The 72,089-nt window shown below is 42.0% G+C and overlaps 1 long non-coding RNA gene across 1 annotated transcript; it reads left to right on the plus strand.

Moving 5' to 3' along the window:
• Positions 1-11,456: 11,456 nt before the first annotated feature.
• On the plus strand, positions 11,457-30,829 carry LOC117515029. Its single transcript, XR_004562003.1, has 3 exons — positions 11,457-11,468; positions 30,436-30,530; positions 30,820-30,829. It is a non-coding gene; the product is annotated as an uncharacterized LOC117515029 (long non-coding RNA).
• Positions 30,830-72,089: the final 41,260 nt, after the last annotated feature.

Below are 72,089 nucleotides of genomic sequence, written 5' to 3' on the forward strand. Positions count from 1 at the left end.
TGTTTAGAAACCAGTCACCATTTGTTTTATTATACATCTGTGTAGTTAATAAGTAAAATAATCTCCATGGACGATTCGCTCGCGCATGCACATAAAAAAAAAAAGAAAAAGAAACTCTGCTCCGCTGCTGCAGGGCTGCTGCTCGCTCCAAATACTCTGTCATAATTGTGAAATAAAGGACAAAAGAGACATAAGTCCTGCTCACAGGCTGCTACCAGATACAGGACATGTTCACATCTTCAGTCAAACTCCAGACATCTCCACGTCACTACATATTCAGTCCCTGATTGGTCATCGTGGTATGACAAGATGAAAAAGTTCAGATTTTTCAACTTGGGGAGGAGGGCAACGCAACGTGATGTGATGCAATATCACGCCACAAACGTGCCAATCGCTCAAAATCGCTTCACTCGCGTCGCTTCATTCATGTCCATCGTGTCGTGCTGCGTGACTTGGCAACAAAACGCGTTGTTCCATAGGGATTACATGGCAACCTGTCGCTGCTGTTGCTCACGTCGCGCCCAGTGTGAATGCAGCATAAGATCTATCTGTGGTGCAAATCTCATCAAAATCTGTGCAGTAGTTTTGGCATAATGCTCTTAACAGACACACAGACAAATAAATAAACACCGATGATTTTATTACATCCCATAAATTGAAAAGGAATATCCAAGTAAATTAAACTTGCTAATGCTAATTCTACACATCCTATTCCAGACACTGTGCAAAAACAAACAGAAACATAAGTTCTCAGGTGACATTTCTATGAAGCTTTTAGCTGTTACATTTGTGTTGGAGATGACCAGCCACTGTATAACTGAAGCCTTCTTTCCACATTTTTTGAATTACTGTGTGCACTGGACCATATAACCAGCAATTTGAAAGGGCAGGTATTGTTCAGAGTGCATGAAATCTGATTTAAAAAATGAACAAAGCCGCCTCTTTGCTGCTACAGGTACATGGATGCTCAGGTCTAATTTCAAGCTTCAGATTGGACAGTGAATTTACACCTGCCTCAATGAGTTTTGATCAGAAACTCCCTGGGTGCAAAGGTGCATGTGCAGAATTCTGAGGCACATGTAAATAAACAATGCACCATATAAAAAACAGACAGGAGTGGGTGTGAAAAGTGTTTTTAAAATGCTACAAAGACATATATTGTCAGACAGAGGAGAAGGACTAGGGCGCATGTCGCAGTATGAGTGCCTGCAGTACACATTTTCAATGTTGTCATACAATATTGCTTTTATGGCTTCCTCCATGGTCCACAGTCTTCCAGGTCATGGTGATGGAGTGGTCTCTTAAAGGTGGATGAGGTCACACTTACAGTCTTTTCCATTTAATTTCTTTCAGGTCCGGTGATACAGAAAAACAAACAAAACTCCTCGAATCACAAGGTGCACTACGTGGAAAGATGTGAGGCATACAGAAACACAAGAGGAAGAGTGTGAAGTGATGTGCTCATTACTGAGGGATTGAGATCACTCAGTTTGAGCCAAACCTCACTGCTGCCAACTACATGGGTGCAAACACAAAGCACATTTAATGTGCATATTGCCATTAAATTATTGCCAGAATCCCCTCGGTCTTCACTGGCAGGTGTCAGAGTGCATGTACATCTATTTTCTTCAAAGTTTGACTCCAGACCCCCTTGTGAAATAGTTCAAAACAAACAGAGACTGGGCCACACTTGTCCCACAGGCCACAATTTAGCAGCTGTGATTCAGGCATTAAACAGCGGCAAGCTGATCATCAGAGTTTGAAACCTATTTTTAAATAACTGTTTGGATCTGCTGAGTAAAAAAGAGCAGAAAGCACCAACTTAAAAGACATTTTGCCTTTAACGGCACAGATGAATTAACATTTCTTGTCAGCTGATTCTTTCATGATTCCATCAAAACGTTTTGTGCACGCTTAAAACTTTAAGCAGGTGGAGAGCGTTCCCGCTGGCAGCACGTTTGTTTACCATTTTGTTTACCATTTTGTCCTTTACTTGTTATTTACTTTTACGATAATCATGAGTGGCAGCACGGTGGCTTAGTGGTTAGCACTGTTGCCTCACAGTTTGTTTCGGCTTCCTCCCACATCCAAAGACAAGCAGGTTAGGTGGTATGGAATATTAAACTGACCATAGGTGTGTGTGTGTTAAATTCAGTTGATTGGACATGATTTGGAAAGGCACACACCTGTCTACATATAAGGTCCCACAGTTGACAGTGCATGTCAGAGCACAAACCAATCATGAAGTCAAAGGAATTGTCTGTAGAGTTCCAAGACCAGATTGTCTCCAAGCACAAATTTGGGGAAGGGTACAGAAACATTCCTGCTGCATTGAAGGTCCCAAAGACAACAGTGGCCTCCAACATCTGTAAATGGAAGACAGATCCACCACAACTGTTCTTAGAGCTGGTCGACCGTCTAAGTTGAGAAATTGGGGGAGAAGGGCCTTCGTCGGGTATATGACCAAGAACCTGATGGTCACTCTGTCAGAGCTCCAGCATTCCTCTTGGAGAGAGGAGAACCTTCCAGAAGGACAACCATCTCTGCAGGATTCACCAATCAGGCCTGTATGGTAGAGCAGCTAGACGGAAGTCACTCCTTAGTGAAAGTCACATGGCAGCCTGCCTTGAGTTTGCCAAAAGGCACCTGAAGGACTCTTAGGACACCAGAAACAAAATTCTCTGGTCTGATGAGACAAACCAGGCATCATCCCTACAGTGAAGCATGATGTTGACAGCATCATGCTGTGGGGATGTTTTTCAGCGGCAGGAACTGGGAGACTAGTCAGGATTGAAGGAAAGATGTACAGAGACGTCCTGGATGAAAACCTGCTACAAAGCGCTCTTGACGTCAGACTGGTGCGATGGTTCATCTTTAAGCAGGAAATGACCCTAAGCACACAGCCATGATATCAAAGGAGTGGCTTCAGGACAACTCTGTGAATGTCCTTGAGTGGTCCAGCCAGAGCTCAGACCTGAATCCGATTGAACATCTCTGGAGAGATCTGAAAATGCACCGACGCTCCCCATCCAACCTGATGGAGCTTGAGAGGTGTTGCAAAGAGGAATGGACACAACTGCCCAAAGATAGATGCACCAAGCTTGTGGCATCATATTCAAGAAGACTTGAAGCTGTAATTGTTGCCAAAGGTGCATTAACAAAGTATTGAGCAAAGGGTGTGAATAATTATGTTCACGTGATTTCTTACTATCTTATTTTTAATAAACTTTCATAAAAAAAAAACTAAAAAAAAAAACTTTCATGTTGTCATTATGGGGTGTTGTGAGTAGACTTTTGAGGGGAAAAATGAATTTACTCCATTTTGGAATAAGGCTGTAACATAAAATGTGGAAAGTGAAGCGCTGTGAATACTTTCCAGATGCACCGTAACTAATCCTTTCATACATGCTCTTTCAGTCATGGTGTGACACAGCATTTAATGTTAAAATGCCAAAATGGGGGAGGTGATGGTCTACTCGTTAAGGTGTTTGGCTTGAGACCAGAAGATCCTCGGTTCAAATCCCAGCCTGACTGCAAAATCACTAAGGGCCCTTGGGCAAGGTCTTTAATCCTCTATTGCTCCCGGTGTGTAGCGGGCACCTTGTATGGCAGCACCCTGACATCGGGGTGAATTATTGTAAAGCACTTTGAGCATCTGATGCAGATGGAAAAGCGCTACATAAATGCAGTCCATTTACGTTCACCTGCTAAAGTCTGCATTTCTAAAATGGGTTGCATCACACTCACTGTTTCATCCTGACTACCAGACTCATTCCATATGGAAACTCCTCTCACCTCTTGTGAAGATCTCACACACACACACACACACACACACACACACACACACACACACACACACACACACACACACACACGTGTCAAACTGTGAAAAGGTCTATTTTTGTTGTGTAAGATGGATGTGGGCATTTACCTCATGTTTAGTACAAAATACTGTCCTTTTCATGAAAGTGTTTCAGTTAAAGGGGCATTTTGTAGTGGCAAAGGTGGTGATCATAAATCCTTTTCGTTAGTCTTACACTAATGAAAATCACACCATTAATTAAGTGAGAAGGTAAAACCCTGTTCTGTGGAAAGAACAACAGGACTTCAGCAGCTAATTATCCAGTGCTCACTGAATAACTTTCACATTTAAAAGAAAAAAACTCTTTCATAACATCATGAACAAGCAGCATGATTGAAAACAATAAAACAAGCTCACACAACTTCAAAACCACACATACTGTCTGCTGAAGGCAGCGGCACACACATTTAGTCCTTTAAAGGGACACCGATTAATCTGGTCTCAGTGCCACAGGCCAAAAGTAAATGTTGACAGTAAATAGGGCCCCTTCACACATAGTGAGAAGTTTGGTCGAAGTGCGCAAGAAGCAGGAACGGTATGCAAAACGTGCACCTGCCTCTGACGCCTTGTATAGATACCTGTTGCTACAACTATTTACGCACACCAGCGGCTGAAAAACAGAGTGTGCACTGTGTGAACCCATCGCACCCTCTCACGGCAGGTGTCAGCCAAATTCCAGCTGACACACACGAACATCTAACACCACTCTCATGGCACTTAGAAAATATGTGGCCATTCGCAGTCTTGGCACGACAGCAGACTACAGACAATCACTGTCATACTTGCAGTGAAATTTGTCTAAGTGCCCCACGAGTGTGACTTTGCAAACACACACACTGACACGTGGGCGTGTGCACTCCACTGACAGGAGGCGTTGCTTCCGACAGAAGCAGCTGTGGTGATCTGTCATTCTGGACATTCCAGCTACACAACACCTACTGTGTTTAGACAGACATGGACTAACAACTGTCCACTGTGAGGCGCGTGTGCCTGATTGCTGTACTTACATGGACATAAATAAAAACATATATCGCTGTGGCGACGGGCTGCAGCGACGGGCTGCAGCGAGCGAGCGTGTGCACAGAGCAGACACTGCCATAAGCGGTGCGATGTGGTGCACCTCGCACTGTTCCTGCTCGAAAGATGCCGTCGCGTGCACGAACTCTCGCACCAGGATTGTGCACACCTGCCCGTTGGCAAGATGTTTCTTGGTGCGCTAATTCAAACTGTTTCGTGCTGTTTCGCCGTATTTGACCCAACTTTACACTATGTGTGAAGGAGCCTTTATATATGTACAATGACATAAATAAATGTGTTTTCTAGAGAATTATTAAAAAAACCCATCAGACTGTGGTTATGTTCTAAATCTCAAATACCTTTTTTGTGCCAAAGCAGTCTCTCACACACACACTCCATTTTGTGTGCCTAGTTTACAGGGGTGGGCAATCATGTGCCATGAAGGGCTGAGACACTGCAGGTTTTTCTTACTACCAATCACCTCAGCAGGTGATTTCATTCATGATCAGGTGTCTCAGCAGTGGACGGTTTTTTCAGTGGACGGTTTGGGGTGGACTAAGATGGACATCTGTTTGAGGGTGAAGTATCTGAGGAGAGAGAGAGTTCTGTGGGGCCTCTCCCGGGAAAATTAGAAACATTTAATGCTTCTAGGTGCATGTTGAAGTACTTTCAGGCATAAAAGATTGTTTTACAAGGACACTTTCACACAAGCACAATCAACACAGACAGTATATGAGAACAGACCTTTGAAAGGACCAGTGACATAAGAACATTTTGACAAACTAAACTGTGCTCAACATCTCATGCAAACCAGTTAAGGAGTGTTTGAGTTTTAGAGAATGATACTTTTAATGCCAATGTCCTTGAGGATGACAGGACATTATTAAGCACTTACTCCAGAATTCAAGCACTTTTCAAACCTTGAAAAAAAAACCCCATTAGAATTCATGCATTTTCAAGGATTTCAAGCACCTGTATGAACCCTGATTACAGCCAATATTACCATAATTACAAAATATTACACAAAAACCACGCTACGTTTGTGGGGGTTTGTGGGAGGGCAAATAACTGGACACCACTGATATTATTAATGTGAGCCTGTGCGTAGATAATGTCAATCACTACATTGGGAAAACCATCACCATGCATCTTAAAACAACATGATACAAAATACTTTTATTATCGCATTTTCTGGAGTAAAAGTCAGATAGGCGTCGCACCTCTTTTTGCGTTATCAGCTCTTTAATTTGGGATTTTTGTGTGTTGTATTCATTGTTTTATTACTGGCATTTATTTTTTTTTACCCAAACTAGTATAAAAAAAGAAAGAAAAAAAAGGTGACTTACGTGGTAGAAACTATGGTGCCATTATTTACACACAGGACAAACAACAGTCTAAGAAGCATGTCTCAGGCAGTGCAGATGAGTGGAAAGCACTGCAGCATACTAAAAAGAGAACCAAGCAATGGAATATAATTAAACACCAACACAGCCATAGTCCACGCCATAACCACCTTCCTAATGAATGACATCATCATCAGTACCTACCTGTCAGGTTCCTGGTTTTATGGGTTGTTTTTGTGTTCTGTCTGTCTCTTGTTCTGTCTCTGTTCTATCTTTCTGCTTGGGTTTTCTCTGTCCTGTTGTTTCTTGCCTTTCTCTCCTGGCTCTTGGTGGTGGGTGTCTCCCTCTGTCTGGCCACACCCCGGTTCTGGGAGTTTCTCCACACACCTGTTCTGAGTCTGCAGTTAATCACCTGGGTGCTTTATAAGCCTCACAGTTTGTCTCTGTCCTTCGTCAGATCGATGTGCCTTGTGCCTCTTTCAAGCTCAGTTCCTTGTGTTTTTTGCCTTGCCTTGATTGCTTCATCGTGTTTTTGATTACTGCCTGTGTACCTCGACCACGCCTAAGCCTGATGATTTTGTTACTGTTGCTTCTTTTGGACTGCTTATCTGTGTAGTGACCCCTGCTAACGAACCAAGTAAATGCTTTTACTCCACTGAGCTGTGTACGTGCATCCTGCATTTGTGTCCAACCTGCTTCACCAGCCAACTCTGACACTACCGACATAATTGATGACAGTCAACGACAAGGTTCATTAAAGAACTACACAGCAATAGGTACAAATGACATTGGGAATTGTTCTAAAGAGCATCTTGGCATAATACGTCTGTCACTAAAATAACTACTCGGCTCAAAAAAAAATTTCTGCATCAGGTGATAATCATACCTGAGCTTCTGACCCGTTATTTTCTCCAAGAATACTACTACTGAGTCTGGAGTCAAACCAAAAAGGGATCCTGGCTTTTATTTTTTAAATGAATTTATTGATTTTATTTTTTTGCTCTCTGACCTTAAACCCCACCCCAAACAAACAGCATAAAAATGCTGATATACTTTGATAAAACCCATGCAGGATAGACCTGCCAACATTCAATGATCAGAGCTTCGGGAGGAACAACATTCAGGACTAGACCTTTGCAAAAGTGGGACTGGTATTCTCTGGCACCTCTGCTGATACCAAGGCATCACCAAGACGGTTCCTTCCTATACCATATAGGTATAGGAAGGAACCATCTCAACAGCCACATCTTTAATAACAATAGGATTCAACATATTCGTTGTCTTTCTCAATCAATAATAAGATACTGAATCTGGTTTAGATTTTAAATAAAGTGTTTCCATCACACCAGTATATAAAACCAACTGCAGTTCACTCACCTAAACCGTCATAGTATAAACCAGAAATTCACACTCATCCGACAAAAGTAAAAGTCCCAATGCTTTTGTATGCTTTTCTATGTAATAAAGACTGTATATACTGGAGTTTGTGTATAAATTGTGAATAAGACAATAGGACCTTAATAATTGATGTAAATAACAATAAGTGTGTGTGTGTGTGTGTATATATATATATATATATATATATATATATATACGAGGGCTGTCAATAAAGTAACGGTCCTTTTTATTTTTTTCAAAAACTATATGGATTTCATTCATATGTTTTAACATCAGACATGCTTGAACCCTCGTGCGCATGCGTGAGTTTTTCCACGCCTGTCGGTGACGTCATTCGCCTGTGAGCACTCCTTGTGGGAGGAGTCGTCCAGCCCCTCGTCGGAATTCCTTTGTCTGAGAAGTTGCTGAGAGACTGGCGCTTTGTTTGATCAAACTTTTTTCTAAACCTGTGAGACACATCGAAGTGGACACGGTTCGAAAAATTAAGCTGGTTTTCAGTGAAAATTTTAACGGCTGATGAGAGATTTTGAGGTGATACTGTCGCTTTAAGGACTTTTCACGGTGCGAGACGTCGCTCAGCGCTCTCAGGCGCCGTCATCAGCCTGTTCAAGCTGAAAACCTCCACATTTCAGGTTCTATTGATCCAGGACGTCGTGAGAGAACAGAGAAGTTTCAGAAGAAGTCGGTTTCAGCATTTTATCCGGATATTCCACTGTTAAAGGAGATTTTTTTAATGAAAGACGTGCGGACGGAAAAACACCTCTGTTGGAAGCTTTAAGGACAAGTTGGAACATGTCCTGCTGTTAAACAATTTCTCATATACTCACTCCACTGAAAGCCATCAAAAGCCGCCTGGATTTTACAAATGGTTATCAACACGGAGGTGTTTTTCCTGTGCCGCCGCACCGCGCCGGCTGCGTCCCGACGCGCGGACCCGTCCGCACGTCTTTCATTAAAAATATCTCCTTTAACAGTGGAATATCCGGATAAAATGCTGAAACCGACTTCTTCTGAAACTTCTCTGTTCGCTCACGACGTCCTGGATCAATAGAGCCTGAAATGTGGAGGTTTTCAGCTTGAAACAGGCTGATGACGCCGCCTGAGAGCGCAGCGCGACGTCTCGCACCGTGGGAAGTCCTTAAAGCGACAGAATCACCTCAAAATCTCTCATCAGCCGTTAAAATTTTCACTGAAAACCAGCTTAATTTTTCGAACCGTGTCCACTTCGATGTGTCTCACAGGTTTAGAAAAAATTTTGATCAAACAACGCGCCAGTCTCTCAGCAACTTCTCAGACAAAGGAATTCCGACGAGGGGCTGGACGACTCCTCCCACAAGGAGTGCTCACAGGCGAATGACGTCACCGACAGGCGTGGAAAAACTCACGCATGCGCACGAGGGTTCAAGCATGTCTGACGTAAAAACATATGAATGAAATCCATATAGTTTTTGAAAAAAATAAAAAGGACCGTTGCTTTATTGACAGACCTCGTATATATATATATATATATATATATATATATATATATATAGTTTGCACTGGGATACCAATTAAAATTATAAAGAAGACAATAAGATTTTAATAATTAAAGTAAATATGTACACATCGACTAGAAGACAGGCTAAACATTTGAACTAAAATTCACATTATTAACAAATAAAAGGGTTGAGTTCCTCTTCCCTTAACTCACTGAATAAAAATGACTATTTTAACCCTAACTGTATTTCAAAACTTACCTTGTTGCTCATGGTTAACCTTGACCTATTAAGAGGTCAAAAGCTCACATTCTGTTTACTATTTTTATGTTAATACGGCTGACAGTATTTTAGCATTGCGTTATATTTTTAAAAGTTGAAAGAGTCACAGCGCCTCATTCATTCACATCTGGTGAAACTGCCAAGGTATGACAGGGCCCTAAATCTAAAAAAGACATGTTATGGAGATGTAGCAGACACGCCTCGGGAACACCCATGAAGTGACAAAGACAACTGCGTTGCGTGTCACCATCATTTGTAGCTAAAGTGACCGTAGCATCACTGTGTTTAACTAGGTGGATGCACCCACTCATTCATTCATGTATCTGTTTACACACTGGATTTTAGAAGGCACATGCCTGGACCTTTCTAAAACCCACAAAAAAGTCAACTTCTCAGTTAAACTTTATTGTTGTATACTTATTGTGGAAAAACACGCAAACCATTGTTCACTGTTTACTGTTTCGGGACTCTGACAAAATAATTTCATTTGGGATAAATTTAGTTGATCTTATCTCATCTTATAACTCTGCTTCAGCACTGATGAGGTGCAGCAGGGCTGTTTTACAATCAGAGTACATAAGTGGATTTTAAAGATAAAGTTTGGTTTAATGACAAAGTGGAAATGACCAACAAAGTTGAGTTTGCCATACATGGATAACTACTACGATCAGCACCAATGGTCCTTTAGTTTAGTTTGAGATCCCCATTTGTTTACCAGCAGAACTCTAACTATACCGGTTTTTAATCAAAATATCTGTGTCATTTCCATGATGTCTAATTTTGATGGGTTGTGAGAACTATTATTTATTTAGTAGGTAACCAATAAATGGACTAACTTCCCAGTCAGGCTGGGATTTGAACCAAGGATCTTCTGGTTTCAAGCCCAACACATAACCGCTAGACCATCACATCCCCTAATAATATGTTAAATAGTATGAATCTTACAGCTAGACTCTTATAGCTGAGCAGATTCAGAGGGATATAAATGGGTCATTCCATATGAAATAACCAAAGGTCCCAGTTTTATAGTTTTAGAATTGCCTGGTTTTGATATATTCTGTAGCCAGTGTTGAGAGAAGTAGAATGGTCTTGGTGGCAGCTCAATATCTTGTTTCGTTTAGATTCTATGGGGGTTGAAAAAGGGGGCGTGTCCGTGTTAACCCCTCTGTGTTCCATTTGTGACCATATTTACTTGGCCATAAATCAAAAACTAGAAAAGATATTAACTTGATATTTTCAGAATTTGTTTATTCTGTCTTAAAGTTTATGTAAAATGTACAGTTGAAGAAATTAACCCCCTGGGGGCCATGCAATTAATTACCAAAAAATGGAATTTGGACAAAATGCACTGCAAATGTGCTGACTTTGATGTACTTAACCTTATTTGCCTTGTCATGTGAAAAATGCTGTTTGGCATGTTGGTAGTACTAATGTTAGGCTTCCTTGAGATGCAAAGAACAACACAACAATGTCCTCAGATTTTGCCCAAAATTAGCCCTTGTCTGGCTATTTTTATCAAATATGTTCCTTTGGCGCCCCCTTTTGGGCATGTGGGCATCTTTTGATTTTTGTTTTGTTGGTCTCAAATGAAAGGTCTTCATTGGAACTTCAAATTAAACCTGGTACCAACATCTAACAAAGAGGCCTGATGGGAAAACAAGTGCCCTCTTTATTGGTAATCTTCAGTTTTGGATGTTGTTGCCTTTTCTTCTTGTGTAGTAGACGAAAACGAGGAGGGAGTTTTTGTTTCATTTTATTTCTTGCAAAACATTTTCGTCTCATTTTTATTCGTCAATGTTAACGCACATTTACACAGTTTTAGTCAGTGTTTTTAGAACATTGGTGTTGTCTCGTCGTCTCGTCTTAGTCATGGGAAAAAGGGCTGTTGATGGACATAGTTTGTCTTGTTTCGTCTGATGAAATTAACACTACTGTATACTCCCAGGATCACTGCCCAGTGGGGAAACGACTTGAAACAGGCATTCAAAATAAAATGTCTGTCAAAAATATCCTTTCTGGAAATAGAGTGCATTTCATACTCAAGCATCAGCGTTATTTGAATAATAATGTTTTGTTTGAAAGAGGTAATCAGTATCTGTGATGCCACAAGAGGAGGTGAACCTAATGTCTCAAATGTCTTTAATATTGGGGTGTAACTCTCCATCTGTCAAAAACTGTCCTCTCCAGAAATGCTTATAGCCCATCACGATTTGAGAATGCAGAGACACAACAGCAGTTGTATACTCTGAGTACATACATACCATCAACTGTTTTTAGTAGATGGTATATATGGGTAGATTGCACTAATCTTAGTCTGTATAATTTACACAATTTTCATAGTAAAAAAAAAGTCCTCTCCGAAAAGTATAGCAGATCATATCTGTGAGCTCATATATGCAAACATCTGACAGGTCTGAAACTTTGGGGATCTAAGTTCCCCAGTCAGCAGTTAGAGATGGATGAATAACTTGACCAAAGTAACCACTCTGATTTTTTGGTGCCAGTGACACATACTTGTGTACGCTGACTGTGAAACAGCCCAGCAGCACTTTGTGTGTTGGATTACATGAAGAATCTTGTCCCACTGTCTAATCAGCTAATGCAGTTTGTGTTGCATCACCACACGTGCCATCTCAGTGAATACGGCTGACGCTCAGCCACATTGGATGATGTGGCCAATACGTTCGGCCGTCACATTCCTGTGCTCATCAGGAGCCAACAGCTTGACACGCTGTGCCGTTTGTTACAGGCAGGCCCAGCAGTTACCGCTGGTTTGACACTAACAGCCTGAACTGTGTCTGTGAGGTTGACAAACCACACAGTCGTGGACATTCATTATGACAATGCCTCAGCTGTGGTGTTTGTGCCGGCCAAAGCAACTGTGATTTAATGTGCGCTGCAGAGCTGCTAACACCACGACACAAACGGAGGCACTCGACAGCAGTCAGCAGCCTGCTGTCTGACGGGCCGAGCGAGCTGTGCGCACGCCTCATCCTTCCACCAGGTGAACTGTGACTGAACCCTTTGTATTTAGGAAATGGTTTATGAGACAGAGACGGGATGGCTTTCTCCACACAAAGCCAGGAGAAATCAGGCTTTCAGTGGTACTGATCCACCTCTGCTGCTTTGCTCCAATGGAGAAGCTTTCACACTTCATCCAGACAGCAGGTCTACCCATCTAAGTGCCCGCACTCTCCTGCTACATGAGCCCAGAATATGAATGAGGCTGAGATCATCGCAGTCTCTGCAAGAAGAGAAAGTGAGCTTTAGAAAAGCATCTCTGGTGCTGTGCCTCGTCCATATGCACACATCTGGCTGCTTCTATTAGATAGGTGCTGTTTCCACCTTTATGTTCATTCATTCATGTTCTTTATTGATGGTGATACATGATAAGAACATAAACATCGTGAAACGCCAAGCCACCTGGGTAGCTGTAAAATTTCTAAGCTGCACCTTTATTTGTATCATCAGTTTTGTGCGTTGCTGTAGCATACTTATATTATTGACATTCTTTTATTACTGAAGTTTATTTTGTTTAGTGCGCTGATTTTTTCATTAGTAGTGGTAGTAATGAATGAGTGATCTTTCGGAATATAAGCTGCATCAAAGTACAAGTCACAGGACCTCCCAAACTAGTTAAAAGTGTTTAACATTTACTTACAAATGGCTTTTTCACAATCAGGTGTCCATCTATGTTGCAGAGGACATTTTTAGACGGTAATATATCAATGTCAATGCCACATTGTCAGTATGTCCATTTAAATAATCCTAAAATACAAGTGCACAAGCACAGATGGAGTTTTTGCTAATGATCTTGGAAATTTGGATGCATTTCATAAAACGTATTTCAGAAAACTGGGAAGTCCAAAATTTCAGATTTCTGACAAGGAAAAGTGTAAAGGAATGCCATTCGACGTTGGAGTTCCTACTAGCGAAGTTGTGGCAAATCGATCTACCCAGATGCAGTGGCACAGAACAATGGGGGCGCCCACAGAGATGCACAATGTGAATGGTAAACCATCAACTTTATAACACTATATAGACTTTATATAATGGTTGAGTGGATCCTTGTCATTTGATTGGTGGCTTGTATGTCACATGACATGGATTATTCGTACCATTTGCCATTGGGTTTCATTAACTGTGCAATAGTTCTTTTTAGCGTGCAATTAGGTGCTATATGAAATGTGCTATTGCACGCCCTGACCACCGCACATACTCACACTACCATGTGTGGCGTTTACCCAGTGATGCCGGTAACGCGTTACTTAGTAACGCGTTACTCTAATCTGACCACTTTTTTTAGTAACGAGTAATCTAACGCGTTAATCTTTCCAAATCAGTAATCAGATTAAAGTTACTTCTCCATGTCACTGTGCGTTACTATTATTTTTCATTGTGGGTCGATAACAGCATTAAACTTGGTCTGTGGGCAGGAGGTCGGAGTTCGACTGAACTGCCCACTTTCAGTGAGCTGTGAGCTTTTAATCCGCGGTTTTTTGCAGCTGCTCGACTCGTCCTCACCTCTTAAAGCGCGGTGATCAGCACACCTGCACTGAACTTTACAAAGACATTTTTATACTTTTTTTCCTTTTTTATTTAGAATTCTGAGCTGAGCCGCTCTGTATCGTCTCGTTAAAAACAGCTGATCCTCCGCGACGTGTTAACAACTAACACTATTTTCCACTCAAATGCACCTAAACTCTCTTTCTGAGGACCACATGATGTGAAAACAAAATAAAACTTTCTTACCTGTAAATCTGGTCATGTTTTCTGCATAAATAAATGTTATCCATTCTTTGTGCTCAAACGCCAAAGCAGGGGCGAATCTAGATGGAATGGGGGCGTGGGGCAAGGATGTCCCCCCACAACACCCCTAGATTAAAGGTGCAATTTTGAAGCTGTTTTTTACTACAACTAATATTGCTTAAAATAATAATAATTTCGACAAGTAAAATGTTTAGAGAGAATTTAAATGTTAGAAAAATGTTAGAATTTAATAGTTACCTTTATAAACAATGTAGGCTCGAAATTGCAAGTTTTACTGTTACAGTGCTGTCAACAGTTAAATATGAGGTCAAGAAAGAGGTCTTTATTTTACTTTTTATAAAACAAGTATTTATTTTCATTGAAGTCAAGAAAGGGTGACTATAAAGTGAGTTTTGGCAAAACAGGTATCATTGTCATGTTGAGGTGGCAGAGGGTTGTTGTCAGCAGCTGGGAAAAGTAACTAAAAAAGTAACTAGTAATCTAACTTAGTTACTTTTACAATTGAGTAATCAGTAAAGTAACTAAGTTACTTTTACAATTGAGTAATCAGTAAAGTAACTAAGTTACTTTTTCAAAGTAACTGTGGCAACACTGCGTTTACCTAAACATGACAGAGTTTGTTTTGCTGCCAGACGACTATTTGAAGGAGCTAACTGATGCTGCTAATTCATCTAACACAATAAACTCCACAAATACATAACGCCATAAGCCATCTGGAGGCATGAATAGTGCAGAAGATAACTGACACAATCCTTCACTTGGTGATGCAAGCATCAGATTTGACATGAATGTTCTTCATAAATCAGTGTTTGAGGAAAAAGTGCTGGCCACTTGAAAATCCAATATGGCGGCCAGGTAGGGGTCAATGAAGAATTGCACAGGGGTCAAAATCTAAAAATGCTCCAATCATATTGAAAGCTATACCACATTGTGTGTCTGGTCACAAAGACTGCAAAAAGGTAAAGTTGGGATGATCTATGACTGAATCTTCTGGAGTTATGGGGTAAAAACAGCAAGAATGGTGACAAAGGTCAGTTTCAGTTTGTAAAGGAGTCAAAAGTTAAAGTTGCCCCAATTTTGGTAAAATGTGGTACAAATTATTGGTTGAACTAATAGGATTAATAAATGGAATAGTTTTGACTGTGTTGAACACTTGGTTTGCAAAGTAAATGTCAAACAATGTCGACGTCCACTGGATTCTATAGCATGTGACAGATGTTACCCTGTAACGTGACAACTGAGCATGACACATGGTGTAAACTATTCCTTTTTAAAACCCTATTAACTCAACCAATAATTTGCATCACATTTTACAAAAATTGATGCAACTTTATCTTTTGACCCCTATACAAACTGAAACTGACCTTTGTCACCATTCTTGCTGTTTTTATCCCATAACTCCATAACAGTCAGACATAGATAGTCCAAACTATACCTTTTTGGAATATTTATGATCAGACAAATAATGTGTTATACTTTTCAATATGATTGGATCATTTATAGATTTTGACCCCTGTGTAATTCTTCATTGACCCCTACCTGGCTGACATACTGGATTTTCAAGTGGCCAGCGCTTTTTTCTCAAACACTGATTTATGAAGAATATTCATGTCAGATTTGATGCTTGCATCACCAAGTGAACAATTCTGGCCAGAAATCATACTTATTTGATTCACTAGAAGAGCTGTTAGGATGAAAAGCTGAACAAATTTCTGACGCGGGTTTTTACTGGAGTGAGGAAAGCAGACGGCAGTCTGTACACAAAGTCAGTGGACGGCATCACGGACTACTGAGAACAATTTTGGACTCCTATTTAAAGTTAGTGTTAGACTGTTTACATCAAAGCACCAGTGATGCACATCAAAATGTATGTCCCTTTTCTGTTTATAGATTAATAAAATATCAAATGACAAGGATCTATTTTTGTGGTAATATATAAAACAAATAATGAAAGAATGTTTTTTCCATTCTTTCAAGGGAATATTTAATTTCACCTTATGAAATATTCATACCATTGAACTCTCAAACATTATTTGTATAATAAACTATATCTATCTGTTTTATTGGTTATATTGCCATTTAAGACAACAGTCAAAGTGTCTCTTCAAAAACAATCCAAATAATATTAGGTTAAAGCAGTCATCCATGCTTTTTGTTTACATTCAACTTCATTCACCTGGAACACTTTGAGGATGGACCTAGCAGAGGGACAAATGTGACATCCCAGTTGTCTGGAATGCAGAAATAGGCCAAATGATGGGATATATCAAAGTTAATTTCAGTAATACAATCACATACACCTATTCCAAAATCCATGTTTTTATCTCAATATAAAAACCACTAATATATATTTTGCTGCTGTAAAATATGGCCAATCAAGATATTTTGAACTTGGATGGATGATGGATGGATGAGATTAATTATCATTGTCAGTACAAGCGCAACAACAACGAGATTACGTCCACACTCACATTTCCACAGACAAACAGCAATTTATCAACAATTATTACTTGTTTACCATAGTAATGGCACACATCAGAATTAAGACAACACATATACATTTGACATTGTTTATGTGCACTAAACCTGAAACAGTCTGTTATCCAAACTGAGGCGATGTGAGTGTGTGATAGCCACTGCAACTGGAGTCGCGCCGCCGCTAGCTTGGGGGGAACGGGGACCTGCCACAGCTAAAACCGCGCAGCCCCCAGAGGGGAAAGGGGTGGCATGAGTGGTGGCCGGGATGGGGTGTGTGATGGGGGACAGGAGGTGAGGTAGAAGGAAAAGTGGAGCATGCTTCAGTCTTTGTCCATGTGTGAGTCTGTCTGTCCTTGTGTACTGGAGTAAGAAAGATAAGGAGGCAGCCAATCTTCCCAAGGCCATAAAAGTTCTTCTGGAGGATAAACAATGGGCATTTTATCCTTGACAGGCTGATAAGCCTGCTGTGTTTGTGGTTGAGCAGTGAAAAACCCTTTTCCAGCTTCACATGAACAAACCAAAACCCAATTATGAAAAATTCCCCGGCCTCTGAAATCTTCACATTCTTCTGCAAGGCGCGCATTTCCTCCGAGATGTTATCCAATTTGCGTCTGAGTTCAAGGGTTAACGCAGTCTGAAATGCATCGCCTTGCCTAATTCATTAATCATGACGGACAAGCGAGGGGTCGTGGTTTTGGCAGCAGCCGTCTTGCCAATCTTCTGGTAGGTCAGGGCAGCACATAAGCCAATAAGTACCAACCCTCCTACTATGAATCCAAATATGAATAAATCCTCAACGTTCTCCACAGAGAAAGGCGGAAAGCATGCGACCCGCCAAGTCACCCAGGCATCGAGAACATAGTCGGCAGGGTAAGTTCCATCCAGGCACACAGGGTTCCCCGGCCCTGATCTTCTTGGAAAATAAATGGTGTCAATAGCGTTCAGAGACCAGCTGATCAATTCCATGATTAATCCAATATAGTTTGAAGAATTCACAGCCTGGTGAAGGAGGGACTTTGAAGGTTGGAGCAGAGATAGAGGAGAGAGGAGGAGATGTGACTGCCCTCGCCGGAGTCCCAAGCTTGATGCAGTTATCACTGCTGATTGTTATCCATGAGGTTTGACATTCACATGCTACTCAAAACTTAATCAGAAACTGTTATTTTCTACTAAATGTATTCCCAGAAATAACAATAACTTTGAACAAAGTAATTAGCACATAAATGTGATGACACAGTTAAACTAATGTTATTACCATCTGTCAACAACACTGTGAGAGGAATCAAAAGGACCCCTTTACATTCTGGGAGGGCCCATCCTGGCCTATCACAATAACAAACATTTACTTTCAAAAATAATTCTGTAAAACTCAGAAGGCACTGTTTATCAACACGACAGAATTCAGCTGACAATCTGAGTGTATAATTTTCAGATGTACAAACAACACACCCAGAGTGGGTTTGATGTACAGTGTGTTATTGTGGTCTTCTTATCGCTTTTCCTTGTGTGTAATCGACCGTGGTCAGTTCCACTGGGATTACACAAGATTGCTGCCAACTGTTGTGACACTTCAGGCTAATTACGTCACGAGGAATGCAGGATTCAATCGGGGCTGAAAATCGACAATGTGGGACCGGCCTTAAGCCAGCACCATCGACTTTGTATTTTTTCACTTTATTGGGGACTAATTACAAATACTATGGCGCTTAAAATGTTTGCAAAGTACCAAAAGTCACAAAACTCAGATTAATTTTTGCATCACAGCAGGGAACATACACAGATGTGTAGAATTGTGGGACCTTGGGGTGTGTAAACAGGAAGACCCCGTTATATTTAACTGTGCTGACCTTAATTCCCAAACATATCTTAACTTTTATTTCTGTGCAACACAAGTCACAACACATTTGACAATGTTCACATTCATCCACCAGTTGGCAGATAAATGCTGAGTCACAGTTGCGGTTCAACACTGAATTACTCCCGCGGTGACACCCCCTCAGAGCGCCCTCCCCACACAAGAAACAAAATTTTGCACAAACAGCCATTTTTAATTATTTTATTATTATTTTTAATATTTTAGAAGTGCATTTGAAATTGCAATTGGAATTGAAACACTGCAGGCCACAATATAACTCTCACTCACTCATCTTTAAAACGCTTACTCCTATTAAGGGTGTGGGGTGGGGGTGGAGCCTATCTCAGCAGTGATAGCGTTTGAGGCGGTGTACAACTGGACAGGACGCCAGGGTGTACACGCAACATATAGACAAACAAACACATTCACACCTGCACGCACACCTATGGACAATTTCAAGTTTCCAGTCCATCTAACCTGCGTGTCTTTGGATGTGGGAGGAAGCCAGAGCACCCAGAGGGAACCCACACAAACACCAGCGTTGCCAACTTTGGGACTTTGACTGGATTCAGACTCTGCGTGCACATAGCGTGTGCCGAACATTTTTGGTAACCCCAAATAAAAGAAAAACAAAAAAGTTCTCATTTACTAATAAAAATAATAATAGAAGGGGAACTCTGTTTGATTTGTTGTTCTTCTCCTCTCCATCCTCCTTCTTTTTCTGAAATATTTCAGCAAGCTTATCTACAGGCACAGGAGAGACTAATTAAGAAAAATGCTTAAAATGGCTAGAGGTGAAGAGGGCCGTGATGGGGGACCTATGGGTTTTAGCCATGCTAATGCTCCCCAGAACCATTTTCTGCAGTGAATTTGGAAGGAGACACAGGGAGGATGGAGGCAGCTGTTTATCCAACTCTTTACAAGCTGGACAAAATCTATCTGCAGCTTCTGTGCCGTGTGAGGCTTCTCTAAACCTGGAGAGAAGGAACCGACTCAAGCCTAACACTGCTGAAATTAACTTGTTTTTAAATAAAAAAAGAAACCTTTTGAAGCCCCAAATCCCCTTTATTTTGTACAACTATGGTCATAACAGTTTGTGCTAGTTGCACAAACATTTCTCAATTTATATCTCTATTTCATACAGTATTTTATATTTTAATATATTATTTTATATTTATATATTTAATATAAATATTAAGCGAGTGTCAGACAGGGTGATGAGTGTGAAGTTGGAAATTGAAGGGGTGATGATGAATATCATCAGTGCATATGACCCACAGGTAGGTTGTGAGATGAAGGAGAAAGAAGATTTCTGGAGTGTGTTAGATGAGGTGGTGGAGAGTGTGCCCAAGCATGAAAGAGTGGTGATAGGAGCAGACTGCAATGGGCATGTTGGTGAAGGGAACAGAGGTGATGAGGAAGTAATGGGTAGATATGGTATCAAGGATAGGAATGGGGAAGGACAGATGGTAGTTGATTTTGCAAAAAGGATGGAAATGGCTGTGGTGAATACCTACTTTAAGAAAAGGGAGGAGCACAGGGTAACATATAAGAGTGGAGGAAGGTGCACACAGGTGGACTACATTCTTTATAGGAGATGCAAGCTAAAAGAAATCACAGACTGTAAGGTGGTAGCAGGAGAGAGTGTCACTAGACAGCATAGGATGGTTGTTTGTAGGATGACTTTAGGGGTAAAGAAGAAGAAGAGAGTGAGAGCTCAACAAAGGATCAGATGGTGGAAGCTGAAGGAGGAAGACTGTTGTGTGAAATTTAGCGCGCAGGTGAGAGAAGCACTAGTTGGAGGGGAAGCAATTTTGGACAACTGGAAAAGTACTGCAGATGTGGTGAGGGAGACAGCTAGGGCAGTACTGGGTATGACATCTGGACAGTGGTGTTGTGTGGGCCGCTGAAGAGGAGGTACTGCTGGCCCACCACCACCAGAGGGCGCCCTGCTTGGAGTGCGGGCTCCAAGCACGAGAGGGCGCCAGACCCAGAAGAAGTGACAGCTGTCACTCATCCTCTGCACCAGCTGTCACTCGTTATCATCACTACCATAAAAGTCGGACTGCAACTCCACCTCCCCGCCGAGAAATCGACTACCAGTACCAAGGTAATTTCTCTGCTGACTAACACTGTGTGTGTGTAATAACTTGAACCTCTATTGCAGCCGTTTTCCTGGAGTGTTGCCTTATCTGGAGGATTGGCGTTTGGTGTGACAGCGACGGCTTCGCCTCACACCCCATCACAGATAAGTGGTTGACCAGGAGCTGCACGAGTGTGTGTGATTTGGAGGTGGAGGTGCTCCCTCCCAACTGTGTTTGGACTGTAAATTACTGAGTGTGCGGACTCACACTCATACATCATCTTTCTGTTTTCTGCCAGCAGTACCAGGGTCGACAGCCGAAGACAGAGGCCACCTGGGGACTCGGGACTTGGCGGCTCCGGTGTTCTTCAGACCGTTGGTGGTGGAGGCCGTGTGGGACGCGGCTTCTCTCTCGTCGGGCGTCTTCTATCTTCGAGCCTGCCCACACGTCACCTGGTGTTTATTGACTGTGAAAATTACGACACATTTCGTTGTGTATTATCACAACATTAAATTGTTACCTTTTGGCTTACTCATTGTCCGTTCATTTGCGCCCCCTGTTGTGGGTCCGTGCTACGACACCTTCCCAACAAGTGGAAGGAAGACAAGGAGACTTGGTGGTGGAATGAAGAGGTCCAGGAAAGCATAAGGAGAAAGAGGTTGGCGAAAAGGTTTTGGGATAGTCGGAGAGATGAAGAAAGTAGACAGGACTACAAGGAGATGCGGCGTAAGGCGAGAAGAGAAGTGGCAAAAGCAAAGGAAAAGGCATATTGCGAGCTGTACAAGAAGTTGAATAGTAAGGAAGGAGAAAAGGACTTGTACCGATTGGCCAGACAAAGGGACAGAGCTGGAAAGGATGTGCAGCAGGTTAGGGTGGTAAAAGATGCACATGGTAATGTGCTGACAAGTGAGGAGTGTGTGCTGAGAAGGTGGAGGGAATATTTTGAAGAGTTGATGAATAAAGAAAATGAGCGAGAGAAAAGGCTGGATGATGTGGTGAGAGTAAATCAGGAAGTAAAAGAGATTAGCAAGGAAGAAGTGAGGGCTGCTACGAAGAGGATGAAGAGTGGAAAGGCAGTTGGTCCAGATGACATTCCAATGGAGGCATGGAAATGTCTAGGAGAGATGGCAGTAGAGTTTCTAACCAGATTGTTTAATAAAATCTTGGAAAGTGAGAGGATGCCTGAGGAGTGGAGACGAAGTGTGCTGGTTCCTATTTTCAAGAACAAGGGTGATGTGCAAAGCTGCAGTAACTACAGAGGCATAAAGCTGATCAGCCACAGCATGAAGTTATGGGAAAGAGTAGTAGAAGCTAGGCTTAGAAAACAGGTGAAGATCTGTGAGCAGCAATATGGTTACATGCCGAGAAAGAGCACTACAGATGCAATGTTTGCTCTGAGAATACTGTTGGAAAAGTACAGAGAAGGACAGAAAGAGTTACATTGTGTGTTTGTGGACTTAGAAAAAGCTTATGATAGGGTGCCAAGAGAAGAGTTGTGGCATTGTATGAGGAAGTCTGGAGTGGCAGAGAAGTATGTTAGGGTAGTGCAGGACATGTACAAGAATAGTGTGACAGCGGTGAGATGCGCAGTCGGAATGACAGACTCATTCAAGGTGGAGGTGGGATTACACCAAGGATCAGCTCTGAGTCCTTTCTTGTTTGCAGTGGTGATGGACAGGTTGACAGATGAGATCAGACAGGAGTCCCCATGGACTATGATGTTTGCAGATGACATTGTGATCTGTAGTGAGAGTAGAGAGCAAGTTGAGTCTAGTCTGGAGAAGTGGAGATATGCTTTGGAGAGAAGGGGAATGAAAGTCAGTAGAAGCAAGACTGAGTACATGTGTGTGAATGAGAGGGAGCCCAGTGGAATAGTGCAGTTACAAGGAGTAGAAGTGGTGAAAGTAGATGAGTTTAAATCTTTGGGGTCAACTGTTCAAAGTAATGGAGAGTGTGGTAGAGAGGTGAAGAAGAGAGTGCAAGCAGGGTGGAGTGGGTGGAGAAAGGTGGCAGGAGTGATTTGTGACCGAAGAATATCAGCAAGAGAGAAGGGGAAAGTTTACAAAACAGTAGTGAGACCAGCTATGTTGTATGGTTTAGAGACAGTGGCACTAACAAAAAGACAGGAGACAGAGCTGGAGGTGGCAGAGCTGAAGATGTTGAGATTCTCTTTGGGAGTGACAAGAATGGACGAGATTAGGAATGAACATATCAGAGGGACAGCTCAGGTGGGACGGTTTGGAGACAAAGTCAGAGAGGCGAGATTGAGATGGTTTGGACATGTGCAGAGGAGGGACCCAGGGTATATAGGGAGAAGGATGCTGAGGATGGAGCCACCAGGCAGGAGGAGAAGAGGGAGACCAAAGAGGAGGTTCATGGATGTGCTGAGAGAGGACATGCAGGTGGTTGGTGTGACAGAGGAAGATACAGAGGACAGGGTGAGCTGGAAATGACTGATCTGCTGTGGCGACGCCTAACGGGAACAGCCGAAAGACAAAGAAGAAGAATCAAATTATTACTCCTTAAAAAAGTAACTTAGTAACTTCTAGTTAGTAACTAGTTCTAGATAGTAACTTCTAGTTATGACCCAACTCTCATGTCCAATTTTAAAAGTAACTAAGCTAGATTACTAGTTACTTTCAGCAGCTGCCGACAACCCCCCGCCCCACCCCCGGCCACCTCAACATGAAAATGATAACCCATTTTGCCAGTACTCACTTTATAGTCACCTTTTCTTGACTTTAATGAACATAAATACTTGTTTTATAAAAAATAAAATAAAGACACCTTTCCTGACCTCATATTTAACTGACAGCACTGAAACGGTAAAACTTACCATTTCTAACCAACATTATTTATAAATGTAACTAATAAATTCTTTTTAACATTTTTCTAATATTTAAATTCTCTCTAAACATTTTAGTTGTTGAAATTCTTCTTCTTATTATTATTATTAGTGGTACTAGTGTCGGGGCGGACGGCTGTCCAGCAACTGTAGCGACTGGACCGGCAAAGCAGACTCCCAGACTTGATGTAGGAGTAGGAAAAAAACATGGTCTTTATTCCAGGCTTAGGTTCGGTGCACAGGTGGTCAAGCAGCAGAACAGAGGTACAACTGGGGTCAGACAAAAACGCAGTCATGATCAAGCAGGGGTCAAGGCACAAGCAAACAGAGTAATCAAAGATTATGCAAAAAGCGTGGTCGAGCAGAACAGAGCAATAATCGGCACAAGGCTAGGCAAAAACAGGACTGAGAACAAAAGGCTGGAATGTGTGCAAGACACGATGACAAACTGACGGTGAGCTGTAAGACTGTGATGGTTTAAATAAAGAGCAAACAAATCAGGGTGATATGAAGCAGGTGTTAATTTGGTGCACGTGAGGAACAATCCAGAAAGGGGTGTGGCTAGTGGACAAAGAGTATACATGGGCAAGATAGTGGGGAAGGGAGTGCACAAAGTGGAGTGATGTCAGATAGCAAGATATGTGAACAGGTGCCAGGAGTCTGAGTGAATGGAAACACTAAATAGACTGAATCAAAGTGAGGGACAAAGATATAATGGCAGGTGCAGGGCGTGAGGAATAACAGGGAACAATGAACAGAGCTAAAACAGACTATAATACTACTGTGACAGAAACTAAAATCAGAGCGTGAGAACTAGAAGAAACTACATGAGAACTGATCAGGGAAAAATAAGAACGTAAACACTAAGACAAAACTAAACTGGAACTGACAAATGACTGAAGAATACAATAAAGATAACTGGATGACAAAATCAACAAGCTGATCCGATTGAGGCTGAAAGTGTGTGTCACACCAGAGAGTTGGCAACCCTGAAACACGGGGAGAACATGCAAACTCCACACAGAAAAGCCACAGGTGGGCATCAAACTGCTGACCTTCTTACTGTGAGGAACCAGTGCTAACCACTAATCCACCGTGCTGCTCTACATTACATCCATGACATTATTATTATTATTATTATGTCACTGTACATGACAACAAAAAGAGTTGCCAGCTGCTGGAAAATTATTGTAAAAACACACACTTTTGCAGGCACACACACACACACACACACACACAAAGGTCAGATTCAGTCACTTCAGCTGGTCATGTGAACACAGCACAAGTTGTAAACCGTCTTTACATTCGGCAGCCTGTACTTTCTGCAAACTTTTTTTTCCACGAGTGGGCAGTTTGTCCTCTCCGGTGAGATTCAAACCCGTTCTTACATGCTGTCTGTCTGCTTTCAAACACCTTTTCTTTCATAAACTGTCTGCCTGCCTCATTTTCTGGATGATCCACAGAGAAATGTGGCACTGAGTTCTGGTTCTGTGCTGAGCCCAAAGCAGAACAGACCACACGGGAGGAGAGCGCATGCCCCCGGTCGCCTGCCGCACACAGCGAGGATTCGGCTGCGTCCTCTGCCACTTGTAGCTGGGGGCGCAGCCGAATTCTCTACGTGTGCGGCAGGCATTACGCAGGAGACAACCGCTTCACCTGGGTGACCACATAATCTTTTGTATCATCTATTTTCATTAGCCATTTCAAACAATTCAGAAAACCGTGCAGGAATGTACAGGCCTGTACACTGACTTTAGCCCATGACCCCCCCCTCGTCCCTTCAGAGAAACCCAGAGGTGAACTGTCCCCATGGGCCCCTCCCCTTTCTCACATTGCTTCTGTGCACTGTCCTTCTAGCAAGCAAGGGCATGTGTGTAACTACAGGGGGCGCCAATTTGCCAATTCCACACACAGTCACAAGAAAACCGTTTAGCGGAGCACATGATTTTTTTTTAAGTGCCCGTGCCGTGTCGGATTTTCATTGTCTGGAAATGGCGGAATGATTTGGGGTTTTTTTTTTCCATCAGAATTTTTTCAGAAGCTGTTAGAGACTGGCACCTGGAAACTATTCGAAAAATTTATCTGGCTTTCTGTGAAAATTTTACGGGCTTCACAGAGAATAAGGTCTGGTAGTACAGCTTTATGTACCCCTTTAAGGACGCTCAGCGCGCCGCGCTCCGAGCTGCGACGACACGGCACAAGCCACCGGACCATTTCTGAGCTGATGGCTCTGTGGATACGAGACCGTCATGTGCTCTTTGTCTGGTTATCACAAGAGCTGGACATCAGCAATTTTCTGGCAGATTTCACTTTTAACAAGAGATTTTGTCACGGAAAGCCGCGCGGAAGCTTCGCGCGTCACGACCGATTCGCTTTGGAAGCGAGACAAAGGGACACCTCCATTTCGGCGTGTCAGAGGACAAGTTTGGACATGTCTATCTCGGCTTTCAATGCTAACCAGTCCAGTAAGTATCAGTGAAATTGTGGAGAGCTGGAAGAGAGAGATAAATTTTTCAAATAGTTTCCAGGTGCCAGTCTCTAACAGCTTCTGAAAAAATTCTGATGGAAAAAAACCCCCAAATCATTCCGCCATTTCCAGACAATGAAAATCCGACGACGGGGCAGGACCACTCCTTCCACAAGGCGTGCTCACAGGCGAATGATGTCACCGACAGGCGTGGAAAAACTCACGCATGCGCACAAGGGTTCAAGCTTGTCTGACGTGAAAACATATGAATCAAATCCATATAGTTTAAAAAAAAAATAAAAAGGTACGATACTTTATGGACAGACCTCGTATATATACACATATATACACGTACATATATAAGTATATATGCATATATAGACATGACTGGAATTGGAAAAAAAAATAGGAGCACCTTATTTACAATATGTGAAGTGGAATTTAGATGTGATAAGGTGACATTAGTGCAGGGATTTGTGAACGAGTTGTTATTGCACATGATATGTGGACATATTATTGCATGTGGTTATTTCACAGTGTTATTGTACAGTCTGACAGCAGCAGAGAGGAATGACCTGCGGTATTGTTCCTTCTTGCACTGAGGGTGCCTCAATCTGTCACTGAACGAGCTGCTCAGCTCCACTACAGTCCGGTGCAGAGGGTGAGAGGAGTTGTTCATGATGGATTTGAACTTGGTTAACACCCTCCTCTCAGCCACCTCCTCCAGAGACTCCAGAGGACAGCCCAGGACAGAGCTGGACATCCTGACCAGCTTATTCAGTCTCTTTCTCTCCCGCTTTGTGCTGCCCGGGGCCCAAAAGATGACAGCATAGAGGAGAGCAGAGGCTACAACAGAGTCATAGAAGGTCTTAAGCAGAGGCCTGCTCACTCCAAAGGATCTCAGTCTCCTCAGGAGGTGGAGGCGACTCTGGCCTTTTTTTGTACAGGGCGTCTGTGTTGTGAGTCCAGTCCAGTTTGCTATTGAGGTGAACACCCAGGTATTTGAAACTGTCCACAGTCTCGATGTCCTCCTTCTGGATGTTCACCGGTGGGTGAGGTGGTGGTTTCCTCCTGAAGTCGATCACCATCTCCTTCGTCTTACTGGTGTTGAGACACAAGAGGTTGCGCTCACACCAGTCCATGAAGTCTGTGATGACCGACCGGTACTCCAGCTCCTTCCCCTCAGATACGCGACCCACAATGGCGGAGTCATCAGAGAACTTCTGGAGATGGCAGCTGTCCGTGTTGTAGGTGAAGTCCGAGGTGTAGAGGGTGAAGAGGAAAGGCGAGAGGACGATGCCCTGGGGGGGCCCCGGTACTGCACCTTACCACCTCAGACTGACAGCCGCGCAGCCGCACGTACTGCGGGCAGTCAGTGAGGTAGTTGATCGTCCAGGCGGCGAGATGTCCATCCACACCTGCGTCCTCCAGCTTCCCCCACAGCAGCGCCGGTCTGACGGTGTTGAAAGCGCTGGAGAAATCAAACAACATGACTCTCACAGCGCTCCCGCCGGTCTCCAGGTGGGTGAGCACTCGCTGCAGGGTGGGATCAGCTGCGGTGGCATCACGCGTGTGTGATTCATTTGCACTTTGAATGCTGCTAGTCGCTTTTGAGAAGAAAAGTCACCAAGATGGTTTGGAAAGTCACCAGATTTAGCAAGAAAGTTGTCAATTTGGCAACAGCAACATCGTCTTTTCCGTGATACATGGGTGGAAACAAAAGCAACCGAACCCAGATAATCAAGCTCAGGATACTCAGTAGATCACAGATAAATACAAATAAGTCTTGATCTCAATAGATAATGAAGTAAAATCATGTATTTTTAACACTAACATTTTAACCATCTCTTTTAAAATAGAGCTCTTATTTAAGTGTTTTCAATTGACAGCGCTGGGAATTATAAACCCATTTTAATCTGAATTGAATGTTCCATTCAACTCAGCTTTGCCTCATTGAATGGAACATTCCATCTTTCACCTCATTAAATATTTGTACCATTGAACGCAAACATTCATTATTTATATAATATTCAATGTTGCAGAATCTGGTTAATATTATAGTTATTTATCATTATTATTATAATTACATGCAAAAACTTTGAAATGTGCATTGCTTGTCATCTCTGTATGAGCTCCACGAGGCCGCGCTATCAAATAGCGAGAAAGATGCACACTGCTGATGATCAAAAAGTGTATTTGAAGTGAAGCTGGCAGGTTGTTGGGGAAAACAGGGGGTGCAAATGAACGGTCAATAGATGAGCCAAAAGGTAACAATTTAATGTTGTGAATGTGCACAACGATTATACAGACAATCACAGAATCTGACAGCAGTCAATACACAAAGGTGACGTGTGGGCAGGCTCGAGGATAGAAGACGTCTGTTCCGAGAAGAGCCGTAACCACACGATTTCTACCGCCACAGAACCTGGTGAATACTGGAGCCGTCAAGTCCCGAATTCCCAGGTGATCACCGTCCCCGACTGTCGGATCTGGTACTGCTGGCGAGGAGCACAAACAGTGAGATGTGGGTGTGTGCACACCCAGTAACAAAAACAGTCAGAAGGTGGAAAGTCACCTCCACCTCTAATCACACACTCGTGCAGCTCCTGTTAAATCACTTATCTGGTTGGAGTGTGAAGCGAAGCCGTCGCTGATCACACTTTACGCCAATCCACAGATAATGAAACGCCACAGGAATACGGCTGCAAAGAAGTTTAGGTTATTACTCAATGATTTAAGTCAGCAGAGAAAAGTACCTTCACAGGTAGATGATATCTCAGCAACGAGGTGGAGATGACGTCCGGTCTTTATGGAGTGAGATGATGTAGTGTAGATGGGTGACAGCTGTCAAGAGATAATGAGTGACAGCTGTCACTCCCGGCTGTGTCCGTGGCGGCAGCGCCCTCTCGTGCCTGAAGCCCGCACTTCAGGCAGGGCGCCCTCTGGTGGTGGGCCAGCAGTACCTCCTCGTCTGGCGGCCCACACAACACAAGTTTTGGGTTTGTGCTCTGTTTTATTGTACATTTTATCTTATTTTTGGGTGTTGTCGGTTCTTTGCCTGTTGCTTTCTGCTTGGGGTCTCTATATCTTTCTCTTGGTGGTGGGCGTTTCCCTTTGTCTGACCACACCCCTGTTCTAGTCGCCTCCCCTCACACCTGTCTTTGATTTGCTGCTCCTCACTTGGATGTAATTAAGACTCTCTTTGCTCTGGTCCTTTGCCAGATCGATGTGCCTTGAGCCTTCTTTCCAGCCTTCTCTTGAACCATTGTTTTGCTTCATTTTGCCTCATTGTGTTTTTGACCACCTGCTAGTTTTGCTCGACCACGTCTCTCGCCTGATGATTGTTGTACTTCTGCTCCTGTCTGACTGCCTTACTGTGTACTGACCCCAGCTAACCAACCCAGTAAAGGAGTTAAGCCTTTCAGATCGGTGAGTTTGTGTTCTGCATTTGTGTCCACCCAGTTGTCAACACCGAGCCTGATACAAGCAGAGTGTTCATGTATTTTTAAAAACACAGTGCTGTGCGTTGATCACTGCAGCAAACGCTGGTGCCATCTCACAGACAAAAGTGAGAGTAAAGACTTTTTTCACTTTTTTAGTGAATCAACTTTAAATGACAAATCTAAAAAGTCCTTTATCAGGCTGATTCTTATTGGATTTGATCAGAGATTTGATCTGTTCATCAACAAGATGCAAGCGGGTTTATCTATGTGGCAGATGAGGAAATCGATGCAGAAAAGCTGCGCTCCACCGCCCCACTCAAGGTTTGTTAAAACGTTAAATGTGTGTGTGTTACTGAAATATGTAAAGAGTATAATATTACTGAAAATTACTGCTAACTGACATCTATCCAGCGTTTTTCAAACAACATGATATAAAGGAGTTTTCTGTTGTCCTGACAACACTGAGGAACGTCTCCAGACTCCGGTGACATTGTGGCTTGTTTGTGCTTTGTGGGCAGCAGCTGTTGAAAACGTGAAGCTGACTGTGTGCTGATTTGGAAGCGATGCAAAACACTGGCAGGTATCGTCCACCAAATTAGTTTGCACACAGCAACGTGGATGAAGGGGGAGTCGACAGCTGGATGTCAAAAGTTGGCTTCCACCAGGAGGAGAATCCAACAGTGTGGGCAGAGAGGAGGTGACTCTTCAGGACTGTGTTTGCCTGCTGCCATCTCAGTGTTCTTTCTCTTCTGTTTTCCTCTGTTTGTGTAGGTGGCTTCTCCCAGACAGGGGGTCGGCAAGCCGCGGCTCCGGAGCCACATGTGGCTCTTTAAGCCCTCCACAGCGGCTCCCTGAACCTTAAAGGCTCCCTGTCCGTGAATCTGTTTTTTGTTTTTTTTTTGTTCTGTGCAGCAGCGTCTTTTAAGTTGAAAATCTCAGAGGATTTCAGACTGAGTCACGCTGTGATGTAACTGTAGCACCTTTGCAGGCAACCAATCACACGGAGTCTCTTCACGAAGGCGAGAACTTTGTTTTTGGACTCAGACGCTACATTCCACTGAGTGAGGTTGAGAACATCAGTGCACGTGAGACAGTGAGGGAGGGTTTTAAGCCCAGTGTGAAACAACTAAACAAAACTGTGGAGGCACCTTATTTCTCGCTCCACTTTCAGTACCGGTGCGGTACTGACGGTACCGTCCTGTTCACACCATGTGTGCGTGTCAGCAGCAATTATACTGAATTTAGGAGACGAAGAGATGAAATAAATGGTCAAACATCCTTAAAAATGAGAAAATATGAATTAACTGTATAAAAATCATACATGCGCACGTAAAAAAAAAACCTGATGTGGAGAAACTCTGCAGTGATGTTCAGAAGGAGAAATCACATTAAAAAAGTGAGAACTCTTAACTTTAATAGACTGTTATTTTCCAAACATATTACTTTTGATCATGAGTTAATGTAGTTGTGTTTTATGTTCAAGCACAAAATGTGACTGAGGAGGAGAAAAAAAACAGGATGACTGATCTCGAGTCAGATTAAAAATACAAGCTGCTGATTTTTGTTATTTTTTCAAAGTTATTAGACTGCAGCTATAAGCTGCTATATGTTTTATTTATTTCAAAGTTAGCTCTTATTGTATTATTTATATTTCAAAAAATATGGGGAGTGAAATCAGCCTGCATTGTTCTGTTCAGTTTATATCAAAGTTTTCCTGCACATGTCTGTGTATTTTTTATTTTGTATTTAGGATCGGCTCCTTTCTCTGCCCCTGACCATGGCAGCGTCTCCACATCTGGAGTTGGTCCTCAGGAGCCAGATGGTGGCTGCCCACTGCTCCGAGTGGTTGGATCATGTCTAGCTGTAATTAGGATGGTTAAAAGCAGAGGACAAATTTTATTGTATGTACAATGACAATAAAGGCTCTATTCTATTCTATTCTTCATTTATAAGAATTTGGTGTTTACACTCTCTCTACACAAATCAGAAAAACACTGGGAATATATGGAAAATAAAATTAAAAATAAAAAGTTGCACTACTCCCAGTTTCTCCACTCACACCCACAGAAGCCAAAAGTTCTTCCAGAGTTGTGTCTTGGTGGCTTCGCTCACTTGTGTCCTTCCATCATGGATATTTAGTTTTTGAGAACTGCCTACCTGATACAGATTTACCATAAAGTACCACACTGTTTGTATTTCTGAATGATTGATATAAATGAAGTCTAAGAAATATTCAGTGACTTGGAAATGTTCATGTTTTCAACCCGTGACATTTCTCAAGAAAACTGGCTGCTCTGTCCAAACCTTTTTTTTTTTTTTTTTTTTTTTTGCAGGCCTTAAATATAAGAATAGATGTATATTAACAAACAAAATAAACCTGACCACACAAAACATGACATATGTTGTTTTCGTACCATCTGCAGTTAAGGAAACAGAAGTCAAAGAAAATGTCAAGATCATTATGGGGCCCCCCCAACACTACATTTTTCATATGATGGCCTCTCTTCATTGGCTTCCTGTTAATTCCAGAATATAATTTAAAATTCTTCTTCTTACTTATAAGGTTTTGAATAATCAGGTCCCATCTTATCTTAGGGACCTCATAGTACCATATCACCCCAATAGAGCGCTTCGCTCTCAGACTGCAGGCTTACTTGTAGTAACTTACTTGTAGACTGCTGGGGGGTTCCCATGATGCACTGAGTGTTTCTTTCTCTTTTCGCTCTGTATGCACCACTCTGCATTTAATCATTAGTGATTGATCTCTACTCGCCTCCACAGCATGTCTTTTTCCTGGTTCTCTCCGTCAGCCCCAACCAGTCCCAGCAGAAGACTGCCCCTCCCTGAGCCTGGTTCTGCTGGAGGTTTCTTCCTGTTAAAAGGGAGTTTTTCCTTCCCACTGTCGCCAAGTGCTTGCTCACAGGGGGTCGTTTTGACCCTTGGGGTTTTTACGTAATTATTGTATGGCCTTGCCTTACAATATAAAGCACTTTGGGGCAACTGTTTGTTGTGATTTGGCGCTATATAAATAAAATTGATTGATTGATTGATATGATGCAAACTTTTCTGATTTGGGATTGTAAAAATCAAAACAAAAATTATATATATATATATATATATATGAAGTCTGTTAGAAAAGTATCTGACCTTTTTATTTTTTGCAAAAACCATATGGATTTAAATCACGTGTGATGGCATCAGCCAAGCTTGAACCTTCATGCGCATGCGTGAGTTTTTTCACGCCTGTCGGTTGCATCATTCGCCTGTGAGCACGCTTTGTGGGAGGAGTGGTCCAGCCCCCTCAGCGGATTTTCATTGTCAGGAAAATGGCTGAGCAACTGCCGCTTTGCTGCATCAAACTTTTTTCAGAAACTGTGAGAGACAGCCAGGTGGAAACCATTCAGAAAATTCAGATGGCTTTCGGTAAAGATCTTATGGGCATCATACAGATTAAGGAGCATTACAACCGGATTAAAGACGGCCCACAGCGGCTGAGGGCGCGCCGCGCTTCGAGTGGCCATTGACAGGCTGAAACGACCAGATCATTTCCAAAATGAAGGCTGTGATGATCCGGGACATCGTCTGACTACCAGAAAACTGGCAAGAGAGGTGGACATAGCACTTTTTCGGCACATTACACTGTTACAGGAGATTTTGTAATGAAAGACGTGTGGCAGAATTCGCGCGTCAGGACGGAGCCGCGTAATGGCGCAGAACAAAAAGCACCTCCGTGTTGGAAGTCTCACGGGACATGCCCAGCTCTTCCACCATTTGGAAGATTCAGACGGCTTTGGGTGGCTTTTCAGTCGAGTGAGTATCCGAGAAATTGTTGAAGATCTGGGCATGCCACAACATGTCCTGTGAGACCAACACGGAGGTGCTTTCGTTCCGCACCATTAGCGCAACTGACAGGTGTGAAAAAACTCACGCATGCGCACGAAGGTTCAAGCTTCAAATCCATCTGATTCAAATCCATAAGGTTATTGCAAAAAATAAAAAGGTTGGATACTTTTCTAACAGACCTCGTATATACATACACACATATATATAACTTTTTTTTTCATGTATATGCATATATAGTTGACTTGTATATAGAAAGCTTTTATAAGTGTTGTGTGGGCCGCTGAAGAGGAGGTACTGCTGGCCCACCACCACCAGAGGGCACCCTGCCTGGAGTGCGGGCTCCAGGCACCAGAGGGCGCTGCCGCCTCACAGGAGCAGCCGGGGTGACAGCTGACACTCATCACCTGTGACAGCTGTCACCACTCATCTGATCTGCATCGGTATATCAGCAAGACGTCATCTCCACCTCTTTGCCGAGATATCGTTCTACCTGAAAGGTAATATCCTCAGCCTGACCGCTTGATAGAAAGCCCTTTTTGTGATTTTTGTGAGTGATAACAGACTTTTTCTCCAACGAGAGGTGGAGGTAGCTTCCCTGCCGTGCAGATTGCTGGGTGCAGATGCACCCACGTTTAATTGTGTTTTTGTTCCTCGCCAGCAGTACCAGGTCCGACACGCGGAGGCAGTGGCCACCTGGGAGTTCGGGACTTGGCGGCTCCAGTATTCCCGGGGTCTGGTGGCGGAGGAAATCGTGTGGTTCCGGTTCTGCTTTGGACAGGCGTCTCCTATCTTCGAGCCTGCCCACACGACACCTTGTAATTTGACCTTTGATCTATTGTGTAATCTGTTGTGTTTGTTGTGCACGTTCGCAACAGTAAAGTGTTGTTATTTGACCTATTCCATTGTCCGTTCATTTGCGCCCCCTGTTGTGGGTCCGTGTACTTACACTTTCCCCAACAATAAGGTGTGTTATCTTTATTCATTAATTTTAAAGGTCAAATATATTTTGTGGCTCCAGAAGAACTTTATGTGGAAGATCGGACAAAAATGGTTCTTTTGACAGTTAAGGTTGCAGACCCCTTGACTCAGACAATACTAACGCTGTGCAGTAACTAGTCTGTCCAGATGCCTTCCTTGCTGTTTGCGGGGGGTGGGGAGCTGCCTATTCACTACAATGACATTATTACCTTCCACTACATTTATACACATCAGTGATCTATAAATTCTATCCAACATAACGTGTGTTTGTAAAAAGGAGCATGCACGAGCAAAATGAAACCAGCATAGGGCAAAATATTATGCAGATTCTAAAAATGTTGGCACACATTTAAATGCTGTCTTGACTACAAATGAAGAGTTTCTGAAAGGAGAAATCGGAGCTGCAGTGGGGGTGGATAAACAGGGAAGGGCTTAGGGGAATCTCCACCATCTTCCTAAAGTCCTGCGCTGAAGGAGATCCGTCCTTGGCTCTGTGCTGACTCAGTCCACTCTGGTATGTGATGAGTATGTCAACGGATCCACAAAAGGAAGGTGAAAGGCTCAGGAAGATGAAGAGATGCTGTTTTTAACAGCAATGACATCGTTACTGTGGCTGCCATGAAGCAGTGGGCGGTGCAGCGGGTAATAAAAGCTGGATGTGCAAAGGACCCACTCACTGTGGCACGTTCCAGGTAGGACTGCAAAAACTGATCAACAACAATGATAAGTTTGATCATTAAAAGTAGTTGACAACCAGTGTCACCAGTGATCAGTTAGATGATGTCACACATCAATTGAATACAGCAGAAAAGCACTTAAAATAGTCACAGTTAAACTAGGATCTATGTGGATTAGGTTATGTAGCATTCACACACTGACTCAACAAGATCTTTCTGTACATTATGTGTGTAAGTTAGAAACGTGTGTACTATAGTTTCCACAAACACAACCGATTAGCTATTTTTGTGAGGTACACTTTAAATTAGCACAGCAGGCAGCTCTGTTGTGTAGGAGTTTGACAAACAATACACAGACCGGGCATTTATTCCTGGTGTGTGCTTCAGTTTATCTGTTTGTGTCCTTGGCTAAGACACTTAATCTGTATTATCCCAGTCCACCCAGGCGTAAATGGGTACCCCTACCGTCTTTGACTTGGACAGTAACCTGCACTGGACTGGCATCCTGTCCAGGGGGAGCTATAGGTTTGTTCACAAAACTAACGTCGGCTTCTCCCTTCTTCCCCCCCCACCCCACAGCATGGATGTTTTTTAAACAAAGTTTTACTCCACATACCCTTCCTGATGCAACTCCATTTTACATGGAGAATAAGCAAAGGTGATCTTGAACTGGGAACCTTCTGATCTGGAAACAAGAGCAATCAACACTTGAGCACCACGCCTGCCCTATAGGCATGTTCACACTGCCAGGAAAAATTTGGGCCCGTATCGACAAAACACTTCAAGGCTAAAAGTAGCTCCCAGTGACGTTATTCTAAGAAAAATCTTAGAATTCCTCCAATACGTAGACATTTCTAAGAAATTTCCCTTGGTAAGATAAATGTTGTGCACAAAGTACATGAGGCATCAAGAGAGCTCCGAAGATGAAAAACTGTTAAGAGTAGGGAGGACAGACCTTTAACCCTCTGGGGTCCGAGGACATTTTTTGGACAGTTCATTCGCCAGGCATAAATGTTTTATTATTGCTGTTAACAGCTCTCTCTGCATCCCACAATCAAGTTTTATGTCTTTTTTTAGGACAACCTGTGCTTTCAGAATATATATGTTTTTGTTGTGTTTTATAAGTGTAATTAAGGTTTACAATCAAAAATAGACAAGGAAAAAAAGCGAAAAATAATTTTCCACACACATTTATTCAAAACATACAGCAAACTATAATAAACAACTGTTTTGACACTTTATAAAGGTAATTTGAGGTCTTGTGTGAAAGACTGTACAACAAAAAGGTTCAAACAATAAACACAAATGCACATTTTGAACAATATATACAAAATGGTCTATGCGTTTTGTTGTCCATTGATATGGTAAACAGGGCTTTACACAGAGAAAGCAACAGAGGTATCCAGTAACATTCACATGCAAACTAGTGGAGCAATCCTGAAAGTTACACACTCTGTTTGAGCATGTGAGATTGTCATCAGAGGCTCTCTGTCTGCTCCTGCTTTCACTGATCACTGTGCGTAATGGCGCAGGGCACACTGAGTATGTACTAATAGTATGTACTCATTGGAGCACCCAGGGGGCTATTCAAACGGGCCAACTAGTAACATATCACTCCTGAAAATGATCTTTGGCTTTTCACGTGAGATAAGTCTGCCCTACGATTGGATTTTGGAAAACCATGTGATGGTGCACCAATTCCGATTGGACACTCACATTGCGCACGTCATCACACAGCTTCTATGAGGAGTACAAAGATGGCCGATGGCTGGCTCGAAAGTCCACAGAGTTAACTTTTCAGCAAAAAAAAAAAAAGTAAGTTTCTATCTCATATCATTCAAAAGTTATTTATAATTTAGTAAAGCTTGGTTTTAGCCATCGTATACGACAGCGTCGGCCCCAGAGGGTTAAGAAGCGTAAGAGTGTCTTAAGCAGACAAGATGGTGGAAAAGACAGGAAGGAGAGACATTCTTTGCATGTAGAATAACATTAATTCAGTAACATGCTACCGACTTTATGGTGCAGGGACAATGTTTATGGATGACCTCATCAGGAATGAGCTCACTTTTCCCACCCAGCGTAGGAACATAATAATGCCTGAGATGAAGGTCATCACAACATCACGGTACCTGGCTACGGGAAATATGTAAATTGCACGTAAAACATATTTGTATTATATACAGATAAATATATATTATTATATATAATATAATTGAGAGAACTGAAAAAGTTAAAAATAAACAAACAAAAAAAAGCAACACCAAACTACACCATTGCAGACGGACGGATGCCAGGATAGGATATATCCTCTCCCTCCCAACTCTTCTGTACTTTGCTGCACGGTGAAACCGTCTGATAAGACTGATGATTAGGTTGTGCACATATCATTCATCACAGAATCTACTGTGGACAAACTATATCTGCATGAATTACCAACCAGTTCCCATTTAAGTCAAAATGGGAACCTTGCTACTGTCAAGGCATGAAGTTTGTAAAATGGGTAAAAAAATATATATAATTTTGCCTGGGAGGAAAAGGATTAAGTAAATATATTCTTATTTCATATTTATACATAGAGATTTTCATTTCACTGTTCTGTAGGATTTTATACTTATAGCTATTAATAGCTTTTGTCTGTTTGCACTGACAAAGGAGAAGCTCTCTCCAATGTCATTGTACACTTTGTGTAATGACAAAAAAGGACATTCTGTTCTATTCTAAACTCTATAACATTCATACAGTTATTAATATCAAAGTAAGCGATGTCAGCAGCCACAGTCTAAACGCACCTGTTTGAGATGAACTTCACTTGTGTGCTTTCGTTTTGGATGGGGAGCGTCGGTGCACAGCCATTTTCAGATCTCTCCAGAGATGTTCAATCGGATTCAGGTCTGGGCTCCAGCTGGGCCACTCAAGGACATTCACAGAGTTGTCCTGAAGTCACTTCTTTGATATCTTGCCTGTGTGGGCAGAGGTCTCAAACTGATTCCAGACAAATAAAGTCTGGAAATAAGTGTCACCGATGATCGCTGAGAATTGTCTGTTTCTGTTGAATACACCAGAGTTATGGTCGAGATGCATTTCCCAGCACTACGTCATACAGTCCATGTGCTATTCTCACACTTTTCCATAAATACAAAGAAAAGAGAAAGATTTAACATTTAAGTGACATTGAACAAAGTTGCCCGAATTATGACACACTAAATAAACATCCATAAATTGAAATATGTCAAGCACTTCGGAAAAACAAAGAACTTCCACTTTACTCATTTTATTTTACCGACAAGTTCTGATACCCTCTTGACAGGCTCACACCTCTGGTGGAATTATTTTATGAAATTGCAGGGAGGAAAGCCAAAGGGAAAATCATGTTTTTTTTGAGACTGTAATTGTATCAATCAGAGAGAAGACAGAGTGACAAACTCTCTTGTTTGGGTGCATGCGTGCTGGACACAGCGATCACACGGAACGGCTTCACACATTTGCTGTGCGTTTGGCACCAAACGGCTGCGATTTTCTTTTCCACCAAAGCCAAAGGGAAAATCATGGTTTTGTTTGAGATTGTAATTGTTATGAGCAGAGAGAAAAAAGAGTGAGAAAACCTCTCGTTCACACACACGCATGTGCTGGCTAATATCAGGTTTGATAGGCTGGACAGGCTGGACGCAAATGCAGGACGCAGGTACACAGCTCAGTGGAGTAAAAGCATTTACTAAGTTAACAGGCAAAAGGTGTGATCGAGGTACACAAGCAGGTAGCAAAAAACACAATGAGGCAATCAGAGCAAGGCAAAAAAAAAAAAATACAAGAACTGAGCTGGAAAGAAGGCACAAGGCACATCGATCTGGCAAGAACAAAGGCAACTCTGAGGCTTATAAAGCATCCAGGTGATTAACTGCAAATCAAGAACAGGTGTGGAGAAACTCCCAGAACTGGGGTGTGGCCAGACAGAGAGAGGCCCACCACCAAGAGCCAAGAGAGAGAGACAAGAAAAAGCAGGACAGAGAAAACCCAAGCAGAAAGACAGAGCAAGAGACGAACAGAACACAAAAACAACCCAAACAAGACAGTAACCGAAAACATAATCACCCAACAGTCCAAAAACCTGACAGCTAAAGCAATCACTCGGAGCGGCACTTCACACATTAACATAATAATTCATGAAAAAGCCTGGAGAAAATTACTAACCATTATTCAGGTTTTCCTGGGCCGATCAACAAAATTTAAAATCTGGTATGCAGGTTGAAGTCTCCCCTTTCAACAAACAGTCAAATTGAAACTGAATTAGGTCAAGTGACTTTTTACGTGGTGGCGTGTCAATCAACTACAGAGGGTGGCTGCAACAATTTGCCACAGTACAATACAAATCTTCAAATTACTTTTTTTTCTGAATAATAGTTGAAAGGTCAAAGATATTTGATATATTGTGATATAAAAAGCAGCAAATTAAAAAACTCTATAATTACTTAAATGCTTAATAAATGATCATGAGTTGTTAATTTTCCATGGACTGGCTAATTAGTATCAAATAACTTTTTCAGTGATGAATTCACAGTTTCTTTTTACAGGTTTAAAAAAATGCTACACACCCAACTTCAAGGCTCATAGCAGCTAGATGTGCATGTTGCTGGTGTCACAGTAAAAATACAGATATTTGGAAAGCCAAGCAGAAAACCTAAGTAACCCTGCAGAGAAAGATGTAACAACTAGAAAGCTCTTGGAGAGTGCATACCTCCAAAAAGGCCACATATTGCTTGCAAAAAACACTGTGGATAAAGTTAAAAATAAAATCCCTGCTTTTGGAGGACATTATCCATCTGCTCATTAAATTTCATCAACATCATCATCATGTCATCATGTTTTGAGCTAAATCTTGCAAACTAATAGACAGATGGCAGTGAAAACTAGGGGTGTGATGAGATCTCGGTGCACAAGATCTTGTCAGGCAGATGACAACATGACGATATTTCTCATCAAAGTGAAAAACCAAAGTGAAAGCCTTGTTTTTGCAACCGCTTTATTTTGAAAAGTTCTGGTTTTTGCATGCCATCAGTGAATGCAACTCTGAGGCAGCATACATGGTCTGAGGCAACCAACAGCAAATCTGTCAACTTTTATTCCACAAACAGTCTCACCTTGTAACAGGGCTGCACATACAGAGAGAGGGAGAGAGAGAGAGGAGGCGGGTGTGGGGGGGGGGGGTTTGGTTCCCCACAACAGCTCTCGATTAAAGGTCCACTTTTGAAGACATTTTTCACACGATTACTAATACTAATACTACTGATAATAATAAAAATAATGATAATTTCAACAACTAAAATGTTTAGAAATAATTTAATGTCACGGTTGCGGCCAGATCTGGGTTTTTTTTTCTGTTTTTTCCCCTTTCTGTTGTTCTTTTCAGCTTTGATTTATTAATATTTATTTTCATCAGGATTTATTCTGTCATGTTTTTCTTGTCACTTTGTTCTTGTCATGATTCACTAGTTATTTTGTTTTCATCATATGGTTGTTCCCAGTTCTGTTCCAGTTTTGTTCTGTCAGATTATGTTTGCATTATTGATCATTAGTTTATCATCTGTGTATTTTCTCATTTGTGTTATCTATTATGCTTTATACCGGGGTTTTGCTTTCTGTTTTCTTGTAGTTTGTTTTCTTCTTATAGTTCATTCATCACCTTGTTTTCCTAGTCTAGTTCTGCTCTTGTATTTGTTTCCGATCAGTTCTCATGTCTTGTCTGCTTCCAGCCATAGTATGTTCTGTTCATAGTTCCCTGGTTTTCCTCACGCCCCTCTGAGTTTTGTTTCTCTCCACACCCTACACCTGCCATGTGTCCCTGTCCCTCACTTTAACTCTGTCCGCTTTGTGTTTTCATTTAGTCACACTCTTGACTCCTGTTCACACATCTTTAGTCTTTTCTTCACTCCACCTTGTGTTCTCTTCCCTCACTGTCTTGCACAACATAGTATCTTTGTTCATTAGCCACGCCCCCTTTCGGGATCCTTCCTCTCACCTGCACCTTGTTAACACCACCTGTTCCTAATTAGTCCATATGCATATAAACTCCCACAGTCTCACAGTCCCTGGCCAGATTGTTGTCGCTTCCAGCACACTCTCCAGCCTTCTTGTTCTTTGCCCCTTTTAGTCTCGCTGTGTACCAGTTCTTTGCTCTGAGTTTCTTGACTGTGCCTTTTTGCCTCAGCCTACATGCCTGTGTTTGCTCGTGCCTCAGACCCCTGCCTGGAAATAACTACGTTTGTGTCTCGCCCTGCTTGTACCTCTGCTCCGCTATCTGATCACCTGTGTGCCGAACCTCTGCCTGTAATAAACATGACGACTTCTTATACCACAAAGCCTGGTTTGGGAGTTTGTACCATGGGTCCAACCGCTCCTGGTGTCGGGCAGCTGCCTGTTATGACATTTAAATGTTAGAAAAATGTTAGAATTTAATAGTTACATTTATAAACAATATAGGTTAGAAATTGTAGGTTTTACCCTTACAGTGATGTCAACAGTTAAATATGAGGTCAAGAAAGGTGTGCTTATTTTATTTTTTTTTATAAAACAAGTATTCATGTTCATTGAAGTCAAGAAAGGGTGATTATAAAGTGAGTATTGGCAAAACGTGTTATTGTTTTCATGTTGCGTTGGCGGTGGGGGGGTTGTTGTTGGCAGCTGCTGAAAGTAAATAATAAAGTAACTAGTAATCTAACAGTTACTTTTAAAATTGAGTAATCAGTTAAGTAACTAAGTTACTTTTTCAAGGAGTAATCAGCATTTGGATTACTTTTTCAAAATAACTGTGGCAACACTGGTCTATTATTGCATTTGATCATTCATACACAGAAAAGTCAAGTGACATCCTTTAAAAGAGAATTTGTTAAAACATTTCAAAAGGCACCTGCATTGTATTGCATTTTATGACTTTCAGTGAAATAAAAGGTGATTTCATCACTTAGGTTTTCTTATGAATAGTGTTAAAATATCATCTTATCTTGTGACCTGAGTGTATCATCACACCCCAATTGACAACAGTGCCTCCTTGGCTGAGGTAAAAACATAACCTCATATACATATCCTCATTGCTGGAGTTTTTGAGGAGTCAAATTATTTTGTCACATCTGCTACAGTGGACAACAGTTTAAGATCATCTGATAAAATCTGCTGGTACTGTCAGTGACAGTGCTTTTTAGTCACTGGTCTACTTAATGTATTAGACAGTATTCATAATGCACATGTCACTGAACACAGAAGTGAAAGATGTTATAACATCATATGAAGACAAAATGCATTTTATCTGAAAAGGGGGAATGGGAGGGGGAGTTGACTCACACTTTGCAGAAGCACAAAGTGTGAGTCAAGCAGGATGTCTCAGATATTTTGTATTTGATTAATATCTATATTATAATAGCCAAGAGAACTCTGTGTGGATGTGCGTGTCTGCATAGCATTGACCACAAAAACTGGGGAGTGCTGACATTTGCTGTTGGTATACTTACGTATTTGGGGTCAAGGATGAACAATGGGAAAACTGAAAGTTGATAGGACTAATATTTTTGGAGAAATTAGCAATATCAGCTAACCAATGAACAATGGACATTGTGCTGCAATGCACCATGGGAGTTCAGGGCTTTAAGGTTTTAAATGTTATTGTGGATCATGATAGTTTAACAGTGTTGTTAGTCTTATTCATTTAGTGTTGTAGTTCAATTGGTTTAGTCAGATTAGTTAAGTGTCATGTTGTCTTTACCATGCGTAAAAAGTGTACTGCTTTTGATGTCTTCCCCCACCGTCTCTGTTTTTGCATGTGTAAAAATTAAAAGCACCTGTGTGCAGCAGAATGCAGAAAAAAAAAAAAAAACAAAAGCTCTGCATGCATTCGACTGGGGACAGCTGACATTTGCTGTTTGATAGGCTTATGTAATTTGGGTCAAGGATGAACCTTGCTAAAACATTCCATTTCACCCGTTCAACTGTTAAACAGTTAATGTGCATTTTATTGCATGAAAATAGTATTTGATAGAATAGGAAAACAGACCTTAATATTTGGTACAGAAACCTTTGTTTGCAGTTCCAGAGGTCAGACGTTTCCTGTAGTTCTTGACCAAGTTTGCACACTGTGGCAGGGATTTTGGTCCACTCTTTCATACAGATCTTCTACAGATCTTTCAGGTTTGGAGTTTCAGCTCTCTCCAGAGATTTTTTATTGAGTTCAGGTCTGCAGACTGGCTAGGCCACTCCAGGACCTTGAAATGTTTCTTACGGAGCCACTCCTTAGTTGCCCCGGTTGTGTGTTCCAGGTCATTGTCATGCTGGAAGACCCAGCCACGACCCATCTTCAAAGTTTTGTTTGACTATCAAGTTCACTAACCATTTATGCCACACACTTTAGGAGAAGTGTAAATTATTTTTGGTTCATTATTAAATTGGGGAGGATCGTCACAGCTTAAATTGCTCATGAGAATCCCTGAGTGCAATTTTTGTTAAGAGAGGGTAAGAACTGATTTCTTTTTCATTTTGTATTTTTACAATTTAGGATATTTTAATATTTTTCACATTACAATTCCAATGTTGAATATTATTGAGAATTAAGAGATGATTACTCTTTGAAATGCTGTTCTTACATTATTATGCTATGTATATTATATCATCGGCATAAAATGCTCTTAAAACGACACTAACAATAACATCATTTACAGGGATATTTTCTGAGACAGTATATTGCCCAACAAAATTTGTTATGCCAGGCCTAATCCAAGTCATGTTTCAAGTCAGTTAACAGTAATTGAGGAACCTGCCCCGTCCACATCAATACAATTTAAGGTATCTGTGAATATCCAATGACACGCTTAATCATGTTATTCAATGAGTCATCTCTCAGCTGTCAAGAAATCTAACGTGTGGGCTCATTTTAAGAAGGAAAACAAAAATATCTGACTCCATATGCAGAGCCTGGAGTTGATGGCACTGACCTGACAGTGCCATCAACTCCAGGCTCTGTACGAGTACAGCCAGCGAGGATTCTCTGATGTGATGCCCTTTACCAACATCAAAAAACCTCTATAGATAAAGGCAACATTTGTCAATAATAGTTATTATTAATATTTGAAATCAAAAAACATGCCGGCAGGTTTTTGGGACAGCCTTTGAAGTAATCGCACTTCAATCTGGGAAATCAACAAAACATCTACTGATTTAAAAACATTTGCATTGTATCTACTTCTGGCCTTGTTGGCTGGGTCTATAGAGGTGCAGGATTTCAAAATGGTGTGAAACATGAGCACATGGGGAAAAAAATAAAAACAAAAAACAAACAAAACACAGCTTGGGGTTCAGAAGATTAAATAAATATAATTAGTTTATCACAACCATAATATGTTTGAAACATTGTTTCAAACATATTATCTGCCGCAGAGTCGCTGCAGTTCCTTAATACCGTTCTCATAGAAGGTCTTATCCTGGAGCTCTATGAAGTCATCCACTACAGATATGACATCATTATCAGTATTATAATGAGTTCCAGCAAGATTCCTCATCATGTTTGAAAATGGATGTAAATCCAAATCAGGGGAATAAGGTGGGTGCGGAACAAGTTCGAAGCCACATTCGTGAACGGCAGCCATTGCGATGACAGACGTGTGGACTGGAGCATCACTCTGGTGAAACAGAACAACTTGGAGCATTACACACCGCTTCTGCTTTATATTCTCCTGCAGTTGTTGCAAAAGGGAAGCATAATAGGACCCACTGATGATATGACCCTTCTGGAGATAGTTCATCCATTATGATGCCCTCAGCATCCCAGAAGACAGATGAGACGGCAGATGAGACAGCTTTGACTGTCCATTGCTTCTACTGTTGTTTAGACTCCAGTTCAAAGTAATGGACCCAGGTCTCATCCATAGTCAGGAAAGATCACATGAAGTTATCCGGATCTGCCTCAAAAAGCCAAAGATTCTTCCTGGACATCTGGAACCTTATGTGTTTCTGATCTGCCATGAGAAGCCTTGGAACCCATCATGCAGAACCCATCATCGTCATTACCAGTTCTCTTCCAGAACGGAATGAATTCCCTCCTGGGGAATGCATACAGCATTTGGCTATGTGACACTCATCAATCTTCTGTCAGCGAGGACCATATCATGTATCTTCTGGGTCATATCGGTCAAGGTGGCAGTTCTGGGTCTTCCTGATCTTGCTTCATCTTTGATGCTTGAATTCGGCTGGCCACCATTTAAATGTACCATAAGACGGGGAATCCTCCCCTAATGTTATGACCATGTCTTCATGAATCTCCTTCGGAGACATTCCGTTTTTTGTGAGATACAAAAATCACACCACGCCTATCAGCTTTGTCCAGTTTGCCAATTTACAGTAGTGTTCAGAATAATAGTAGTGCTATGTGATAAAAGATTAATCCAGGTTTTGAGTATATTTCTTATTGTTACATGGGAAACAAGGTACCAGTAGATTCAGTAGATTCTCACAAATCCAACAAGACCAAGCATTCATGATATGCACACTCTTAAGGCTATGAAATTGGGCTATTAGTAAAAAAAAAAGTAGAAAAGGGGGTGTTCACAATAATAGTAGCATCTGCTGTTGATGCTACAAACTCAAACTTATTATGTTCAAACTGCTTTTTTAGCAATCATGTGAATCACTAAACTAGTATTTAGTTGTATAACCACAGTTTTTCATGATTTCTTCACATCTGCGAGGCATTAATTTTGTTGGTTTGGAAACAAGATTTTGCTCGTTTACTAGTGTGCTTGGGGTCATTGTCTTGTTGAAACACCCATTTCAAGGGCATGACCTCTTCAAGTATTTTGACATATCCAAACTGATCCGTGATACCTGGTATGCGATATATAGGCCCAACACCATAGTAGGAGAAACATGCCCATATCATGATGCTTGCACCACCATGCTTCACTGTCTTCACTGTGAACTGTGGCTTGAATTCAGAGTTTGGGGGTCGTCTCACAAACTGTCTGCGGCCCTTGGACCCAAAAAGAACAATTTTACTCTCATCAGTCCACAAAATATTCCTCCATTTCTCTTTAGGCCAGTTGATGTGTTCTTTGGCAAATTGTAACCTCTTCTGCACATGTCTTTTATTTAACAGAGGGACTTTGCGGGGGATTCTTGCAAATAAATTTGCTTCACACAGGCGTCTTCTAACTGTCACAGCACTTACAGGTAACTCTGACTGTCTGATCATCCTGGAGCTGATCAATGGGTGAGCCTTTGCCATTCTGGTTATTCTTCTATCCATTTTGATGGTTCTTTTCCATTTTCTTCCACGCGTCTCTAGTTTTTTTTGTCCATTTTAAAGCATTGGAGATCATTGTAGATGAACAGCCTATAATTTTTTGCACCTGTGTATAAGTTTTCCCCTCTCCAATCAACTTTTTAATCCAACTACGCTGTTCTTCTGAACAATGTCTTCAACGTCCCATTTTCCTCAGGCTTTCAAAGAGAAAAGCATGTTCAACAGGTGCTGACTTCATCCTTGAATAGGGGACACTTGATTCACACCTGTTTGTTCCACAAAATTGACGAACTCACTGACTGAATGCCACACTACTACTCAGACTGTTGTAATGTCCAACACTTTGAAGCAGCAGGAGCATCGCTCAGCCAACATTTAACATCTTTTTGAGGACAGCAGAGACCATGTGCAGCTGTCACCACTGTCTTACTTTGCTAAATGCCTGCAGCACTGCTGCTTAATTGTTGCACCATTCCAGCAGCAGCTGTTGGATAAACTCTGAGTTTGATCTATTTCCTGCCAGAGAGGGAGGTGATATGGCAACCAGGTGTTACATAAAAAGTTAGTTTTTTATTAAAGTGAGCCAATTTTACACTGCTGGGAGTTAAGACGCATCGACTTTGGGGACTGTGGATGACGTTACGTTAATCTTTTCCACTGGACTAAGACATAAAAAAGATATTCATTCTTTTGGGGTTTTACACTTTTTATTTTGGTTTCATGGTGGTGGCCAAGTGGTTTGTGCACTTGGTTTTCAGTGCAGAAGCTTCCTGTTTCAAACCTCACCCCTGTCACATTTCTCCATGTAATGTGGAGTTGCAGCAGAAAAGGCATCCGGCGTAAAACTTGTGCCAATTCAACATGCAGATCCACCTCGGATTTGCTGTGGCGACCCCGAGTGCAAAACAAGCAAGCAGCCGAAGGGACTTACTTATTTTGGTTTCATGACATCAACTGAGAAGAAAAAAAAAAGCAGGGAGGGGAACCAAAATTATAAAATTCAAGCTTATTTAAAGAAAATGTCATTGAACATTCGATTATGCTTAAAATTCACTTTGAGATTAGAGTCTACTACTACAAAGTATTTTAGGATTTCATTGCAGTTTCTTTGTTAGCAGGATGCCTCCAAAGCAGATGAACAGATTTCAGTTCAATGTTGGTGGAGGGTTAAGCTTTTACTGAGGACAGAGTTGATTCATTTTTGCAGTAAACAGGTCAAGGAGTGACTGTTGCCTTTGATCTTTGATGTGTCAAAATGACATCAATGGAATTCAATTCAATTTAATGGCCTTGGGGTCAATGAAGAATTGACTGATTTATGGTGGAGATCTGGATCAAGAGATGGCTCTCACCTTTGATCACTGTGAAACAAGGCTACACGATTCAATGGAAATCATATTGTGATTATTGTGCAAAGTGTTGCAATATAGTAAATTTTTGTATTATAATTCTATTCCCCTAGTTATAGAAGGTTAATGAGCAAAAGCAGTGAAGTGTATTTTTTCCCCAGTATTAAGACAAACTGGCGGCATTGTTACGTAGCAATTTTCACTTTGCATATGACAGGGGTTTTTTTTCCAAGGATGTTGGAATAAATTAGAGAATAATTCTGCAGTGCAGAATGGGGGAGGTTATCTTTTAATCTAAGCGTAATAAATAAAGCACTGGGGATGGGGGAGGATTTCTTTTACATATGTCACAGAAGTTTTAAAAAGTCGAAGGTCTAAATAATGTTTACTTAAGTTGACGTTCCGTGAACATGGTCATAGAATAGACTTTGGAGCCATTTAAGATAAACTCGCAAAAATAAAAAAGTAGATAAAAACTGGTTTTCCACAATATGAACACTGACAATGATCTTAATACTTTTTTGTGCAGTGATTGTACATAATTAATAAATATATATCTGTGTGTGCACATTCAGTGCAAACCTCCAAGGTTCACACAACAGAATCAAATATCACACCATATTTCCATGACATTTCACATGAAAATAACTGTAGCCAGGTAGGGCTCAATGAAGCATTACACAAAAGTCAAACTTTAAAAATGCTCCAATCATGCTGAGAAATATATCACATTACTTGTCTGATCTTAACGATACCAAAAAGTTATAGTTTGGACTACCTGTGATGGAATGTTCTGGAGTTAAAAACTGCAAAAATGGTGACAAAGGTCAATTTCAGTTTGTACAGGGGTCAAAAGTTAAAGTTGCTAAAATTCAGTAAAAAAATTATTGTTTGGGTTAATAGGGTTCTAATAAGGAATAGTTTGCACTATCTGTCATGCTTAGTTATCATGTTACAGGGTAACATATGAGGTCTATTAGAAAAGTATCCGACCTTATTATTTTTTTCAAAAACCATATGGATTTGAATCACGTATGATTGCCTCAGACAAGCTTGAACCCTCGTGCGCATGCATGAGTTTTTCCATGCCTGTCAGTTGCGTCATTCGCCTGTGAGCAGGCTTTGAGTGAGGAGTGGTCCAGCCCCCTCGTCGGATTTTCATTGTCAGGAAATGGCGGAATGATTTGGGCTTTTTTTCCATCAGAATTTTTTCAGAAACTGTTAGGGACTGGCAGCTGGAAACATTAGAAAAATTTATCTGGCTTTCGGTGAAAATGTTACGGGCTTGGTAGAGAATAAGGAGTGTTACTGTCGCTTTAAGGACGGCCCCCAGCGGCTGTGGGGCGCGCCACGCTCCAAAGCCGCCATCGACAGGCTGAACAACCATTTCATTTCTAAATGGATGGCTTCGTCACTGCCACGATGCGCGAAGCCTCCGCTCCTCTTTCCATGACAAAAACTCCTGTAACAGTGGAATGTGCCGTTCATTTCCAAACTGGACGCTGTGTTTTATCCGGGACATCGTCTGACTAGCACAGGAATTGTGAAAAGATGCGGACATCAGCACTTTTTCGGCACACTGAGACAGACGTGCGGAGGAATTCCGTGCGTCACGGCGTTGCCACATGGCGCACAGCGACGCCGTAATTAAGCCTCAAGGGACATGTTCTGGCATGTCCAGGCACATCCACAATTTCTCGGATAATCACTCGATGGAAAAACCACTGACAGCTGTCTGAACACCATCTCAAAGCCGTCCTGTGAGACCAAAACGGAGGTGGTTTTGTCTTGCTCCAGTAGCAAATCCATCATGACGCGCGAAGCCTCCGCTCGGCTTTCCATGACAAAATCTCTTGTTAAAAGTGAAATCTGCCGGAAAATGGTTGATGTCCAGCTCTTGTGATAACCAGAGAAATGGCACACGATGGCCTGTCAATGGCGGCTTCGGAGGGCGGCGCGCCCCACAGCCACTGAGGGCCGTCCTTAAAGCGACAGTAACACTCCTTATTCTCTACCAAGCCCGTAACATTTTCACCAAAAGCCACATAAATTTTTCTAATGGTTTCCAGCTGCCAGTCTCTAACAGTTTCTGAAAAAATTCTGATGGAAAAAAAGCCCAAATCATTCCGCCATTTCCTGGCAATGAAAATCCGACGAGGGGGCTGGACCACTCCTCACTCAAAGCCTGCTTACAGGTGAATGATGCAACCGACAGGCGTGGAAAAACTCACGCATGCGCACAAGGGTTCAAGCTTGTCTGACGCAATCACACGTGATTCAAATCCATATGGTTTTTGAAAAAAATAATAAGGTCGGATACTTTTCTAATAGACCTCGTATGTCACATACTGTATCATAGAATCCAATAGATGTTGACCTTGTTTGACCTTTACCTTGGAGACCAAACATTCAACACAACACAACAAACTATTCCATTTATTAATCCTTTTATTTCAACCAATAATGTGCATCATTTTGTACTGAAACTGGAGTTACCAGTTTGTTCCCCATGTCATGATTCAGAATATATATAGTTTTTAGGGCTACATATTATAGTTTGGGAGTTTATCCCAGACAGACAGACAGAATTAGACCTTTATATATATAGATTACAAATGGGATATCATGTTGCTGCTGTTGTTTTTAATGAGTGGTGTCAATAGAGTCAAGTTTTCAGGAAATGTCTTCCCTACAATTTTCCAGGAATTAAGGTGCCTACCATCCTCTCCAGACCTGGATGAAGATTTGGAGTCTTTCTGAATATCGAGTATGGTGACACAATTTCACAAAAAGGTTCAGAATTAAAGCAGGAGGAAGAGGATGTGCTGGATGAAACTAAATGAGTGTCACAAATACATGCAGCAGTTATTGTATCACTGCAGAAAAGATGGCACATTTTGGAAACAATGCAACTACAAAAGAAACTGCAGTTAGTAATACTATTATGTGCTGCTATTTTGTGACAACAAATCTTGCTTTATGCAAACAGGCACCATCAAACACCAACTGTTGGTGGGGCAGCCCAGTATCACGTTTTTTTCGTGCTCCTGTGACAAAATGAGTCAAATTTTCGTGACTGAGCTTTTTTTTACTCACTATTCCTAACCCTACTCCGACCCAGTGATGCCGCATTGCTCTAATCTAACCACTTTTTTTAGTAACGAGTAATCTAACGCGTTAATCTTTACAAATCAGTAATCAGTTTAACGTTACTTCTCCAAGCCACTGTGCGTTACTATTATTTTTGCATTGTGGTCGATAGCAGCATTAAACTTGGTCTGTGGGCAGGAGGTCGGGGTTCGACTGAACTACCCACTTTCAGCAAGCTGTGAGCATTTCATCTGCGGTTTTCTGCAGCAGCTCCGACTCGTCCTCACCTCTTAAAGCGCGGTGACAACAACACACCTGCACTGAGCTTTACAAAGACATTTTATGCTTTTTTTCTCCTTTATTTAGAATTCTGAGCTGAGCAGCTCCGTATCTGCTCGTTAAAAACAGCTGATCCTCCGCGACGCGTCAACAACTAACACTATTTTCCACTCAAATGCACCTAAACTCTCTTTCTGAGGACCACATGATGTGAAAACACAATAAAACTTTCTTACCTGTAAATCTGGTCCTGTTTTCTGCATAAATAAATGTTATCCATTCTTTGTGCTCAAACGCCAAAGCAGGGGCGAATCCAGATGGAATGGGGGTGTGGGGCCCCCACAACACCCCTAGATTAAAGGTCCAGTTTTGAAGCCTTTTTTTACTATAACTACTAATACTACTTATAATGATAATAATTTCGACAAGTAAAACGTTTAGAGAGAATTTAAATGTTAGAAAGAATTTAATAGTTACATTTATAAACAATGTAGGTTAGAAATTGCAAGTTTTACTGTTACAGTGCTGTCAACAGTTAAATATGAGGTCAAGAAAGAGGTCTTTATTTTACTTTTTATAAAACAAGTATTTATTTTCATTGAAGTCAAGAAAGGGTGACTATAAAGTGAGTTTTGGCAAAACAAGTATCATTGTCATGTTGAGGTGGCAGAGGGTTGTTGTCGGCAGCTGGGGAAAGTAACTAAAAAAGTAACTAGTAATTAACTGAGTAATCAGTAAACTAACTAAGTTACTTTTTCAAGAAGTAATCAGTAATCAGTAATTGGATTACTTTTTCAAAGTAACTGTGACAACACTGCTCCCACCCCAACCATAACCTAATCCTACTCCTTCCTCCGACCCTAACCATAACCTCCCGGCTTCACTTTTAATTTTGTGCAGCCATCACGGAATGAATTAGATTTCATTTGTGCTGCCGTGACAAAATGAGGCACTTTTCGTCATAATATCACAAACCAACTTTCTTCTTTAACAACTTTGGGGAAAAAAGGGGATGACTCAAGACTTGAGAGTTGCACTGTGCATCTATGAAGATGCTGAGGGAGGAGCTGTGGCACTATATGGGGAAGTCAGGAGTTGCAGAGAAATATGTGAGGGTTGTCCAAGATATGCATGTTCTGCATGAGAGCAGTGGGACAGCAGGACAGAGTGCAGCAGAAATGACAGGTTAAAGGTGGAGGTGGGACTGCATCAAGGATCAGCTCTGAGCCCTTTATTGGCTGCAATGGTGATGGACAGGTTGACTAAGATTCTCCATGGATAATGAAGTTTGCATGTGACACTGCCATCTCTAATTTGAGAAAGGATTAGGATGAGAAAATCCTCAAGAGGGGAAGGTATGTACTGCAGAGAAGGGGAATGAAAGCCAGTCAAAGTAAGTTGACAGTGCATGTCAGAGCTCCAACCAAGCATAAAGTCAAAGGAACTGTCTGTAGACCTCCAAGACAGGATTGTCTCGAGGTACAAATCTGAAGAAGATTACAGAAACATTTCTAATGCTTTGAAGGTCCCAATGAGCAGAGTGGCCTCCATCATACATAATGGAAGAAGTTCCCGATGGTCACTCCAGCTCCAGCTTTCCTCTGTGGAAATAAGAGAACCTTCCAGAAGGACAACCATCTCAAGGATCAGCTCTGAGCTCCTTGAGATGGTTGATGGTTAAATAGACCTATTAAGTCAATAAATAGGTCTATTTATTGACACAATCAATCATAACATATTATTTCAAAAGTTGGAACTTTATGGGATTAGAGGAGTAGCTCTGAACTAGATTAAAAGTTATTTGCAAAACCGGAAGCAGTTTGTTAAAATCGGGGACGGCTGTTCTGCATATCTGGACATCGTTTGCGGGGTTCCCCGGGGCTCTGTGCTGGGACCAAAATTATTTATTTTATATATTAATCATTTATGTAAAGTTTCCAATGTGTTTAAAGCAGTTCTCTTTGCTGATGACACAAACCTGTTTTGGTCTGGAGAGAATTTGCAGCAATTATTGTTTGATCTGAGAACTGAAATTATAAAGCTGAAGAGTTGGTTTGACACAGTTAAATATACCTGAGGTAAATACAGATTGTGTCAAGGAGAATAAGTTGTTAGGTATGATTATTGATGATAGAATTAACTGGAAAGCACATATTCAACATATCCAAAAGAAAGTATGTAAAAGTACTGCAATATTAAAGAAGTCAACGTACATTCTAGATGGTAAATCACTACACGCTTTGTATTGTGCATTGATTACACCTTACTTGACTTACTGTGCTGAAGTTTGGGGTAGTAACTATAAAACTACGTTACAATCATTATTCATACTTCAAAAAAAAAACTAAGAATAATTCACAATTCAGGGTTTCGGAATCATACCAATCCGTTGTCCAAAAAATGTAATAATTTACCAGAGAAACTTAAGCGATGTCCAGATATCAACCGGTTCAAATATTTACACAAAGAAATGGTATTTTCTAGATATGTATTAGATGAATATGGGGGAGTTGTGTTATGTGTAGATGCAGTTATACTGGAGCCTTTGTTTTTTTGTGGGGGGGGGGGGGGGGGGGGGAGCTATCTGGAGAAATATTTGACTTCTTTTATCTGTACCTATTAGCTGCTGTTGTTCAGATTGTGTTGGATATAAATGTCTATGAACAGGCATATATGCCTGGTTTGATTTCACTTTATACAGGGCTGTAGGCGTTGATAAGTGTTGCTTCTGCCTACACCTTTAGGCACCATGTATTTTGTTTATTTTCCTATATTTCTTTTCGCCTTTGACTTTACTGTTATGAGTTTGGTTGTTTGTATACAAGTGAATTTCTGTTATGTATGGGTGTCTAATAAATTCAATTCAATTCAAATTCAATTAATCTCTGCAGCAATCCACCAATCAGGCTTGTATGGTAGAGTGGCCAGACAGAAGCCACTCCTTAGTAAAAGGCACATGGCAGCCCACCTGGAGTTTGCCAAAAGGCACCTGCAGTGCTCTCAGAACAGTAGAAACAAAATTCTCTGGTCTGATGAAACAAAGACTGAACTCTTTGGTGTGAATGCCAGGCGTCATGTTTGGAGGAAACCAGGCACCATCCCTACAGTGAAGCATGGTGGTGGCAGCATCATGCTGTGGGGATGTTTTCAGCGGCACGAACTGTGAGACTAGTCAGGATTGAGGTAAAAATAAATGCAGCAATGTACAGAGACATCCTGGATGAAAACCTGCTCCAGAGCGCTCTTGACTGCAGACTGGGGCGACAGTTCATCTTTCAGCAGGACAATGACCCAAAGCACACAGCCAAGATATTAAAGGAGTGGCTGCAGGACAACTCTGTGAATGTCCCTGAGTGGCCCAGCCAGAGCCCAGACCTGAATCCGATTGAACATCTCTGAAGAGATCTGAAAATGGCTGTGCACAGACGTTCCCCATCCAATCTAATGGCATTTGAGAGGTGCTGCAAAGAGGAACGTACAAAACTGTCCAAAGACAGATACACCAAGCTTCATATTCAAGAAGACCTGAGGCTGTAATTGCTGCCAAAGGTGCATCAGCAAAGTATTGACCAAAGGCTGTGAATACTTATGAATATGTGATTTCTTAGGGTTTTTTTTAATTGTTCATAAATTTGCAAAAATAAAAAAGAGCCTCTTTTCATGTCATCACTATGAGGTGTTGCAAGCAGAATTTTAGAATAGAATAGTCTTTATTTCATTGTACATGTGGGGGGGGGGGTATTGGGGGTGCTCCCGCAAATTGTGTACTGTACATATATATATATATATATATATATATATATATATATATATATATCCATCCATCCATTTTCTTCCGCTTATCCGGAGTCGGGTCGCGGGGGCAGCAGCTCAAGCAAAGCCGCCCAGACCTCCCAATCAACACACACCTCCCTCAGCTCCTCCGGGGGAACCCCAAGGCATTCCCAAGCCAGCCAAGAGATGTAGTCCTCCAGTGTGTCCTGGGTCTTCCCCGGGGCCTCCTCCCAATTGGACGTTCCCGGAACACCTCTCCAGCAAGGCGTCCAGGGGGCATCCGGAAAAGATGCCCGGTCACTCGGGAGGAGCAGCGGCTCGACTCTGAGGTCCTCCCGAGTGACCGAGCTCCTCACCCTATCTCTAAGGGAGCGCCCAGCCACCCTGCGGAGGAAACTCATCTCGGCCGCTTGTACTCGCGATCTCGTTCTTTCGGTCATGAGCCAAATCTCTTGACCATAGGTGAGGATCGGAACGTAGATCGATCGGTAAATCAAGAGCTTTGCCCCCTACTCAGCTCTCTCTTCACCACGACGGTCCGATACAGCGACCGCATCACTGCAGATGCTGCACCGACCATCTATCGATCTCACGCTCCATCTGTCCCTCACTCGTGAACAAGACCCCGAGATACTTAAACTCCTCCACTTGAGGCAAGGACACTCCACCAACCTGAAGAGGGCAAAGCACCTTTTTCCGGTCGAGAACCATGGCCTCAGATTTGGAGGTGCTGATTTTCATCCTGGACGCTTCACACTTGGCTGCAAACCGCGCCAGTGCACGCTGAAGGTCCTGATTTGACGAAGCCAACAGAACCACATCGTCCGCAAACAGCAGAGACGAGATTCTGTGGTTCCTAAACCAGACCCCCTCTACACCCTGGCTGCGCCTAGAAATTCTGTCCATAAAAATAATGAACAGAACCAGTGACAAAGGGCAGCCCTGGCGGAGGCCAACGAGCACTGGAAACAGGTTTGACTTACTACCGGCAATGCGACCCAAGCTCCTGCTGCGGTCTTACAGGGACCGGATAGCCCTTAGCAAAGGACCCCGGAACCCGTACTCCCAGAACACCCCCCACAGGGTGCCCCGAGGGACATGGACGAACGCCTCTCCAGATCCACAAAACACATGTGGACTGGTTGGGCGAACTCCCATGAACCCTCGAGCACCCGATGGAGCATGAAGACCTGGTCCAGTGTGCCGCGACCAGGACAAAAACCACACTGCTCCTCCTGAATCCGAGGTTCGACCATCGGTTGAATTCTCCTCTCCAGTACTCTGGAATAGACCTTACCGGGGAGGCTGAGGAGTGTGATCCCCCTATAGTTGGAACACACCCTCCGGTCCCCCTTCTTAAACAGAGGGACCACCACTCTGGTCTGCCAATCCAGAGGCACTGTCCTCGATCGCCACGCGATGTTGCAGAGGCATGTCAGCCAAGACAGTCCCACAACATCCAGAGACTTAAGGTACTCAGGACGGATTTCATCCACCCCAGGAGCCTTGCCACCGAGGAGCTTTCTAACCACCTCGGTGACTTCGGCCTGGGTAATGGATGAGTCCGCCTCTGAGTCCCCAGTCTCTGCTTCCTCTTCGGAAGACGTGACGATGGGATTGAGGAGATCCTCAAAGTATTCCTTCCACCGTCCGACAACATCCCCAGTCAGGGTCAACAGCTCCCCACCCGCACCATAAACAGTGCTGGTGGAGAGCTGCTTCCACCTCCTGAGGCGCCGGACGGTTTGCCAGAATCTCTTCGAGGCCAACCGATAGTCCTCCTCCATGGCCTCCCCGAACTCCTCCCAGACATGAGTTTTTGCCTCTGCGACTGCACGGGCTGCGGCACGTTTGGCCTGCCAGTACCTGTCAGCTGCCTCCGGGGTCCCACCTACCAACAAAGATAAGTAGGACTCCTTCTTCAGCTTGACGGCATCCCTTACTTCCGGTGTCCACCACCGGGTTCGGGGATTGCCGCCGCGGCAGGCACCAGAGACCTTGTGACCACAGCTACGAGCGGCTGCTCATACCTACGCTCGGACTCCATGTCTCCAACCTCCCGCGGGATCTGGGAGAAGCTCTCCTGGAGGTGGGAGTTGAAGACCTCGCTGACAGAGGGTTCCGCCAGTCGTTCCCAGCAGACCCTCACGATACGTTTGGGCCTGCCAGGTTTGACCGGCTTCCTCCACTCCCAGCGGATCCAACTCACCACCAGGTGGTAATCGGTCGATAGCTCTGCCCCTCTCTTCACTCGAGTGTCCGAGACACGTGGCCAAAGGTCAGATGATACGACTACAAAGTCGAAAATCGACCTCCGGCTCAGGGTGTCATGGTGCCACGTGCACTTATGGACACCCTTGTGCTCGAACATGGTGTTCGTGATGGACAAACTGTGACTAGCACAGAAGTCCAACAACTGAACACCACTCGGGGACAGTGACCGTCAACACTGGGGGGCACAGAAGCCACTGCTGTTAATGTCCTAAAGGCAGGTGGAGGTAGACTGGGTTGTTTGTTGTCCGGGGGGGATGGGAGTGTGTGTGTGTGTGTGTGTGTGTGTGTGTGTGTGTGTGTGTGTGTGTGTGTGTGTGTGTGTGTGTGTGTGTGTGTGTGTGTGTGTGTGTGTGTTTGCATGGCCCAGGAGAAGAAGCTGTCAGCTTGCTGGAGTGGGACTTTGTTGACCTGTAGCATCTCCCAGAGGGCAACAGATCAAACAGGGGCTGGGCAGGGTGTGAGGGGTCTCCTGTGATGACCTTGGTTCTGCTCAGGCAGCAGGATGTGGCAATGGTTTCCAGGCTGGGCAGAGGGCAGCTGATGATCTTTTGGGCAGTGTTTATGACCCTTTGCACCACCTTCCTGTTTTTGGCTGTGGAGCCTGCGTACCACACACCCAGACAATATGTCAGTACACTCTCCACCTAGGAGTGATAGCAGGCCAACAGCAGCTTTGTGTCCAGGTTGTTCTTCCTGAGGACATGCAGGAAGTGTAGCCGCTGCTGAGCCTTCTTAACCAGAGCCCTAATGTTGGAGGTCCAGGTGTGGTCTATGGAGATGTGGGTGCCTAGAAATCTGAAAGTTGTGAGTTTCCACCTGTTCTCCATTTATGAGGAGGGGGAGGTGATCCTCTCTGCTCTTCCTGAAGTCCACGATGAGTTCTTTTGTCTTATGAACGTTCAGGGTCAGGTTGTTCTCTGAGCACCAGAGCGACAGCTTCTCCAGCTCGGCCATGTACATTGTCTCATCTCCATAACAGATGAGTCCAACCACTGTGGTATCATCTGCTTATTTTACAATGCAGTTGGTTGGGTGGGAGGCAACTTTGACGGAAAAAATGTATTTACTCCATTTTGGAATAAGGCTGTAACATAACATGGCAAAAATGAAGTGCTGTGAATACTTTCTGGATGTACTGTATATAATGGCACAGGGTAATTCATAAGCACACGTTGCTACCAAACCAGCAAAAATGGAATCAGAGGTGTCTGGTAGCAAAGACAGGGTCCTTGCAGGGGGATATCATGTGCATGCTTATATCACTAAATAAACTTTTTAAAATGACAAAGGTACAAGGGCGAGACTGTATGGATGAAGGTACACAGTTAACTGTGTACCTTCATCCATACAGTCTTGCCCACTCCTGTTCTTTTATGAGGCAAAACAAACTGGGAAACGGTGGTTTTTCAGAAAATCTGTAGTTTTCAACGTACTCCACTGCTTTTTCCACCCCGCCTATAAGGGCAGTCTCCCATTGGTGATTTGGGATGTCTGACTGTATATGTTCTTGGTTCAAAAAATAATGGGGCAACCCAAACACAGCTCGACATCATGTGTAGGCAGTGGTAAAGGTAGTGTTGGAGAATACTGTGAGCAATCTGAAAAAAAAATTGTGAACATGTGCAAAGTGGAGGTAATAGCTTAGCTTGCAAACATGGGAAACTGTAAACATCTGGGTACAATGTGCAGTAATTGGGACCTACAGGCCCCTGATTCTCCTGTACAACATAAATCCCACAAACAGCATGTCATGCTCGTCAACAGGAGACAGTTTGGAGATTTAAATGGATACACTGTAGCCTTGTAGAAAAGTGTGGGATTAATGCGGGAGAAGTGTATAATAGGACCAGACTGTACTCGGGTGTATTTGCCAATAACAGGTAACACTCGGCAGTCATTAGTTACACAAGTTTGTAAAAAAGGTTATATCATAGTTAGTACAAATTTTGCCTGCTACTTTCAAAAACTGGACACAATTACCTCAATTTTTCAAAGACTGTTTCAGTTATGTGCTGCACTATATGACCTGCAGATTAATTGCAAAGATTACATAATAGGGTGAAATACAGATTTACAGTCACGGAGTTGAAAGTAGTAACTGCACAAATCTAAATACAGAATTGTACTAAAATCAAACTGAGCGGGGAAAAAGCATGTGTGCATTCACGTGAATTTCTCACATTAAAAGCAGTCTTTGCTGCCCACAAACTGTATACAGTGGTCACTCGTTTATCGCGGGAGTTACGTTCTAAAAATAGCCCGCAATAGGCGAAATCCCCAAAGCAGTCAGCGTTATTTTTTTACAATTATTATAGATGTTTTAATCAATCAATCAATCAATCAATTTTATTTATATAGCGCCAAATCACATCAAACAGTTGCCCCAAGGCGCCTTATATTGTAAGGCAAGGCCATACAATAATTACGGAAAAACCCCAACGGTCAAAACGACCCCCTGTGAGCAAGCACTTGGCAACAGTGGGAAGGAAAAACTCCCTTTTAACAGGAAGAAACCTCCAGCAGAACCAGGCTCAGGGAGGGGCAGTCTTCTGCTGGGACTGTTTGGGGTTGAGGGAGAGAACCAGGAAAAAGACATGCTGTGGAGGGGAGCAGAGATAAATCACTAATGATTAAATGCAGAGTGGTGCATACAGAGCAAAAAGAGAAAGAAACACTCAGTGCATCATGGGAATCCCCCAGCAGTCTAAGTCTATAGCAGCATAACTAAGGGATGGTTCAGGGTCACCTGATCCAGCCCTAACTATAAGCTTTAGCAAAAAGGAACGTTTTAAGCCTAATCTTAAAAGTAGAGAGGGTGTCTGTCTCCCTGATCTGAATTGGGAGCTGGTTCCACAGGAGAGGAGCCTGAAAGCTGAAGGCTCTGCCTCCCATTCTACTCTTACAAACCCTAGGAACTACAAGTAAGCCTGCAGTCTGAGAGCGAAGCGCTCTATTGGGGTGATATGGTACTATGAGGTCCCTAAGATAAGATCAATCAATCAATCAATTGATTGATTGACCTGATTATTCAAAACCTTATAAGTAAGAAGAAGAATTTTAAATTCTGTTCTAGAATTAACAGGAAGCCAATGAAGAGAGGCCAGTATGGGTGAGATATGCTCTCTCCTTCTAGTCCCTGTCAGTACTCTAGCTGCAGCATTTTGAATTAACTGAAGGCTTTTCAGGGAACTTTTAGGACAACCTGATAATAATGAATTACAATAGTCCAGCCTAGAGGAAATAAATGCATGAATTAGTTTTTCAGCATCACTCTGAGACAAGACCTTTCTAATTTTAGAGATATTGCGCAAATGCAAAAAAGCAGTCCTACATATTTGTTTAATATGCGCATTGAATGATATATCCTGATCAAAAATGACTCCAAGATTTCTCACAGTATTACTAGAGGTCAGGGTAATGCCATCCAGAGTAAGGATCTGGTTAGACACCATGTTTCTAAGATTTGTGGGGCCAAGTACAATAACTTCAGTTTTCTCTGAGTTTAAAAGCAGGAAATTAGAGGTCATCCATGTCTTTATGTCTGTAAGACAATCCTGCAGTTTAGCTAATTGGTGTGTGTCCTCTGGCTTCATGGATAGATAAAGCTGGGTATCATCTGCGTAACAATGAAAATTTAAGCAATGCTGTCTAATAATACTGCCTAAGGGAAACATGTATAAAGTGAATAAAATTGGTCCTAGCACAGAACCTTGTGGAACTCCATAATTAACCTTAGTCTGTGAAGAAGATTCCCCATTTACATGAACAAATTGTAATCTATTAGATAAATATGATTCAAACCACCGCAGCGCAGTGCCTTTAATACCTATGGCATGCTCTAATCTCTGTAATAAAATGTTATGGTCAACAGTATCAAAAGCAGCACTGAGGTCTAACAGAACAAGCACAGAGATGAGTCCACTGTCTGAGGCCATAAGAAGATCATTGGTAACCTTCACTAATGCTGTTTCTGTACTATGATGAATTCTAAAACCTGACTGAAACTCTTCAAATAGACCATTCCTCTGCAGATGATCAGTTAGCTGTGTTACAACTACCCTTTCAAGAATTTTTGAGAGAAAAGGAAGGTTGGAGATTGGCCTATAATTAGCTAAGATAGCTGGGTCAAGTGATGGCTTTTTAAGTAATGTGTTGTGTGGGCCGCTGAAGAGGAGGTACTGCTGGCCCACCACCACCAGAGGGCGCCCTGCCTGGAGTGCGGGCTCCAGGCACCAGAGGGCACTGCCGCCTAACAGGAGCAGCCAGGGTGACAGCTGACGCTCATCATCCTTGACAGCTGTCACCACTCAACAGGATCAGCATTGGTATATCAGCCAGACGACATCTCCACCTCTTTGCCGAGATATCGTTCTACCTTGAAGGTAACGTACCTCAGCTGGTTGTGAGATAATAACCCTTTGTTGCTTGAGTGTTTTTTGTGAACTCTTTATTCGACGAGAGGAGGAGGTGGTTTTCCACCGTACGTATTGTTGGGTGCACACGCACCCACTTCTAACTGTGTTTGCTCCTCGCCAGCAGTACCAGATCCGACACGCGGAGGCAGTGGCCACCTGGGAGTTCAGGACTTGGCGGCTCCAGTATTCCCGGGGTTCGGTGGCGGAGGAAATCGTGTGGTTCCGGTTCGACTTCGGACTGATGTCTCCTATCTTCGAGCCTGCCCACATGACATCTTATATTTGACTCACTATTGTAATCTGTTGTTATTGTTGTGCATTTTCACAACAGTAAAGTGTTGTATTTGGCTTTATCCATTGTCCGTTCATTTGCGCCCCCTGTTGTGGGTCCGTGCTCCTACACTTTCCCCAACATAATGGTTTAATTACTGCCACCTTAAAAGCCTGTGGTACATAGCCAACTAATAAAGATAGATTGATCATATTTAAGATCGAAGCATTAATTAATGGTAGGGCTTCCTTGAGCAGCCTTGTAGGAATGGGGTCTAATAGACATGTTGATGGTTTGGAGGAAGTAACTAATGAAAATAACTCAGACAGAACAATCGGAGAGAAAGAGTCTAACCAAATACCGGCATCACTGAAAGCAGCCAAAGATAACGATACGTCTTTGGGATGGTTATGAGTAATTTTTTCTCTAATAGTTAAAATTTTATTAGGAAAGAAAGTCATGAAGTCATTACTAGTTAAAGTTAAAGGAATACTCGGCTCAATAGAGCTCTGACTCTTTGTCAGCCTGGCTACAGTGCTGAAAAGAAACCTACGGGTTATCTGCTTTAAGCTGCGAGTTTGTGAGTTATACCACGGAGTCAGGCACTTCTGATATAAAGCGCTCTTTTTCAGAGGAGCTACAGCATCCAAAGTTGTCTTCAATGAGGATGTAAAACTACTGACGAGATACTCTATCTCACTTACAGAGTTTAGGTAGCTACTCTGCACTGTGTTGGTATATGGCATTAGAGAACATAAAGAAGGAATCATATCCTTAAACCTAGTTACAGCGCTTTCTGAAAGACTTCTAGTGTAATGAAACTTATTCCCCACTGCTGGGTAGTCCATCAGAGTAAATGTAAATGTTATTAAGAAATGATCAGACAGAAGGGAGTTTTCAGGGAATACTGTTAAGTCTTCAATTTCCATACCATAAGTCAGAACAAGATCTAAGATATGATTAAAGTGGTGGGTGGACTCATTTACATTTTGAGCAAAGCCAATTGAGTCTAATAATAGATTAAATGCAGTGTTGAGGCTGTCATTCTCAGCATCTGTGTGGATGTTAAAATCACCCACTATAATTATCTTATCTGAGCTAAGCACTAAGTCAGACAAAAGGTCTGAAAATTCACAGAGAAACTCACAGTAACGACCAGGAGGACGATAGATAACAACAAATAAAACTGTTTTTTGGGACTTCCAATTTGGATGGACAAGACTAAGAGTCAAGCTTTCAAATGAATTAAAGCTCTGTCTGGATTTTTGATTAATTAATAAGCTGGAATGGAAGATTGCTGCTAATCCTCCCCCTCGGCCCGTGCTACGAGCATTCTGACAGTTAGTGTGACTCGGGGGTGTTGACTCATTTAAACTAACATATTCATCCTGCTGTAACCAGGTTTCTGTAAGGCAGAATAAATCAATATGTTGATCAATTATTATATAATTTACTAACAGGGACTTAGAAGAGAGAGACCTAATGTTTAATAGACCACATTTAACTGTTTTAGTCTGAGGTGCAGTTGAAGGTGCTATATTATTTTTTCTTTTTGAATTTTTATGCTTAAATAGATTTTTGCTGGTTATTGGTGGTCTGGGAGCAGGCACCGTCTCTACGGGGATGGGGTAATGAGGGGATGGCAGGGGGAGAGAAGCTGCAGAGAGGTGTGTAAGACTACAACTCTGCTTCCTGGTCCCAACCCTGGATAGTCACGGTTTGGAGGATTTAAGAAAATTGGCCAGATTTCTAGAAATGAGAGCTGCTCCATCCAAAGTGGGATGGATGCCGTCTCTCCTAACAAGACCAGGTTTTCCCCAGAAGCTTTGCCAAGTTTTGTGTACGAGGTGAAGTTTTACAGTTTTAAGGCTGTAAAACTCCTCACTACACACTTTATACACTTTTCTCAAACAGGCATTAACTTTTTCTCACTTTTCTCTCGTGTGTAAACACTCTCAAAGTTCAAACCTTAGTAGAAAAATAAGACCAACCTGTTTTCAGGCTCAAACATTTGTTTGAGAAATAAAAATAGAACGTTTTCCTATAAATAATTATGATGGCTTTTAGAACTAATGAATTTAATTTTAACGATCAACCTACCTATAAAAAAACACGCAGAACACAATGCGCATGCTCTGCCTTTGTGGTGCCGTGACCGGCTGCTTGATGAGGACGCAGAACACAATGCGCTGTAAAAAAAAAAACAAAAACAAAAAAAACATGCAAAATTGGACTAAAAAAAATCAGTGAAACTGCAAGGCCGCGAAAGGTGAACCGCATTATAGCGAGGGACCACTGTGTATACACGAGTGTGAATTTCGTCAGACAAGACAGGACAAAATATATTAGTTAACCATTTTATTTCATGACTAAGATGAGATGATGATGAAAATGCCTCAGTGTTCTAAAACACTGACAAAGACTGTATTAACATGCATTATTGTTGACGAAAAAGATGTTTAAAATGTTTTGTATGAAATAATAAAAACAAATAAAATTTCTCCATTTTAGTCTACAAGCACTTAAGCATTCAAAATGTTTAGCATTTAGAATGTTGTGCTGTATTTCCTGTACTACTGCTACCACCTTGTAGCTGCAACACAAAACTACATGGAGCAAACAGATCTTGTGGAAGAAAAAAACTAATAATCTAATCATTTTTTAAATCAAAGACTAAAATGACTTGGCTGAAACAAGACTCAGGCCGAATCTCAATTCTACCCCTCAGCCCAAAGGGCATCCAAAGACCAAAGGGAAGGCCATTTCCATTAATTGCCCAAATTTCCAGTTCCTCCTCATCCTCCATGATCTCAGTGAGTTGTAAATTATGGATATTAGAGTGATGTGCACCACGTCTGTGTGCTCTGTGTGAAAGGCCCTATAGTGGGAGAAGTGACATATTGGACATATAATGCAGGCTGCAGCGAGAAGCTTCTCAGCCTGTCTGAAGTCATTTCATTGTGTGAAAGTAATGACTTGCACTAAAAAGATGAATTATTGTGTGTGGCATCTTTAATAGCATAAATGAAGTTTAAAATAGTTTAAAGGCATTAAAGTTATATGCAGCGACAAGACAACATAAGAAGACACCCCCAACCTGTCGTAGGTAAGGAGAATACTGCATACTGTATACTGTATACACCGGGGTATAATTTGGGCAAGGTTTAAATGTATCAAAAACTGGGTACCCTCCCAATGCAGACACTGACAAAATGTGACATAATTAAATCTTTAATAGAGAAGTTTGTGCAGCGATAACAGCTGAATGCAGAATAAACCCGAGAGGACAGAACACCGCCAGTTCTCACAGTGGCTGACAAACCAGAGGACACAATCACCTATTCAGATAAAGAGTACAAACCCACAGAGAAATCTTTATAAAAGGGAGCACCAACCTCAATATACTATTAGTCAATGGAGTAAAAAATATGTCACCCCGGACCACATGCAAAAGAAACACAGCCATGTATTCTTTTTAAAAAGCCCCGTGTTCACAGTTTGAATAGAAGAAACTTGAGTGGCACTTGAATGTGATTAGATTATTGTGCAGCACAGAAGACAAGTGGAGTGCACCTCGACAGCCTAAACCGAGAGGCACTGATTTAATTCAAGTGAAACAATCCAATAAAACAGTGTGTGAATTATAATGGTTATTTTCATTGTAACCCATGACCTAAGCAGACCACTGGATGTCTTTGGCACCAGGTTTCTTCATAGGATCCCTGGGTGCTGCTCGTTATGATCACTGTTGCTGTAGTACTGTATGTATGTATGTATGTATGTACAGTAGTGTTCAGAATAATAGTAGTGCTATGTGACTAAAAAGATTAATCCAGGTTTTGAGTATATTTCTTATTGTTACATGGGAAACAAGGTACCAGTAGATTCAGTAGATTCTCACAAATCCAACAAGACCAAGCATTCATGATATGCATACTCTTAAGGCTATGAAATTGGGCTATTAGTAAAAAAAGGAGAAAAGGGGGTGTTCACAATAATAGTAGTGTGGCATTCAGTCAGTGAGTTCGTCAATTTTGTGGAACAAACAGGTGTGAATCAGGTGTCCCCTATTTAAGGATGAAGCCAGCACCTGTTGAACATGCTTTGGAAGCCTGAGGAAAATGGGAGGTTCAAGACATTGTTCAGAAGAACAGCGTAGTTTGATTAAAAAGTTGATTGGAGAGGGGAAAACCTATAGGCAGGTGCAAAAAATTATAGGCTGTTCATCTACAATGATCTCCAATGCTCTAAAATGGAAAAAAAAAAAAAAAAAACAGACGCGTGGAAGAAAATAGAAAACAACCATCAAAATGGATAGAATAATAATCAGAATGGCAAAGGCTCACCCATTGATCAGCTCCAGGATGATCAGACAGTCAGAGTTACCTGTAAGTGCTGTGACAGTTAGAAGACGCCTGTGTGAAGCTAATTGCAAGAATCCCCCCAAAGTCCCTCTGTTAAATAAAAGACATGTGCAGAAGAGGTTACAATTTGCCAAAGAACACATCAACTGGCCTAAAGAGAAATGGAGGAATATTTTGTGGACTGATGAGAGTAAAATTGTTCTTTTTGGTTCCAAGGGCAGCAGACAGTTTGTGAGACGACCCCCAAACTCTGAATTCAAGCCACAGTTCACAGTGAAGACAGTGAAGCATGGTGGTGCAAGCATCATGATATGGGCATGTTTCTCCTACTATGGTGTTGGGCCTATATATCGCATACCAGGTATCATGGATCAGTTTGGATATGTCAAAATACTTGAAGAGGTCATGTTGCCTTATGCTGAAGAGGACATGTCCTTGAATGGGTGTTTCAACAAGACAATGACCCCAAGCACACTAGTAAATGAGCAAAATCTTGGTTCCAAACCAACAAAATTAATGCCTTGCAGATGTGAAGAAATCATGAAAAACTGTGGTTATACAACTAAATACTAGTTTAGTGATTCACATGATTGCTAAAAAAGCAGTTTAAACATAATAGTTTTGAGTTGGTAGCGTCAACAGCAGATGCTACTATTATTGTGAACACCCCCTTTTCTCCTTTTTTTTTTACTAATAGCCCAATTTCATAGTCTTAAAAGTGTGCATATCATGAATGCTTGGTCTTGTTGGATTTGTGAGAATCTACTGAATCTACTGGTACCTTGTTTCTCATGTAAAAGTAAGAAATATACTCAAAACCTGGATTAATCTTTTTAGTCACATAGCAGTACTATTATTCTGAACACTACTGTATGTTCTCTTTTGCTGTGTTTTTGTTCAAGCTCATCATTGTTTTGTCAATGGAGTTGCTGCGTTGGAACATCTGCGGCAGCTGACACACCTGTTACTCATCATTGCAGTATATCTACTTTGTTTTTTTCACTCCATCCGTGCCAGATGATTCATAGTACTCTGTGGTACACTTTGGCCTCCAAAACCTCTATCAAAGTTTTACGTTTTGCCTTCTTGTCTTTTTGCCTCAAATAATTTTTCCTCTTCTCCAAGCACCTAGTGATCAGCCACCATCAACTCCACTAGCACCCCAACTGGCTCTACAGCTTCTCCATGGTGCTTCTGCCTCTGTGCCTCATCACAACCCCAGTAACATCCGTCACCATTTAAATCAGCACTTTGTCAATAAATTACAACCATTTTACTTCGCTGCCTTTTGTAACTGAGTCCTCCCTTGCACTATAGACTGCAACTCCACTGCAATAACTTTGTATCAAAGAAGTGGTTAGTTAGAGAGATTTTTTTGCGAGGGAGTGTCAGCTTCAACATTTTAGCCATGTGGCACATTTCTAATTTCATGATGCCTAAACGTAGAGGACTCTAGTGCTTGTGAAGGCCCAGGGGATGCCTACACTGAAAAAAGAGAATGTTTGAACCAACTTAAAAAGTGTTACAATTTGTAAAACCTGAATGAATTATGCTGTTTGAACTTAAGTTTGTAAGTTAGATGATTTAACTTTCAAACTTAAGTTCAAACAACTTAATTCATTCAGGTTTTTACAAATTGTAACACTTTTTTAAGTTGGTTCAAACATTCTCTTTTTTCAGTGTACGCTTCACCTGGTTGTGGCAGATAGATGGTTCCTTTCAAGAGGTGAGGCTTGACTAGTTATTTGCCTGGGTGGTTGCCATCCAGGACTGTTGATGGTTCCATGATGTTGGGGATGCACCAATCATGAATTGAATTGATAGTGTTATGCATCGAATGTGGTGAAGAAATAGGCTGTACTGCTGCCACTAGCACAGGCAAAGAGAGCAGAGTGTGTAATGCTGCGTTTACACATAACGACGACAAGTCATGAATGCCACGAAGTACACATTCTTGGCCGCTGATCACGAATGTGATTATTTGGGGCAGAGGCATCAGGTGTCCTCAGGAACTGCTGCAACCTGTTACCACACGTTACGATTAATGGCACGTATTGCTGGAGAATTATCAGGAACCATTACACACGGTCAAGAATAGTGTTCCGTGTTGTTGCTCGCTACTGCGCGTAACAGCGCATTGTTAAGTTCTGTCACGTTGTGTACGAGGTGAATTGTCTCCACACACACACACACACACACACACACACACACACACACACACACACACACACACACACACACACACACACACACACACACACACACACATATTCATCCAACCAAATTCAGATCGCTCCAGTTTTTCAGAAGAACGTTGTGACTGCATGCGTAGTTGGGCTCTGTGCCATGGAGTGGCGCAGAGAGGAGGAGGAGGAGGAGGACAGAGCCAGATGTGTGGCTTCATGCGGCTCTCGTCTTGCGCATTTTCCCAAACATCAGGTACATGCAGCAGGTGGAACACCTGCAGGAGCGCGCTGAAGGGCACTGAAATCAAACTGAATGCAGTGCAGCAGGATTTAATTGTGTGCACGCTTCTTCCTCTGCTGGACTGGAGAAGGTGCAGAGATGTCTGGCTGCACGTGAGTCTCCTCTTGTTCGTCTGGTTCCTCTGGCTCAGACTCGTTCTCCCGCTCATCGGTTACAACAGCAGGTGGAACACCTGCAGGAGCGTCCTGAGGAGCTTCAGCAGGAACTGTGGAACAACATTTGGAGCTGAGTTTAATTGTGCGCACGTGACAGAAAACTGATTTGTCGTGGCGCACAGTGAAATGTGACGCAGAGTTACCAGTTGTGTCAAAACTTGACAGTTTCCGTGTCACTTCATAATAATGCGTGACAGTTTAGGCTCCAAGAACCATCACAGGAACCACTACGAACGTTGTCAAATTCTATTAAGTATCAATACTCATCAAGACGGATCAATACGCTCAGTTGTGACCTCCACGACGTGAGATGAAATGAGGGTGGTGTGTGACATTTGTGGAAGATTTTTTGACAGGCAAAAACATGCTCCATGAATATCAAGAATATCACGCACCAACGCGCACTATTAAGAAACCTATTCAGATGCATTAAGTCACATTAAGAATGTCAGGAATGTGTCATGAATGACAGAAAAATGACATTCGTAACGCGTCTTGGTTATGTGTAAACGCACCTTAAGTGTCTTCTGCCAATACAAAGCCTGTAACACTATCGAAACTCCAGAACGTGGGCCCATCACCCAAAGCTGAACTGCAAGTTCCCACCTAGTGATGCAGAGTACAGGCCAACCATCGTGTGGACATGCCCCGACTCTCAACCTTCTCATAATTATGGGTTAAATAGTCAGCCAGATGAAGGCTTTAGTCTTAAATGGCAATTTCTGAAAAGGACCCCAAACACAGTTTACAGTAATGTTTTTATAGATACCCACTGACATCATTCATGATAAAGAGGTGGCCCTCCCATGTGTGTGCTTAGCAAGTGATCAAAAAGTGTTTTGAGTTTAGACCATATCACTGACTGGTTTAAAGTGGGACCCATGAGCCGTGGCCCAGACTTGCTGGTACTTATGAGGAGGTAAGTGTAGATAAGAGAGTGGTTTAAGACCTTAGCAGGAACAAAATTTCCCTTTAAATACAGATAAAAGATTTCAGAAAGAATTCAGTGTAGACATGCTGAGCGTCATCGTTTCTGTGAAAGTTAACCTTTCATGACCTATAGCAGGAATCTAACAAAGTATTTAACATGCTGGAATCAGTAATATATAATATAAGTGTTTCTAGGCTACACAATAATAGTTTGTCACCCAATTAAAAACAAATTCATCCTCATACTCATGAAGAACTGAGATAGGTGATACATTTTCAATGTTCAAGTTCGCATTTAGTCTGAGGTCATATGTTTAATAGTAGTGGTAGGCAACAATTAAAATTTCATAATAGTGCGATTAATCGTGAATCGCAGAAAATCATGGGATTAATCACGATTAATTGCACTGTTATGTTCAAAATTCAATAATGAATTCTAACGTAGTGTATTGCACACTTATTTTAAAAGTACTGCTATATGCACAAAAGTGCAATAAGTTTTGGTTTGCCAACACTGCAAACAAAGGAAGTGGCCATTCTTATGTAACCATATTAATAATTCCAAAGTTATTTCATAAGTAACGCAGCCTGGGTAGGGGTTATGGTTAGCATTAGTGGTTGTGGTTAACACAGTTTAGGAATCTATGTATCAATAGTAAATACATGTACAAGTATGTAGCCTCATAATCACATAATCAATACTGATTGATGAGAGAGACGCTACATACCAATAGAATTTTACTATATGAATATAGCTACGTATGAACAGCAACTTCCTGAACAAATAAGGTGCTTACTCAGAGATGTCCAATAGTCTCCAGTGAGAGCAACAGATGGTGCACGTTGTAACGCCATCACTTTTGTAGTGCGCTCCCTCTCATATATATATATATATATATATATATATATATATATATATATATATATATATATATATATATATATATATGTATATATATATATATAGAGAGAGAGAGAGAGAGAGAGAGAGAGAGAGAGAGAGAGAGAGAGAGAGAGAGAGAGAGAGAGAGAGAGAAAACTACTTCTTTTGATGGTGCATCTTGAGGGAGGCTCATCCTAAGAATGTTCAATGTTCAAATCAACACCAGGAGGCACAGTTTTCTACAACTGGAACTGGACAACTGCAATTTGATATGTTGGGAACTAAGGGTCACGGTTTTATCAATGTACCAGTATAAGATGTTTGGTACACGGACGAGTAATCCTTTCTCAAAATTTTCAATATATCAGTGCTGGATGTGGTGAGGCAGCACGATGGCTTAGTGGTTAGCACTGGTGTCTCACAACAAGAAGGTTGTGGGATCGCTTCCCACCTGTTGCCTTTCTGCACGGACTCTGCATGCTCTCCCTGTTGTTTGTGTGGGTGTGTGTGGGTACTCTGGTTTCCTCCCACATCCAAAAACATCCAGGTTAGGTAAATTAGAAGCTTTAAATTTACAGTAGGTGTAGAGAATTGATTTGAATTGAAAGCACGAGTACCATCGTGGTAACAAGATGCTGGAAGTGGCTTGGTCATGTCATCAGAGGAGAAAAAAACAGCACTACTTTGGAAACCAGAGGGAAAATTCAAATTTCTTAGAAACAACAACAAAATCATGTGGAGATTGACAAAGGATGCTAAAAATTGACAGAGATGGAGAACCTTTGTTGTTGCCTGACTTGCCGGTGGCATAATGGGCACTAAGTAACTAACTGAAGGCACTGATACAACAGCTGGTATGCTAAAGATCAATGATGATCATTTTAGCATTTGTTATGGATTAGATTTGAACAGTCAAGAGAAAGTGAAGCTGATATATTTATCAATGTGATACCTTAACAGAAAAAAAACTGAAAGGACGGTACAGTCTAATATGGAATATAATATCCAAATAAACTACTCAGCAAAAAGCTTTTTGCAGCCTTAAGGGACCTGTGGTATATTGAATTTTATTATAACGCAAATGGAAATTTCAACCACTTTTCAGTACCTCAGGCTTTGAACAACAAATCTGTACACCTCAAAACTCTGAAAGTTATAATAATGACATCTCTGTTGTGTGATCAAGCTTATTGACAGATGCATTTCTGTTCAAGTCCAAGAGCACAATCCCACTGGGGGAAAAACATGCAGCATTCTACAACTGAAGGATCGTAGCACTCACTATTCCTCTGATAAACAGTGCAGCCATTGTTTGAAGGTGGTATTTCACCATTAATTTATGTCCCAGGAAGAATGAGTATGTGTCAGTCCTCGAGGACAATAGCACAGGTGATGATGCCTCGGCACACCAAACCAAAAATCTGTTACTGCTGCTCAGTCAAAGGCATTTACCCTTCAACACAGGCCCCATTTTACAAAACTGTGTAGATGCATAACTAACATGGTCTGTGAAAACAAAAGGTAGAAATGTGTATCACTAGAGATGTACCGCGATGTGCACACATCTTATCTATCTAAATTATGATGGAACTGTACACACTTGCACAAGCCTGCTGTCCACTCCCATCTTTAGCCATGAACTCAATGTATAAATAATTATCTAGACACTAAGTATGGGGGTGGGGGCAAAAAGGAAACTTAAAAAAAGCATTGCTGCAATTTCACA

This window comes from Thalassophryne amazonica, chromosome 8 (genome assembly GCF_902500255.1).
Source record: "Thalassophryne amazonica chromosome 8, fThaAma1.1, whole genome shotgun sequence".
NCBI classification, from domain to species: domain Eukaryota; kingdom Metazoa; phylum Chordata; class Actinopteri; order Batrachoidiformes; family Batrachoididae; genus Thalassophryne; species Thalassophryne amazonica.